The sequence below is a fragment of the Saccopteryx leptura genome, chromosome 5 (assembly GCF_036850995.1).
Source record: "Saccopteryx leptura isolate mSacLep1 chromosome 5, mSacLep1_pri_phased_curated, whole genome shotgun sequence".
NCBI lineage: Eukaryota > Metazoa > Chordata > Mammalia > Chiroptera > Emballonuridae > Saccopteryx > Saccopteryx leptura.
This window is the reverse complement of record NC_089507.1, coordinates 192041956-192114044: the sequence shown is the minus strand read 5'-3', so window position 1 is coordinate 192114044 and position 72089 is coordinate 192041956. Positions and strand designations below refer to the sequence as shown.

The window sequence follows — 72089 nt, the reverse complement described above, 5'->3', positions numbered from 1 at the left end:
AATTGTATTTCCCCAGGATTTCTACAGGACTTTGTATGTGCATAGGTGAGTGCCCTTAGGACTCTCAATAAGTAAGTATTGGATGGATGCATGCATGGATGGATGAATGGATGGATGGACAGATGGATGGATGGATGGATGGATGGATGGATGGATGGATGGATGGATGGACAGATGGATGGATGGATGGATGGATGGACAGATGGATGGATGGATGGATGGATGGATGGATGGATGGATGGACGGACGGATGGATGGATGGATGGATGGATAGCACACAGATATATGGATAGATGGTGCGCTATAGTTGTGGGTAATTTTCTTAGCCTGTTTTTCTCTCATGTATTTTCCCCTGCCTATGAATGAATAGTTGAGTCCTGAGTTTTCCAGAGAAACTGTCAGGCAATGTCTCCTAGTTCCTGAAAAATAACTGAAACAAGAGGAAATATCAGCAGAAGCCTCTCTCTTCAGGGCAGTTTCTAGGAGGATGAATTATTTTGTGTTTCTAAATACATACTTAAAAGATCCTCGAGGAAAAACTCTATGAATAAAACTCAATGACAGGGTCACCGCTCCAGACTCCTGCTTACTGCTCTGTACAATTCTTTAACTAAAGCTCCCCTTTTAATTGGTGTATTTTGAGCAAGATTGGAAATTTCTCTCCCCCTCTCTTCTAATTACACTTAATCTTCTCCTACAGACACCTGTACCACCAGAGAGACGCTGAGAACCTCAGGCTATTCTACCTGAGTTTCCCTTCAGCAACTTATGATGAAATCTAACTTGTGAGTGTGCCCCAGCCTCCTCCCTTTCTCTCCTCTGGTTTCCAAGGTAGCAGACCCTCAGGTTTCTTCAGACCTGGACTCCCCCCGTGGAGTCCCTCTTGGCGTTTCCCGGTTCCTAAGTGAGGTTACGGGTACACACTGAGCCCAGAACTCACTGCTTTTTGGAAAGGGCAAAACACGAGAGGGGATTTTCCATATTCACATTTTTCCACAGAAATGTATTCATAAGCTTTAAACTTGCCCAAGCTATGTTAATGTATGTGGTTGGCTTCTGTGCCAATTTTCATTGTGAATAAGATGCTAAATAAAAGGGTTCTTGTCTTTCCCCTCCCACCACCCCTCCCAGAACTTTAAGTTCATAAGCCCATTTTGTAAGTGAATCAGGTCTTAGGAGAGAATCAGAAACGATGTTGTTCTTTTAGCTGCTTACAGTGTTTGCTTTAAACCCCTGATAGGAACATGGGGCTTATGACAGCAGCAGCCGAGGTAAACAGATGACTTTATATATAATGCTTTTTACAAGGTGGTTCAGTTCATTTCTAACCTTGGTCTTGGCGTCATGGAATGAGCCAGGGAAATTCCATCCCTTAACCCTACCCTGCATCTCCTCCCTTCAAAGGCAAGAAAATGTTCTATAGCCTGTGGTTTCACAGCCCTTGCCCTACTATAGAGCTTGCAAAGTGCTGCACCCCCCAAGTTCCAGAGAACCCCAATAGTCTCAGCAGGTGGTGTTATTAGTATTATTATTTTAACCAAGTGACTGAATGTTCACAATAAAAGTTGCAACCTTTATGAGCCATGAGCTGGCGTGTCCTGGCGTGTCCCGGTTGTCAAGTTTCAGTGCGTTTTGGTTCAAATGTTCCCTGCCTGTGTTTATTCCTGGTCACACCACACCTCCTGGGACTGTCTCTGTGGCTTTTACTCAGTTGCTGACTCAAGCTGCAGAAGACACGGGGGATCCTGGGAGGAGAGCTGGAGAAACGGTCCCAATGGCTCCGTACTTCTGAGATGTTAAAATCACCCACCCCTCCTTTCCCTCGGAAAGTTCTATGATGCCAACCAGCCTAGAATATGGAGGGTTAAAGGGACCTTAACATAAGTGATAGAGAACCAGAAGCCCTTGATATACAGGGAGAGAACGTGGAGTTTTTTTTTTATAGAAGCCTGGATTCCAGTTCGCCAAGGAAGTAACAACTAGCTGCTTGCTGTGGGACCTTAGGCAAGTTCTTTAGCCCCTCATTTCTTTATCTACAAATTAGCCATAAAAACAGTACCCGTCTTAGAGGGTCATGCAAAGATTATATGAGAAAATAGAAGCACAGTGTGCAGTCCATGGTCGGGTGCAAGGCAAGCCACAATATTATTAATCCTGCCATTTGCATTTGCAACAACATGGATGGACCTTGGTGGCTGAATGAAAACAGCCAGACAGAGAAAGAAACGCTGGATGATTTCACTTGTATGTGGGTTCTAAAAAACATAAAAGGAAAAATCAAACTCAGAAAAAGAGATCAGATTTGTGATGACCAGAACTTCCGGTCTAAGATAAAATAAATAATAAGGATGTATATAATATACAATCTGATGATTATAGTTAATATTGCTGTATGATGTACTTGAAAGTTGCTAGGAGAGTTAGTCCTGAAAGTTCTCATCACAAGGAAAGAAAAAAAACCATGTTTTTTCTCTCTTGTAACTATAGGAGGTGATAGATTTTGAGCTAATTATTGTGAAAATAATACAATTGGCTATTATTAATATTAGTTATAATTAATAATGAATCATAGTTAACATATTAAGTAGTATTGGTGTTAAAATCATCCTATCATTTGCTTTCCCTCTGTCCTCTTTTCCTCTGGTCCCTTTGATCCCTCCTCTGTCTCAATTCCGTTTCTCAGTTCACACTGTTTCTTGGATTCCTCAAATGAGTGAGGTCATATGATATTTTTCTTTCTCTGCCTGGCTTATTGCACTTAGCATAATAGTTTCTAGGTCCATCCATATTGTCGCAAAAGGTAATATTTTCTTCTTTTTCAAATTAATACATATGACCCATAATTAATTATTAATAATTAATAGTAGTAATAATAACAGATATTAATAGTATGCAGTGATGATCTCGCAGAGGTCCTTTTTCTTCATCTGGAAAATGGAGATATTAGCATAAACATTAGGAAAAAGACTGACTTGGAAGGTTTTCTTTGTGAAGATAAATACACAGCTTCATCCAGTACTGGCCCATCGGCTGGTCACAAAGGATTGTTGTTTTAATGTGACATTCGTTTGTCCTTCTCAGACCATGGACGAAGGAACACATCTTTCGCTAGTCAGGGAGCATAGCCATGTCGTTCCGGCCCTTCCAATGCTGCCAAAACAGGAAAGCTGGCTGAATGACCTCAGAGGCAGGGTGCATGCCTGGTGACACACAGGTGTGAGACTAGACAGTCAGCCCAGTCTCCAAAGAAGATGGTCTCTCAGCCTCACGTGACCCATGTCACAGCCAGCAGTGTGGGTTCTGCCTGGAAGACCAGCATGCACCTAGAGTCTATGCCAGTGGACATCTGGGAGGGGTGGCAGGCTGTCCACTGGACCTGGGAGGCTCTCCTTTCCCCTGGGGAGATGCACAAATGAAGGTGATGTCCTGGATCTTTCCAGAAGACTTGTAAAGACCAGACTGGCTTCTCCACAGTTTACCTGTTCTTTAATCCAGGACTTCTGCTACACAGATCTTTGACAGTCTGGTGACACCTGTGGTCTTCCTCCTAAGGAATGTCTTCAATTCATAAAACGCAATATTTGAAATTACAAAAAAACAAACAAACCCAATTATATACAAAAAATTTTGATGTGATATAGGAATAAAAGTGCTTCACAATAGTCTATTAAGTAGCACAATCTAGCAGCAGATCTAAGAATCGTCGTGATTTTGAAGAAGTGATGAGAGAAAATGGTATTGTAAGATATCTCTGTGATATAAAAGTATCTGTGATTTCTTTTAGAACAAAGTCACGGGTCCTGCTAGTGCTACTGTGGTTTGTTGCCTATGTTCAGAATCAAATGAAGAGCTACATTTTTTTAAATTTTTTTTTTAATTTTTTGTATTTTTCTGAAGTGAGAAGCGGGGAGGCAGAGAGACAGACTCCCACATGCACCCGACCGGGATCCACCCATCATGCCCACTAGGGGGCGATGTTCTGCCCATCTGGGTCATTGCTTCATTGTAACTGGAGCCATTCTAGTATCTGAGGTGGAGGCCATGGAGCCTTCCTCAGTGCCCAGGGACAACTTTGCTCCAATGAAGCCTTGGCTGTGGGAAGGGAAGAGAGAGATAGAGAGAGAGGAGAGGGGGAAGGGTGGAGAAGCAGATGGGTGCTTCTCCTGTGTGCTCTGGTCAGTAATTGAACCCAGGACTTCCACATGTGGGGCCAATGCTCTACCACTGAGCCAACCAACCAGGGCCTACATTTTATTTAGAGAGTAGTGCAAACAAAATGGAGTTCCCTCCCGGTCCAGGTTCACAGACTCACAACAAGGAGCCCTGCTTACGACTGCCTTGCTTGGCTTATCTCCTGCCTTCCGTGCAATTGGAGGTGCCAGCCCTAACTTCTTTCTCATTGTCCTGCCACCTCATTTTCCCCATGGCCCAGGAAACCCCCGCATGCTCTCACCTCTTAGTGCAGGATGCCTGGAACCATCACCCTGGTCACATCAGACCAGGCTGGATGGCCAGACCTACCTTCTTTAGTTAGCCACTTGAAAAAAACTGATTTTTTTTTTCATTTTTTAAGTTTATATATATATATTTTTTAAATTTAATTTATTGTGTTTACATAGATTCTAGTGTTGCCCCGAATGCTTCCCCCCTCCCCCGTATTCCCCTCAATTGACCAGGCATCTCCCTTGCCCCCCTCCCAGCATCGCCCTCCCTTCTTCCCTTCAGGTTTATCCCATCCTATCATCCCCTTTCCCTCTGTCCTCTTTTCCTCTGGTCCCTTTGATCCCTCCTCTGTTTCAATTCCGTTTCTCAGTTCACACTGTTTCTTGGATTCCTCAAATGAGTGAGGTCATATGATATTTTTTTTTCTCTGCCTGGCTTATTGCACTTAGCATAATAGTTTCTGGGTCCATCCATATTGGCACAAAAGGTAATATTTTCTTCTTTTTCATGGCCCCATAGTATTCCATTGTATATATGTACCACCACTTTTTAATCCACTCCTCCACTGACGGACACTTGGGCTGTTTCCAGATCTTTGCTATTATGAACAACGGTGCCATAAACATGGGGGTGCATTTCTTTTTTTGAGTCAGTGATATGGTGTTCTTGAAATATATTCTTTAAAAGTGGGATGGTTGGGTCAAAAGGCAGATCCATGTTTAATTTTTTTAAGAAATCTCCATACTGTTTTCCACAGTGGCTGCACCAGTCTGCATTCCCACCAGCAGTGCAGGAAGGTTCCCTTTTCTCCACATTCTCACCAGTACCTATCTTGTGTTGTTTTGTTAATGAGCACCATTCTGATTGGTGTGAGGTGGTATCTCATTGCGGTTTTAATTTGCATTTCTCTAATGATTAGTGATGTTGAACATTTTTTCATCTGTCTATTAGCCATCTCTATGTCCTCTTTGGAGAAGCGTCTATTCATTTCTTTTGCCCATTTTTGGATTGGATTGTTTGTCCTCCTGGTGTTGAGTTTTACAAGTTCTTTATAAATTTTGGTTATTAACTCCTTATCAGACGTATTGTCAAATATGTTCTCCCATTGTGTAGTTTGTCTTTTTATTTTGTTTATATTGTCTTTAGCTGTGCAAAAGCTTTTTAGTTTGATATAGTCCCATTTGTTCATCCTGTCTTTTATTTCCCTTGCCTGTGGAGATAAATCAGCAAATATATTGCTGCGAGAGATGTCGGAGAGCTTACTGCCTATGTTTTTTTCTAAGATGATTATGGTTTCATGACTTACATTTAAGTCTTTTATCCATTTTGAGTTTATTTTTGTAAATAGTGTAAGAAAAGGACTGATTTTTTTATTTTTTTTTTATTTTTATGTATTCATTTTAGAGAGGAGAGAGAGAGAGACAGAGAGGAGAGAGAGACAGGGGGGAGGAGCTGGAAACATCAACTCCCATATGTGCCTTGACCAGGCAAGCCCAGGGTTTCGAACTGGCGACCTCAGCATTTCCAGGTCGATGCTTTATCCACTGCGCCACCACAGGTCAGGCCAGAAAAGGACTGATTTTTAAAGCCACAGAGTGCACCAAAATCATGTGAAGCACTTGCTGAGGTCCAGATGTTTATACTGGAACCATCAATCTGAGGTGCTGGGTCTGGGAGGGGCCTTGGTTTCTGTAATTTAAAAAGCTTCTTAAATGCTTCTGAAGCAAGTGATCCTTGAAAAAAAAAAGGTATTTCTGCTAAGGAGCAAGTCTTTTTGAGCTTGAAATGTATTCTTTATTCTATATTCTTGGCAAGAAATTAATGAGAAGCTAGTGTGTGATGGTATAATATGCATACAGAGGTACAGCTGGGAAAGTGTGGAAGGAAGGAAGGAAGGAAGGAAGGAAGGAAGGAAGGAAGGAAGGAAGGAAGGAAGGAAGGAAGGAAGGAAGGGAGGGAGGGAGGGAGGGAGGGAGGGAGGGAGGGAGGGAGGGAGGGAGGGAAGGAGGGAGGGAGGGAGGAAGAGAAAAAGATGTCTTAAGTGCCATTAAACTTATGGAAGATTTATATTAGCAGCAATCTCAGATAAATATAAAATCAGCAAGAAGAAGGATGGATGATTTCGAAATTCAACAAATATTTATTATGTACTTACTCTATCCAGGGCAGGGGTTGCAAACTCAGAACTCAAAGAAGAACCAGGCAAGAAGGTGCTGATATCAGATTCCAGGCCTCTCTCTGTCTTCTGTTTACCCACTTCGTGTACCCACTTTGTTCTACTGTGTAAGAGAAACAACAGGCTGAGTGTGACAATGTGCCCTCAAACCTTTGTCGATTGCGCCAGAGATGGCAGCTGGGCAAAACTAGAGAGCACTCATGTCTCAGGTGTGTTCCCCCTCTCCACGCCTCCAGGTCTGCTACTGGCCTCTTGCTTTGGAGACACGTGGGTGCCATCTGCCATCTCCACCAATTTTTCAAGGAACTCTGAAGTTTTATGAGAAATCTCTTTCTGTTCTGGTTATGGAAAGTGTTCTGGTTATCATTTCTGCATATTAAGTTAACTTTAAACTTAGCCACCTAAAAACAATGCTTTTCTCATGCTCGTGGATTCTTTTGGCTTAGAAATCGCAGTCATAACGGGGATGTCTCATGTCTGCTCTACCATGCCTGAAGTCTCGGCTGGGAAGACTCCAAGTCTGGGGACTGGAGTCCTCTAATGGCTCATTTTCTTATACGTCTAGTGCTTGGGCTGGAAGAGTCAATGACCCAGGCTGCCAGTTGGAGCACCATGTGGCTTCCCCATGTACCCGACTTCCTGTCATCATGGCAGCCTCAAGGTAGTGGAACTACTTCCATAATTACTCAGAGCATTAAACACCAGTGTTCCCTAGAGAGGGAGAGAGGGGGGGGGAGAGAGAGAGAGAGAGAGAGAGAGAGAGAGAGGTGCATGGCCTTTTATGACCCAGTCTAAGGAGCCATGCATTGTCATGTCAGCCATACTATGCTTGTCAAAGCTGTCACAAGCCACCAGATTCAAGACTCTGCTTCTTGATGGGGTAGTGACAAAGTTGTATTCCTGAAGAGCACATGGGCCAGGGACGAGGATCACAATCCTCTTTGAAGAATATGATCTGCTGCAGTAACTAATTCAAAGTTTTCTTTTAAAAACAAGTTAAATACTGTGTTTGAAGCATGTCTGTAGGCTAGACATTGCAGGAGGCTGCTAGATTCAGATCTCTGCTTCAGGGTATAAGAATTCAGAAATGATTAAAATGTGGCTTCTCTCTTTTGGGGACACAATTGGAATTGCAGGTTTTTAGAATTTTCATAAATTATACATTCACTAGTTTTGTACCCTTGCTAAGTTGGAGGGGAGTTGGTGGGGACAGGCTGAGACCAAATGGCTCTATTATTAGAATAACCTGAAGAATGGACCCCTTCCCATTCCTAGCTCTGAGAGATTGACTGTATAACCAGAGGAGGGACATCTGCATTTTTAAAATGCTTCTGAGACGGTTCAGAAAGATGAGCTTTCACCTGGCCCCTGATGAGAAGCACTGTTCAGACAGACCCCCGCAGTGCAATTGAAACTTTTGTGAATTCAGAGATCATTCCTGTATCATGTCACCTAAATTCTTCATTTGCTTGTATCATGTACTGTAGACTCAGAATAACACACTACCCACCTCCTTCTAACCTTCATGAGCAAGACTTTATAAATGTGTTTGAAAATTGACATAAGATTTAAGAAAATAACTTAAAAGATACCCAATAGCTTAGGTAAGGTCAAGTGCTTTATAGTTCTCTTATTGTTTTCTAGTTCCATTCACAGAAATAGTGACCTTGGAGAAATTCAAGAGGTCCTCTTTCTCATCTCTTTTTCCTAAGCCCCCCATGTCTATGGAAGAGGCTAAAATCTCTCTCTCTATTTTCTTACTTAATAAGGGATCTTTTGCTCTGATAAATACTGCTTCTTGTTATTTTATTTACAGCCTGTTCACCGACTCACATAATGTGCCTTTGAGAGGTCTGGTCATTCCATAGGATGATTCAGGTTATACCTGAAATCTATCAGGAATTCTGAGCCCTTCGCCGCAATCCTGTGTTCCAGGGTGCGGTGTGTTGGGGAGGCTAAGGTTTATTGTCCAAGCGTGAATTGTGTAAATAAGGCGGCAGTCCCGGCAGCCCAGTACCAGCCCCCTCGGCGTTGGCAGGTATCCAGAGAGGTGTGAGATCACAGCCTCTGAGTTCATCTTTGCAGGAATGGGGCAGGTGCGTGGCATTAAAGAGCAGGAAGGCCAGCACCTCTGAGTATATGGACCACACCTGCAGACCTGGCAGGACGTGCCGTGCATGACTGGATGGGGGTGCTTGGTACACTCGGAGCCAAGCAATGGATTGAGGCAGGAACCCAGGGCTCACGGGGAGCCCAGCCCAGGGCCTGCTTGAAGTCTCAGGACTCAAATGTCTGTGCTTGAGGAAGGCGGCTGCTCATTAGCTAGGTGACATTAACCAGTCGTGTCACTTTCTGACACTTCGGCTTCCTCATTTGTAGAGTGAGGGATTTAAGCATATGATCCTACGATAACTTTCAGCTGCAACATGCTCTAGTGCCATGGTTCTCAAACTAGAGGCACCATCAAGGTCTCTAGGCGTGCTTGATAAAACATCGAGCTGGGCTCCACCCTCACAGTTACTAATCCAGGTCTGATTCAGTCAGAGAGTTTGCATTTGACTGGTTCCCAAGTGCTGCAAAGCTGCTGGTTGGGGACCCACTTGGAGAAGCATGGCCCTAGTCTGCGACGCCTGGCCATGCCTTGGTCACCTTCCTGGGCTACCTTACGTATAGCTTCAATGAGGTGTAAGGAGGACTGTTTGGCTCAAGGAACGAATGAGGTTTTGCTTCCTGAATTTTCCCAAGTCTTTTGCTGTTGCTTCTACCATCAGACTGACTAATTTTGAACACCAGAGTTTGAAATGAGAAAATAAAATGAGACATAGCTCATTTGGTCAGACCAGGGGTTCTGTTTTACCCAGCTCTGTGTCTTGGGGCTTGCTCAGTACTGTTTCTTAAACACAGACACTGGGAAGTATTAGTTGAATGACAAATAGGCTTAGTGGAAGTGACGGAATGAAAAATAATGTTTAAATGAGGTTTACTTGCCTGATCAGGTGATAGCGCAGTGGATAGGGTGTTGAACTGGGACTCTGAGGACCAAGGTTCAAAACTCCAAGGTTGCCAACTTGAGCATGGGATCATAGACATGACCCCATGGTTGCTGGCTTGAGCCCAAAGGTCGCTGGCTTGAACCCTAGGTCTCTGTATTGAGCAAGATGTCACTGACTCAGCTGGAGCCCCCTAGTCAAGGCATGTATGAGAAAGCAATCAATTAGCAACTAAAGCGCTGCAACTATGAGTTGATGCTTCTCATCTCTCTCCCTTCGTGTCTATCTGTGTCTGTCTGTCTGTCTCTCTCCCTCCTTTGCTAATAATAAATAAATGAGGTTTACTTGCAGATTGCAATAATCAGTGTGAAGAGATTCTTGATGCAAATTGTATAAGGACCACACTGGCAATGTAACGATGTAAATCTTTTGAATGTAAGGCAATAGGGAATGGTGAAGTGTGTGGTAAAGAGAAGAGGGCAAGCATGCTTAAAGAACCTCACCTTCTATTATTGGCCAAATTGGAGCTGTTGTGTTACCAAACTGGAGCTCTTGTGCTACCAGGTTGTAATGTCTAACTGCCTTTAGAGACAAGAAGGAGGAGGGAAGTTATCAAATATTGGTGAGTTATTATAAAACTTGCATTGCCTTAGCTTATATTGCTTATGGTCTAATTTCAGATACATTTGGCATGGGCAAGTTGACATATACTTAGGAGTTAATTTTATCTATACTTTAGGACAATGAATGATTTTCAACTGGTGTGCCACAAGAATTTTTAACACATGTAATACCTGACTGTTTAGTCAGGTGCACTGACCTCTTTTCCCTTAGATTGTCATATAAAAAACTGACAACAGGCAATACAACAATAGCTTCTGGTGTGATAATGATGCAGGAGAGACCCACATGGCAAAGGACTATGAACAATTTCTATCTAACTGCCAGCATGAACTGGGGCCTACATCCTAAAGAGTGAGCTCAGAAGTGGACCCTTTCCCAGTCAAGCCTTCCAGTGAGACCAGGAAAGAAGTCAATACCTTTGTCACAGCCTTTTAAGAGACCCTGAAACAAAGGAATACTAGGTGGGTCATACCAAGAATACTGTGTCACTGAAACAGTGAAAACTGTGTATCGTTTTAAGATGCTCCATTTGGGGATAATATTTATGCAACATGATATAACTAACACCAAGCTATTTGTTAACATTGGATGTAGTAGTCAGCACTTCAAAAACTTAAATTGTAGGACCATACTCAGTGGTGCCCTGGAGTTGACTTGAACTGGTGCATGAGAGGCAGTTGTATACATGGCTTTCTGACTCTAATTCAGAGACTTCGTGTTAATAGCTGGAAGTCAGTGAGGTAGTAGTGGCTGCTCCACTGTATACACGGTGTTACATCATCATCTGTGCATGTGCACATGCTGCCACATCATCCTATGAAAACTGGGAGGGCTTTCCTTTTCTTTGGTGTAGATTTCACATTTCTATCATCTTTTGTTGCTTTCCTGTGACCGGTCAAAAGTGCACCATGACTTTACGGACACACTGTATAAAGTGCTTGGAACAGTGCCTCGCACAGAGGGGTGCTCAGTTGATATTACTAATTACAATGGGTGGGCTACCGCCTACTCCTGCTTCCTGACAGTGTCAGTGTGTGGTGGGAGGAACATGCTATCCTGCCCGCAACTGACCTGTGTTTTAGTTCATTCCTCTTGCCTTTCATATTTCAAGAGTGTAGGGTTAGCTAGCTGTTGCTGTTTAACAAAATTTCCCCTGATGTAACAGCTTAAAGCAACATTCATTTTTTTTTTAAATCTTATACTGTTTGTAGATCAGAAATCCAAGAGTAGCTTAGCTGGGCAGTTATGGTTCAGGGTCTTTCATGAGGTCATAGGCGAACTGTCCTCTTAGTTGCAGTCACCTCAAGGCTTGACTGGAGGAGGATCTATTTCCAAGCTCACTCATGTGGATGTTGGAGAATTTCAGTCTGTCCCAATGTGGGCTTCTCTGTAGTCTGCCTGAATGTCCTGATGGCAGCTGGCATGCTCCAGAGCAACAGGAGAAAGAGCGAGAGAATTCAAACCAAAAGCTACAATCTTTTAATAACCTGATATCAGAATGACCCGTCACTTCCACCATTGCCATATTCTATTGATTAGAAGCATGTCACTATGTCCAACTCATCCTGAACCAGTGGAGAATTAGGCTTCGCCTCTTGTGGGGACAAACATAAAAAATTGTGAACATACCTTAAACAACCACCGGTAATTTTCACAACCCCAGAGACCTTGGGAATGTGCGTTGAAGGGAGTTTGGGGATCAGCTAGCCTTGCTGCCTCAGTGGACAGATGGAAGAGAAATCAGTGGCTTGTCCAAGGTCACACAGCTAGCTGCCACACAGACAGGATCTAGCTCTCCTGCTGTTGCTATGTGTAACTGTACCTTATTTCCAAGTCAGGTTGATGGAGTCACACGATCATGGCATGTCCTGATGTGTTAGGCTATGGAGGGGTTATAACTTTTATATGCTTTGTTTAGATTTACATTGACCTATATACCAATAACCATATGTGTTTTAAGTGACATGTGGTGTAAAATAGAGTAATACCTTCAGTTTTCGCTGATTTCTGTTATTGTTGGTTTCGGTTTTCATCGATATTTTCCGTGAAAAATTTGTCTTGGTTTTTGTCAGTTGACTCGGATTTAGTCGGTATACCCACATGACCTTGCTGCTAATTTTGCGAAAACAAAGGGTGACCCATGCGTTCTCCTGCTCAGGGTGGCGTTGTTTCTCGTTTTGTGAGCATCACCCCACATGTCTAGCCAAACAATTCCATTGCTTTCCAGTGTTTTTGTGCTTTATTTATTGATTTCAAGTGCTAATACAGTAATTGGATTTACATTGATTCATATGGAAATAATTGTTTCAGTTTTCGTTGGTTTCAGATTTCGCCGATTGTTTTTAGATAGATTATCGATGAAAACCGAGGTATCACTGTATATATACATTGAATTTCCAAGACTTACTGTGAATAAAAGAATGTTAACTACCTTGTTAATTATTTCTATGTTGATGGCATGTTGAAATGATGATATTTTGGAGATTTGGGATTAAGTAAAATGTATTACTAAAACTTATTTTCCCTGTTTCTTTTTATACATACTTTTTTAATATGGCTACTAGAAAATTTGAAATGACCCCTTTGGCTTGGAGTGGATTTATTCTGCACAGTGCTGCTCTAGACAAGCCCAGCTGACACCCTCATTCTCCATGTCTTTGTTCCATCAGAGTGGTGCCTATACTTCCAGCTGTTTCTGGCCATGGTGCATCACAGGTTCCTCCAAGTCCTCTGCTCTCCACGTGGTAGTGACTGCTTATTCTGCAGAGTGGCTGCCTGTGATTCCATAAATCTGTTCTTTTAGACCCTTCTAGGGTGTGATAATAACTGAGGGTATCCTGGGCACCTTATGGTAAGGGTTTCTGATGACATCTATGGTGTGATGAACTCCAAACCTTCTCTGAGGATTGAATGTTCACCCCATAGCTGGCTTCTAAACTTATATTTCTTCTTTGGAAGACCATGGTAGACCAAGTCACCCCAACTGGATCCATTGCATTCTGTTCCTTCACTCCTTTCCTTCTTTTTCTTTTCTTTTTTTTTTGTAAATTATGAGTCAGCATAGAAAAATTCAAGCCCAGATTTGGTCATGAAGACTATCATAAATACAAAGACCAATGGCATTTTTCTAGCAGGATGGAGCATTTGGAAGGTTTGTTAGTGAGGGATGTTGAAAGATAGATAATGCAGGGTCTCACCATTTATTGAACAGATTCTCAGCCCCATTGCTATGGAGTATTGCATCCGGGAGGTCTGCTTGCTCAAGATACTTGGTTGTAATTTGTCTCATATCTGGGAAAGATAAATCTTTCTTGTATGTTGATTCAAAGTGGTTAGCCTGTACACTCTTCCCAAACAGCCTCTAGCTCTGACTTTCCCTCCCCATTGATCAATGAGTGAGCCACAAAACCTCTTGCAGGCCTCTGCCCTCAACCATCCTTCTTGTTGACATTCCAAACTGCTAAGCTCACACGTGTCCTGGGAGGACAGTAGCTTGAGGACACTTATTCCCTAAGAGAGAATCCTTGACTTTCACGGTATGTGACTTCAGTATTTTCCCATCCTTATAAGGGCTTGACATTGTTTCAGAAAATAGTGTTGAATTGGGGAATGTCGTTTTCATTTTCTCTCTCACTGACCCATGCCATCCAATGTCTTCATTCTCCTCAAAACCTTGTTTGGACTGAGGCAGGATATAAAAAAAATAAATATATAATGCTGCCTCCATTGTCAAAGAAGGTTAGGCAGTTTGAGGATTTCTTTCCTCTCCAACGGTTGAAGGAAGAGAAAGACAAAAGATTTACCATTAGGTAAACATGGTAAATTAAGAAGGGTCGGTATTTGGTGACTTTTGATTGGATGAAGGTACAAATAGGTACGTCCGCTCTGTGTGTATGTGTGCATACTAGTTGTGTACAGCATAGAAATCCCAGAGCATCAAGTCTTTTGTTCTATCTACCATTTGAAATTCTACAACAGTGTATGTATTATCAATGAATGGCCCAACCCATCTGGCCACAAGGATGCTGAGGTCTGCTAAGGAAAACTAGGATCAAATCAGGAATCCTCTGAGTGTGGGTAAAATGTGCTTTGGAAGCCAGAATAGTAGTGGCTTTTCATTTCACCAATGCTGAATATTTAAATATATATATATTTACTGTGACAATATCTACGTTTTAGAGACTAAAGAATGATCAAACACCCAGGTTTACCTGAGAGACAATTCTGATTTAGACCCGTTTTCCTGATGTAATTTATTAACAGAACTCCATTTTATTCTCAAAAGCATCATGATTTGGACAACAAATTCATTCTACTGTTGTACCTTTAAGCCTTTTCTTGGGAGAGGAGTTGCAAAGTATCATGAACAGTCTAGTCGTATTTACTCCAGTGTGTCTGTTTGGACAATGTCTGGAACAGATAGACTAGCCTGAGAACAAAGGTGTGTCTGCAAGGACCAAGTGTTCCCAAAACAAATGGCTTTATCAGATGAAACTATAACCTAGATCTTAAAGTGATTGAATGCAGTTTCTGTGGTGAAAATCAGCTTACGCAGTATAAGGGTTTGCTAAAGGTGAACCTCAGGCCATGTGAGATCCTCAAGAACTAGAACCATAGATGGATGGTGCAGAGGGGCTTTAGGGGCCATCTGTTACTACCCTTAGTGTGGACAAGGCACAGAGCACAGAGGCCTCACTTCTGCACTTTTGTAGCTAAAAGGCAGCCCCGGAAGCCAGTTTTCCAACTTCCAGAACAGGGACCTTCCAAATACCCATCATTATTATACATTCACTTAACCTACCTACTCTAAGGAAGCTCTGTTTTAAAAATACAGTGGTGAATAAAACAAGCAAGCAAATTCCATTTAATAAATACATAATCAAATCAGTGAAATCATTCATAGAATGGTGAATGTTCTAAAGGGTATTAACAGAAGATTCCCAGGCATGAAGGAGAGGGGGTTTCTCTCCAGATGATAGTTCAGCTGATTCTGAAGAGGCCAGGGAGACAGCCATGGGTAAACTTGGAGGTTCTGCCCATAACCTCTCTAGAACTAGTGAAACTACAAAGTAAACAGTGTCCCAAGAAGAACTATGACAGGGGTTGGGAACCTATGGCTCACGAGCCAGATGTGGCCCTTTTGATGGCTGCACCTGGCTTGCAGACAAATCTTTAATAAAAATAATAATGTTAAAAATATAAAACATTCTCATGTATTACAATCCATTCATTTCCTACCGCTTTTGTTCATGGTTGTGGGTGGCTGGAGCCAATCACAGCTGTCCTCCGGGACAACACCAAATTTTTATTGGATAATGTGTAACGTACACAGGTCGTTGTATGGCTCTCACGGAATTACATTTTAAAATATGTGGTGTTCATGGCTCTCTCAGCCAAAAAGTTTCCCGACCCCTGAACTATGATAAGTGCTTGAATGGTTTTTCTTGATAAGGGAAAGAAACTTGGAATTTCAGGTCATATATATTTATGGGCACCCCAAGCTCTAGAAAAGAATTGCTCTCTTGCTAGCAGTCATCTGTTATTGGTTGGTAATTGTCAGCATAATAATACATCTCTAAAACTGACCTAAAGCATGGTGACCCATCTTTCCCACTTCAAGACTTCCCCAGCTTGTTCCAGTTGCTAATAAATTATCCTTCAACTCGTTTGCTTCAAAAATAATGCACAGTGATTTAGGGGCAGGGCTTGGTGAGAATAGCTCCTCTCCACTGCACTCAGTGTTAACTAGGGAAGTGTTGAGGTAGCCTGGAATCATCCAAAGGCTTTCTCAGTATATACCTAACAGCTGACACTAGCTCTTAACTGAGACCCTGACTAATGCTGTTGCCAAGAAAATCTACATGTGGCCTTTCCTTGGGTCCTGGGCTTCCTCACAACATGGAGAAGGCTGGGGTGAAAGCTATTTTGCTTTTGATGACCTGGCTTCAGATGACATATCGTGTCCCTTCAGCAATACTCTATCAATCACAACAGTAATAAATCTGTCCAGATTCAAGGCAAGGGAACATAGATCCCATTTGTTATTGGAAGTGACCATGTAAGAGCACATGGATGCATATCAGTGCAGCCTTCTTTGGGAAATACAATCTTCTACAAAGCTCTACTCTTTGAGCTTCTTATACTTCTGTTCGTCCACCTCTCCTCTTGTTTCTACATAACAGAAGCTCAGAAAAGCAGAGGGGTAACTGCAGGGTAGGGAAGTAGAAGAAACTGAAAAGAAATCCTCATTGGTGAGCAGGCGGACAGAAAAGCCTAGACTCATTTATCAGTAATGTTGGTCCTGTGTGTTTGTGGTAAGTATTGAATTAAAATGAGTCATTGTCCAATGAGTTTAGAAAGTGTTGGTTTAGCCTCAGGCAGCTGGCTCGGCGGTTGAGCATTGGCCTGGCATGTAGAAGTCCCAGGTTCAATTCCCAGTCAGGACACACAGGAGAAGTGACCATCTGCTTCTCCACCCCTCCCCCTTCTCTTTTTCTTTGTCTCTCTTCCCCTTCCACAGCCATGGCTCAAATGGTTCAAGCATGTTGGCCTCAGGCACTGAGGATGGCTCTATGGCCTTGCCTCAGGTACTGAAATAGCTTGGTTGATGAGCAATGGAGCAGCGGCCCCAGATGGGTAGAGCATTGCCCTGTAGGGGGTTTTCTGGGTGATTCCTGGTCGGGGCACATGTGGGAGTCTGTCTCTCTGCTTTCCTGCATCCCTGCCTCTCATTTAATAAAATAAAATAAAATAATAAAATAAAATAAAATGAAAATGTTAGTTTAAAGAAAGTGGAACAGATTTTCATAGTGCCTATCTTCTTAGAAACTTTAATATATATATATATATATGTACATTCTCCAAGAGCGTGGCATAGCTTGAAATTTTCCCCCAGCCTGTTTACCCATGGAACCTTTTTCACGTGCGATCCTTCAACAGCTTGTGGAACCATTTAGGAAATTCCATGAAGCCAATTTGTCCTGAGAGAGGTTATAGTAGACCCACAGAGTAGGACGCTCCATGAGTTTATAAGGGGATGGAAAAATTCTCCTTGTCCAGGCTGACACTGTGGAAGGAATGCAATGTCTGCTTTTCAACTCCGCGAGAATGTGGTACCTGAATGAAATACGTAGCTAAGCTGAGTCTCCTCAATAAACACCCTGTTTCTAGCACACTGGGATCCAAAACCAGAGCCCGTTAACATGACTACTTCAAGGGATTACCACGGATGCAACTGACCATTAAGAGGAAAGGTTGGTTCATCTACAAATGATTCAGGATGTGATCTACGGTAGGAAGTCATGCCAGTTTGAAAGGAACCGATGCATACGGCTGACTGAACCCAACTTCATGCTGCCTCATTTGATCAGGTTCGTTACCAGAGGGTAATGAAATGAGGCAAAGGGGAATGTCCTGCAAGGTTGCAGAATCGTACATGAGGACTGTAGGTTGGAAATCTAGACTCACCTCCGGATGCCAGGATTCCACATAGAAAAACGGGAAACACAATTGTGGAAATTAATGAGAAACACAGATATTCCAAAGGAGTTCAGAACCTGGAAATTAGCGAGGCCAAGAAAAAAGACCAGAGGGACATGGCAGAGGGCAAATTTCACAGGCGTTTGCAACATAATATGTGAGTGGAAAGGAGCTTGGTTTGCTTTCAGCTGCAGAAGGAAAGCCCCCATTGCAAGCACTCCAAAAGGAACATTTTCACTCGTTGTGATCCTGGTGAGGCCTCACCTGAAATGCCATCTTTGTATTTGGTGCCTGTAAAGCCAGTAGTCACGGCCACCATCACAGCAGCCTGGCCCATGCAGGTTCACATTGGATTCGGACAGATAGTAATGAAACAACAGAGCCACAAACTGGTGGGCCATTAGCTTTAATCCTAGCTTGCACCCGGCAGGCAAATAAAAACACACACTGGGCTCCAAAACCCACTCATTCAGTGCTCACAAAGCTACTGACTTATCTGAGTTTCCTAGAATCAAAGGTTTCTAGCTCTCTGGACTTATTCACCTCTGTTCCCCATCTCCTTCTCCCTGCACAAACTCTGCATAAACTGGCTTCTCACTCAACACTCTACCATCTTGGCTACCTCTCCTGGCTTCCTCCACGTGGCCTTTCTTTGCTCTCTACTCTCTGCTGTCTCCTCTAATGATAATCTCAGGAACTAAGAGAGCAAGCTCTCATTCTGCCCCCATTTTATAGTGTAGAAATCAAAACCTTTAATCCAATATATAAAATAGGGAAGTCTCTAATACAAAGTCACTTATCAGAGCCATGATGGGATTGCACCACCCCACATCAAAAAGGGTGGAAAATGCTTAGTTCTAAAACAAAGCCCCAGGCTACAAGGATCCTGCCTGCCCACAGCCCGCCCCCAACACACATTAACATCACCTGGGCAACGGCTTCCACGTGGGCAGCACCATCTTTAACAAAGTGAGCATAATATATTTTATCTGCCCAACAGTGCCTTGTGACAGTAGCACAGTGGTGACCCCAGTAAAGTTTCAGCAAGACTCAGAAGAATGCCTTTGGGCCTGGGTACACCAATTAAATAATTCATATGCTGCTGCCGCAGACCAGGGTGGCTAGTAATTGTCCAGGTCCTGAGTGAGAATGGTGCGGAATAAAGAAATAAACTCAGAGAGAAAAAGGATGGGATTGGGAGGTCTCTGCACAGCCTATAGCTTGCAAGAGCGAATCTCCACCCCCAAACTGCTTTATTTATAGGGCAGAGCAGTCATTTGCAAATCAAAGAGATCTCTGATACAAAGTCACATTTCCAAGGCAACCCAAGAATTCTCCCAACTGTAGAATACCCTCCACCCTGCTTAACATTTTAACTTCACAAAACAAAGGATAAAAAGAAAACTGCCTCCAGTCTCTTCGAGGGACATGGGAGATGGGATGAGTGGAAACACAGCTAACACGGAGGTGTGAAGAAGAACATGTAAATTGCCTTTACCAACTGCAACAGTCAGTCAGAGGTTGTGGGGAAGAACTTAGCCGTTAGCAACTGAATCAAACAAGTGAGATGGGGAGATGGGCAGCAAGGACCCTGTCAGCTTACTGCCAGTCCCCCACACCTCTGTCCCTCAAAAATCTAAACCACAAGGACCCTGTCAGCTTGCAATCTCCAACCTCCTGCCTTTGGCGCATCTTAACTCCCAATGATCACATTCAGGAAGACTATGCAAACCCTGGAAGTTTCCAAGGGAAATATTCCTGCCCACTCATATATAAAGATTAAAACACTGAAGGAAGAAAGAAGATTATTGCTGTTGGAGAGTGTGGGATTTCATTTCATCCAGAGACTAGAGAAGACACTCCATTCTCAAGATGCATTAAATTTTATACGAGGCCTCTCATGGGCTGCTTGGACACAGCCTGCCTCTAGACACTTCAGATCAGCTGCAGTACCAGAGCGTTTGATGATCTTTCAAAAACTATGAATCCTTCCTAACACTGGCAAGGAAGCTTGGAAAAGATGAGATACCATCTGTTATTTAATAGCAACATGACAGTTAAATGGTATTCTTCCTTCTTTCAGTCAGATTCAAAAAAATGTGTTTCAAGAATAGAATGTATTCAACAAGTTATTCACACTTAGAGGAAAGTTTTGGATTCGGCAAATTTCCACTGCAATCAGGACCTTAATAACATCTGTAAAATTTCTCTCATTGCCTGACCTGTGCTTTGCAGTGGATAAAGCGTGGACCTGGAACGCTGAGGTCACTGGTTCAAAGCCCCGGGTTTGCACGGTCAAGGCACGTATGAGAAGCAACTACTACAAATTGATGCTTCCCACTCCTGCCCCATCCCTTCTTTTTCTCCTCTCCTCTCTTCTCTCTAAAGTCAATAAATAAAATGTTTTTTTTTTTTTTTAAATTTCTAGCATTAATTAGAAAACTTAACCAAACACTGAAATACTAAGATTGCTTACTTTTGCCCTGTCTGGATCAGTTCCAAATTCCTCACTTTCAACACCCTCGTTCCATGTTCGTCTGACTGTTAGCCCACTTCTCATTCCCTCTGCCCTACTTGCCAGCTTTTTCTTTTTCCTTCTCCTCTTCTTGCTCTTCCTTTTCCTCCTTCTTTTTCTTTTTTCTTTTTCCTTTTCCCACACTCTTCTTTTCTAAGTGAGAGGAGGAGAGATAGAGAGACAGGCTTCCACATGTGCCCCAACCGTGATCCACCCAGCAACCCCTGTCTGTAGCTGACCCTTTGCTAACTGGGACCCATGCTCACAACCAAGCTATTTTTAGCACTTGAAATAGAGGCTCCATGGAGCCATCCTCAGCACCTGGGGTGATGCACTCAAATCAGTAGAGCCATGGCTGCAGGGAGAGAGAGAGAGAGAGAGAGAGAGAGATAAGAGAGGGAGGGGGAGGAGTGGAGAAGTAGATGCTTGCTTCTCCTGTGTGCCTGGACTGGGAATCAAATCCAGGACTTCCACATGCTGGGCTGATGCTCTACCACTGAGCCAACCGGCCAGGGCTCCTCCTTCTTTGTCCATATTTGTCACTCCCTTCTCTCTTTACTTTCTTCTCCCATTGTAGACCCCATCCTCTTTTTTTATTCCCCTATTTGGCCTCAAGTTGTTTCCCTTTTCTTTTTTTTTTTTTTTTTCAGAGACAGAGAGTCAGAGAGAGAGATAGATAGGGACAGACAGACAGGAGCAGAGACAGATGAGAAGCATCAATCATTAGTTTTTCATTGTGACACCTTAATTGTTCATTGATTGCTTTCTCATATGTGCCTTGACCGTGGGCCTTCAGCAGACCAGGTAACCCCTTGCTCAAGTCAGTGACCTTGGGTCCAAGCCAGTGAACTTTTGCTCAAACCAGATGAGCCCCTGCTCAAGCTGGCGACCTCGGGGTCTCGAACCTGGGTCCTCCCCATCCCAGTCCGACGCTCTATCCACTGCGCCACCGCCTGGTCAGGCTGTTTCCCTTTTCTTATCTTTTTATTATAAGCCACACTTTACATGCAAAAGAATTTCTTCTTCAAAGAAATTCTCTAGGAGTTGTCTTATCATTCCGAAAAGATCTTATGTAAACTAAGCATATGTTAGCTTCACAAAAGGAAGAGTTGGTTTTCTTGGTGGTATTTTTTGGGGGCAGGGGGAGCAAGGATGGGGAAAGAAATAGAAGGTGAAGACTATGGAGAGGAGAAACTTAATCTAATGGTTTGTAACAATAATAATGGATATTATTAAGCAATTACTGAGGCCGCAGAGCTCATAACAACAACCTTACTCTAGATTCTCGATGAAGCACGTTTCTGCTCCTTTGTTAATTTAATTTCAGTTACCTTTAGCCTGATTATCTACTATCTTTGACTTAAAATAATTTAAAAAGTAAAAGTGCAGAATTGCTCCCCAAATGGGGGAGAGGCATAAATTAAAGGTAGTTGGAAGACAATGGAGAAAATAGAGGTATTGCTTTGACTAACTCCAGCTTGACGTTATTTATACATTTGGATAATCATGATCTTAGCACAAAAATCAAATTTATAATTACTGCAATCCCAACTGAAAAGTCTAAATCAAATAAAGAAGCTTGCTTCTGAGCCATGTGTATGGAGTTTATTCTTCTAGAAATCAGCTAGTTTTAACTCTTACAGATAAGAATGTCATGTTATAATGTTGATAGGTATTTCATAGCTCCAAATATATCAGCTTTATGGAACAAAAAGTAATAAAATGCTTGAGACATAAAAAAAAATATTCTATGATTAGTTTGGGTTGAAGCCCTGACATGAGGTTTTGGTAGGTCAGGAAAAAGAATTATCTTTCTGAATAGGAGCATCATAGAGAAGAAACATAACCTCAACTGCATCAATATTTCTATTGAAAAGGGATTGTGTTTTAGAAGTGCTAATAGATGTTTCCACAGCTTGGCTCTTAGGAATTAATGAAAGCACAAATCATGCCAATGGGGGGATGAGAAGTAAAGATATCTACAACATTAGCAATCTTTGGCTTCTGAATTTATCGTGTCATTTTTGTTTTTAATAAAACTGCCTTTTATTGAATCTAATATTAAAGCTTGTTTGCAAGCCTCACTAAGCAGTAAATGGGTTTCAGAATTATGCTGAGGGACAAAGGACAAGCAGCTTGATAATACTAGATAGCGTGTTCACAGGTGATAATGAATTCAGTATGCCAGATTTCAACTACCGAGTATTAGAAACACCCAAGACACGAGGACATGAATGTGTTTTCAGATGAAAACTCTGATTGGTCCTTCTTTTATCTTTGGAGACACTACCATCCTAAGAGATGTTCAAACTGAGAATTATTTACTCCCTCTGCATAGCCCAAAGTCCATAATCAAAAATCCATGGAAGTCAGATTATATCACTGTTTTGCCATGATTCCCATCCCCTGGCAATAATTCTGAACTGTACTCTCCTGGGCAGTTGGAGACTCTCTAATATATATCATTTGAACCACCTGTGGGATAAATGCTGGAGACAGCAGGGATGAAATACCTGTTTTCCAAACTAAGCTTTGTTCCCAAGTTATGCCTTTTTATGTCCACTCCCTGGGACTCGTAATATGGAGAATTCATGTGACTGTCTCTCCTAAATCAGGGAGATGGGAAGGGGTGACATACTCTGACATATTTCTAGCAAGATAAAAACCAGCCAGCCCCTGGTCACAGTGGGTCACACAGAGCCACAGGGAAGGGAAGCTGCTGTACTTGAACAAGGTCACCATTTCCTGGAGGCTGAAGGGGGAATTTCATCTAAAATTCCCTTGCTGGCCTCACAGCAAAGGCAATAAAAGTCACTGGTGGTGCCTGGCTCCTTTTATTCTTTCCCTTTGTTTACTTTTGATTAACATTTTACATTCTTGTATTTATTTTGGATTAATTAAAAAAAAAAGTAACAGAGCCCTTGACTCCTATGCTGGAGGCTGACAAGGAAGTAGCAACGGATGTTTTTGGTTGGCGACCTCTCTGTTCAGCGATTGGCAGACCAGCACATTCCCAGTAGGTTTGCATGCTGGTCTGGTAACTTCCGAGATAAAACTGAGTAGCTCTCCCCTGTGACTAAGTGAATTAGAAGCTGCGTAAATGTTCCCTGTGTCTAGACTCTTAGATGTAGAAGAGAGACCATGGACTTTACAGGGACGGGTTCCTGGCTACAGGGTGAACTCCTCTTTTTCTCTGATGGCCTGCTCCACTCATGTGTCCCTTCTCTGCTTGCCTTTCCCACATCTGTTCTACCCAGTGGCTTCCCACTGCATTTTGAGTAAAATCCGCACGTCACATTGCCTTCCAAGATTCTATGAGACTTGATCCTCAGCTATATCTTTGAACTTACATTATACCCAGTTCCTCCAGGTCAACCCCACTTCGGGCTTACAGTTTCTTCTCCTTGGAATATTCTTACCCCATCTTTGAAAATAACATCTTTAAAGTCACTTTCTGGAGACACTTTCTCATCTTCCTCCTTCTTATCTACATCATCCATGTAGTCACATCACCGGCTCGACTTCCTTTTCAGTCTATCACTGTCTGTCATTTTATTTATTTGCTCATTTACTTATTGGTTATCTCTCCCAACAAGCAAGACAGAAACTCCAAGGTGGCAGGATTATCTGATGTCAACAGCTATATCCTCAGTATTTGAAACACTTTTGGGCACAAAGTTATCACTCAATAAAGACTTGTTGACTAAAGGAGCAGATAAATTATTACTGTCATATTATTAATATACCATAGCCAGAAAGAGTGGCTTCAAATAGCCTCTTTTTATCTCTACTTCTACTAAAGTCTGTTCTTTGGGCATGTCAGGTTGCCCCCTGTCCCTTGGTGTGCCAACCCACATGCACTCTTTGTCCAATTTGCCCTTCAAAACTGCCTTTCTTGTCATCTTTAGCATCCCTCTTGGCCACCCCAGAATGGAGTGAGTACTTCCTCAACTCTTCTTCAAGTTAGAGCACTGGTCACACTGGGTAGTCATGTCTCCTCGGGGCAGAGAAAGGTCTATTGCTCTCAGTATCTAGAGTGTTCAACTCAAGACCTGCCTCCTTGAGAGACTTAATACCTATTTGTAAAACCCATGGATGTGTAATCGGAATGTTTTCAAACAAGTCGACTTTATTACCTTTCCATGTTATACATTAAACGCCCATGATGTTTCACAGGAAAAGACATAAGTCATCAGCCTGATTCTTTTTTTATCTCCCTGTTTAACCTGGTAATTAACACCCTGAGAAGTGCTTATGTTTTTCCAGACTGTAGCTGAAGCCTTTGCATGGTTAATCTCCCTCTGAACTGCTCCAGGAGGTAGGAGGTGTTGGAATCATTACCATACATTTGACAAAGCTAAAGCCAAATTGCCCAGCCTCACTCATTCAGTAAATGCTGAGGGCAGAACTCGAACCCAGACAGCCACGAATGGCAGAGTCTTCACTGTTAATCTTATAGCAAGTTAAATATGAATGCCACTAGCATTTTTTTTTCCTGCATTTCCTGATTCAGTGTGGTTAGCAATATTTTTCTTTAAAAAATATGATTAGGCTTTTGAAAACCTCTCTTAAAAAATAAAAATATAATAAATAAAAATCTCTCTGACCTCATGAAGGCCTGATGCATAAATTCTTAGCTTCCTGTTGTAGCAATCAAACCCTTCTCCCCGGCACACTGTTCCCACAGTTCCTCACCACGAGTGCAGTGCTCCGGCAGCTCACAGCCTTTTGCTGCTCGCTAAAAACATCTGATTCTTTCTCCCTTTGCTTATTTATCTTCTCTGGGTTCTACCCATCCCTCTAGCATCAACACATACTCTTTATCCCCTCCTCTGAGGAGCTGGCTGAGCCCTCCGTGATGCATCCACTGCATTAGATACTCACTACTTACAATTGTGTGTTGTTTCCTTTCTCCGTGTTCTTCTTTCTCATCATACACATTTTGAAGATCAGGGTCTGGTTGTCCGTGCCTGTCCCAGTGCTTAAACAGGCATCCCCAAACTACGGAACGTGGACTGCATGCAGCCTCCTGAGGCCATTTATCCGGCCCCCTACCGCACTTCCGGAAGGGCCACCTCTTTCATTGGTGGTCAGTGAGAGGAGCACTGTATGTGGCAGCCCTCCAACGGTCTGTGTAAAAAGTTTGGGGACCCCTGGCTTAAGACATGCTTTGGAATATGCTATAGCAGGGGTCGGGAACCTTTTTGGCTGAGAGAGCCATGAACACCACATATTTTAAAATGTAATTCCATGAGAGCCATACAACGACCCATGTACATTACGCATTATCCAATAAAAATTTGGTGTTGTCCTTGGAGGACAGCTGTGATTGGCTCCAGCCACCTGCAACCATGAACATGAGTGGTAGGAAATGAATGGATTGTAATACATGAGAATGTTTTATATTTTTAACGTTATTATTATTTTTTTATTAAAGATTTGTCGGCAAGCCAGATGCAGCCATCAAAAGAGCCACATCTGGTTCACAAGCCATAGGTTCCCGACCCCTGTGCTATAGTCTCAAAAACAAACAAACAAAAAAACTTGTTAAAAATAAAGAATGTATACACCAAACATGCAGAGATGAGAACAGCAAGTGTACAGGCTCTTTGGAATACTATTTGGGCATAACTACAGCAGCTGAACATGCCAAATGACTGAGTTCTACTCCTGAGTATAACTACTAAAGAAACCGGTGGTTTTGATTATGAAAAGACTTGTTCAAGAGAGCTTATGTTAGCCTGACCAGGCAGTGGCGCAGTGGATAGAGTGTCAGACTGGAATGTAGAGGACCCAGATTCAAAACCCCAAGGTCACCAGCTTGAGTGCAGGCTTACCAGCTTGAGCGCGGGATCTCTAGTTTAAGTGTGGGATCATAGACGTGACTCCATGGTCACTGGCTTGAGCTCAAAGGTCACTGGCTTAACGCCTAAGGTTGCTGGCTTGAAGCCCAAGGTTGCTGGCTTGAGCAAGGGGTCACTCACTCTGCTGTAGCACTCCCCCCCCCCCCAGTCAAGGCGCATGTGAGAAAGCAATCAGTGAGCAACTAGGGTGCCACAATGAAGACTTGATGCTTTTCATCTCTCTTTCTTCCTTTTTGTCTCTATTTGTCCCTCTCTCTGACTCTGTTGCAAAAAATAAATAAATAAAAATAAAAATAGAGAGTTTCTATTGTTTACAATAGCCAAAGACTGGAAATCACTCAAGTGCATTAATAATAGAATACATAGATAGATTATGGTACATGCGTACAAAGGAATACTATACAGCAATGAGAATGGGCAACCTAGAAGTTAGATGAATGACATGGATGAATATAATAAACATATCCTTGAACAACAATAGCAACAAGCTAGATACAAAAGAATACATCTTTCCGACTCCATTCACGTAGAGTGTAAAACTGGCAAAGTGAATCCATGGAGTTAGAAGTCTGGAGAGTAATTACCACTGTGGAAGAAGTGGTGACTGGTGGGGACACACCGGGGTTTCTTGCGTGCCAGTAATCTGTTCTTTTTAATTGGGAACTTGGTATACAACTATGCTCATTTCATGAAAATTAACCAAGTTTGCATACTTTTACGTGTCTATTTTGTACTTCAATAAAAAGTAGAGCTAGCCATGGCCAGATAACTCGGTTGGTTAGAGCATTGTCCTGAAGTGCAGAGACTGCCAGTTTGATTCCTGATCAGGGCACATACAGGAACAGATAGATGTTACTCTCTCTCTCTCTCTCTCTCTCTCCCCTTCTTCTCTTGCTGAAATCAATAAATTAAAAAAAAGTTTTTAAAGTAGAACTCGAACATATAAGGGGGAAGGAGTGGGGAGGAACAAGGGAAGGAGAGAAAGGGAAAAAAGGGGGAAAATTTATGAATAAGTGAAGTTATAAAAAGTTCTGCATTTTTATGAAATCTTAAATTCTACAATTTGCTTCAATTCTTTATTCAGAATCACAAAAACTACATCTGAGTTGGCACCAGATCCTATTTAATTAAATTGGGAGTTTTACCACGCCTTGTTTTATATCTTAAATTATTATATATGCAAGTGAATTTCCTATGTTTCAAAGGCCAAGGTGGTACCTCTGAGAATGGATGTGTCCTTTGAAGCATCTACCAACTACCAGGGAACAAATGAGCAATTCTAACTCATTCAGCTTAAAACACAATATTATTTAGCTTTCCAGGGGATTCTGATTGTCAGTTTTACTTGAAGGAAGTGGACGTGAGTAGATACAGACATTTCTCCCTTTGCAGATGGTGGAAGTGATAGGTAGCCACACCTGCTCCTAATCTGCAGTGCAGTCACTAGAAGTTGGATGAATGACATGGGTGAATTCTATGCACAAGTTGAGTATGACAGTACTCATATTGCAACAGCCACATTCATATCACTTTTTTTTTTTAGTAAGTCACAAAGCTCTATTTATTCCCCATGTCATAGAAGCAGGATTTGAACTGTCATTGGCTAGGATAGATTCATGAGGACCAAGGATCAGACTCAAGCTTTGTCAGACAGTAGTCATCCACAGAGAAAAATAGTTCTTTTTTCCCTTTTCCTAAGGCAAATAAGTGAGAATTAGGAGTTAGGATAGTGCTAAATTTCAGATCAGGTAAACTGACAAAAAGCCCTGCTGTGAATCGTAGTGTTTCATTTCATATGTTTTGGCAGCTCATTGAAAGCGGAAAGTAGGACTTACACTGTCAGCCATTGTGTTTGCAATTCCTTGATGTTGATATTGGATATGAAAGAACATTGTGCACTTGGTTTGAAAACTCCCTGTGTGTGTGAGAGAGAGAGAGGGGCGGGGTGGGGGTGTGTGCATGTGTGTGTGCTCAGTATATTAGAAATAACTTGAACATGAAGAACCACTAAAAGAATCATGGATCATAAGTCAGCAAATAAAAATATTTGAATGACATCCCCTAGCTGCTAACCATTTCTAGAAAGGCCCACACCTTTACTTTTATAGATCGTTAAAAGCAATTGTGCCTATCCTATATGCTTATAATATTTATAATTGTCTTTGTTGTGCATATGAGACTATGTGTTCATATATAAACTCAATTGTCAGAGCCTCATCTGTGTGATAAAACATATTAGCAATGTTTTATTAGCAGAATGTGCAACAATTGATCTCTTTTCCCTTACTGCTTTAACAAAAATTTTCTCCTAAGGTATTTATAATTACTTGGATTTCTTACAGATACAAAATTTATCTCTTCTATTTTGTGCTTCAATAGCACTTCAAGTCAAAATGTCCTATCCTAACTCCTAATTCTCACTTACTTGCCTTAGGAAAAGGGAAAAAAGAACTATTTTTCTCTGGGAATTACTAGCCCTTAGTTATTATTAGTTAAATAATAATGTACATACATTAAATTTTTTTCCTATAGATTGGTTTAATAGCGAAATGGTAATACTGAGAGGCTTGTGGGAGGAGTAAACTGCAAGGAGGAAGAGAGAAGGAGATTTTCAGAAGACAAAAGAAATGTTATCTGTATTCTTAATCATTTGAGAAGAGTGACAGATGATTTTTTGAATCTGAGAAAGACTATGGACTTTTCCTCAGAAAAAAATGCATGTACATGCATGTAGATTTTGAATGTTGATGATCATCTTAGTTTGGATTGCCCCAGAAGTAGAGGCAAAGCTTTGAGGGCAATTTATGTATATGGACAGAACAAGGAGGTATACTGAGGTTGACATAGGGTAGAGGGATCAGGTAAAGAGTAAAGGGTGGAAGCACTTTTCATAAAGGTGATGTAAACCTTGGAGAAGTTCTGAAAAATGCTGCAAAACACACACCTCGGTATTATCCCAGTCAGAGACCTCAACACTTCTCAGTCATTGGTTATGGCTGTCGCTGGTAGAACATAAATTCACAGGTATATCTATTGGCTGTGTGCAGGGCAGTGTGGGGTCTGGCAGCCCAAGGGCAGTCCCATGACAGAGATGCAGATGTTGGCCCCGGGCAGTCAAGCTGGTATGCACAGCAGTGGTAAAACAACCAAGAGAGTATGGGTAGATAGACTTTGCTACAGATATAGCTCAGACCTCCTATTTATTTGATCACCTAAGGTCATCTGGACCAGTTCTTAAAAGAATTTTGGTTGTGGTAAGAAGACCAGTTCTTAAAAGAATTTTGGTTGTGGGCCATCAATCTAAAGGTAGATGGCCAGTTTGGAGATGACATCATCTATCAAAATATTTGGGAATGGCTGACTTATATGCCCAACAGTATTTTCAACTTATAAAATTATCCTAGAAGGAAGGGATTTAGTGAGTCAGTGAACACCTTCAGAAAGATTATAGAGAGTCCTAGGGACTCTTTAAACTCCTCTGACTCACTGCTTCTCCTAGAAGCAATCATGCGACCTCTCTTTATGAGAGTCTTGATCTAGGGAAGAGTATAACAATGGGCTTTATCACTCTGGGGAAGAAGGGTTCCCAAGCACATGATGCCATGAAACTAGTAGCTTCAACGCCCTGTATGACACTTGCTATTTGTAATCTCCTCTCTCCCAATCAATGAGTTGAGTCAACAAGGCAATCCTGTCTCAGAATTTTGGGAAACTAAGTCTGGAGCATCAAGTGGATGTACCAGGATCACCCAATGAGTCACTGTCACAGTAGGAATTAGGTGCTAGAACATCTCAATTCCAGGGCATTCTTCAGCTCCCCAGGCCTCACCAGCTCTTCCTGGAAATGGGTGTTGTTAATAATAAGCCTGGTCTTCTCATGAGCAAGAATGACTTATTCACAACCTGGGGACAGAATCATCTAGGGGAGGTGACTTAACTCTTTCAAGTTGTCATTCCATGACCAAGACCAGGAAAAGTCCTGGAAAAGGGTAATAGCGTGTGCACTATCTCTGTGTTCACTCCACTAGGAGCATGCGTTATGTGATTCATTTTATACTCATGTCATTGGCAGGTTGCTTGATGTTTTTGTCATTAATGGAGAGGATCAGGAGCCCTGTTGAAGTCTCTTAAAATGTTTAGATGACTGGAAAAATGGCAGATTAACTTTGGAAATGTTTAGCAATTTATTATAGTTTTATATGTATTGGTATACTTACTATACAACCCAGAAATCTCACTTATGGATATTTCTCTAGGAGAAATAAACACTTGGGTTCAAACAAAAATAACTAGTGATTGTTTAGAGATGCTTTACTCATAATTGCTAAAAATCTAAAAAAAAGCAGTTGGTGAATAGATAACTAGTATACCCAATAATATACTCTGGTGCATCCAATCAATAGCATACACTCAGAATAAAAAAATATATATAATGAATTACTGATCCATGCCATAGTATACATTATATTATGTGAAAGAAAGCAGATGCAAAGGATAACACACTATATAATTCCATTTATATGATACTTTATAAAAAGCAAAATCATAGGGACAGACAATAGACGAGTTGTTGCCAAAGCCCAGGATTAGAGGAGAAGTTGACTGCAAATGCAGGGACTTTATTGGATGAGGGAACTGTTCTATATACCTTGATTACAGTGACAGTTACATGACTATAGGCATTTGTAAAATTTACAGAATTATATACTAGAAAGGGTAAGTAAATTATACCTCAGTAAACTTGAACCCCCTCCCCCTTAATTAAGAAAGAAAAAATGGTAGATTCATGCTTTGTCATGAAGGTGGTGGTGACATAGAGGAGAGAATTGGAAAGAGAGAAGTATCTTAAAAGCCATACCGGGCCTGGCCTTTGGGGGCGCAGTGGATACAGCATGCACCTGGAATGCTGAGGTCCTCAGTTTGAGGCTCTGGCCTGGCCTGGTCAAGGCACATAGAACAGGCAATGAACAACTGCAGTGAAGCAGCTAAGAGTTGATGCTTCTCACTCCTTACCCCTGTCTGTAAAATCAATACACAAAAATATTTTTTAAAAAGCCATACAGAGCTCTGACAATATAATATATGTCATAGTATCTTTTCAGAAACAAAACTGTGGGCAGCAGGGAGCCCAGAAACCTTAGGCTTGACTCATTCTGGCAATTATTATATCATTATATTACCATATTTTTTTAAAAGCAAAGCCTTTCTCCCTCCCTCTCACTTTCTCTCTCTCTCTCTTTCTCCCCTTCTCCCTACTACCTTCCCTCCCTCTCTCTCTCTCTCTCTTTCTCTCTCTTCTTCTCCCTACTACCTTCCCTCCCTCCATCCCTCCCTCTTTCTCTCTCTCTCTCTCTCCCTGTCTCTCTCTCTCTCTCTCTCTCTCTCTCTCTCTCTCTCTCATGCACATGCATGCACACACACACAGAATAGCAAGCTTTACAAAGTGCAAACATTTCCATCGCTGCCAAAGGTCAGGCTGAGGATGAAGCTCGAAACCTTGGATTTGTCCGGCTGTCACCCTCAGTTTCAGTCCATGCTGTGAATGCCCAGTTCTATCCCGAACATACCTACAAATACATCTCCTTGGAAAATACTGGCACATAAATTTAGAGAGGTTTAAAGAGGGAATGAATACCTCAACCTACGGGTGGAAAAAACCTGTGCCCTGCTCCTGTGGGCAACCCAACCTGTTTGAACTGCTAAAAACACTCGGGGCAAAACAAGGAGAGCTGAAAAAAAAATAAGCTTTTAAGAAAACAGTTTTCTCAATATCCCTAAGTTTAATGGCTCAATATTTAGCATGCGTTTCATAACTCCAGCCTTTTTCTGGGTGGAGGCAGGTAGGGGAAATGGGAATATAGTAAAGCGTTTTCAAAACACTTGCTATTTGTAAGCCTTCTTTTTTTATGTACCATAACACACGCGGCCTTCTCAGGCTGGGGTCAGGATGTTTCTCAGCCGTGGACGTGAACACTAATGAGGAAAAGTGCGAAACTGGGTTAGGCGACCACGGAAAATATGAAGAGCCCTGAAAATGTCAGGCCAGGGTCTGACAATGGTTCCAGGGTTATTGGAGGAATTCTATTTCTTTTCCCTTCTTTCTGCCAAGTACCTATCAGGACTCCTGAGCTGGGATGTCAACCATACATGGTCAGTGCATCCTGCATCCAACAAGCATATGGTAGTGGGAGAGACAGACAGGCTGATTAGTACCCAGGTGAACCAATGACCAATGGTCACCATAAAGCCAGACAAGGCTGCTAAGGAGAAGCAGAGAGGTCAGGAAGCCGACTGTAGTGGAGACAGACCATCTCTGTTTGTCTTTGGCTCTATTGCTTCATAGCTGTGTGGCTTTGGGCAAACTACTTAGCCACTCTGTGTCTCACGTTTTTTGTCTGTCAAGTGGAGATAATAATAGCACTGCCCAAAAATGTGTTTGAGGATTAAATGAGAAATTTATGCAAGGCAATGTGAACAGTGCCCAGCACATAGTAAGTGGTCATAAGTGGTATTAGTTGTGACAGTGATTTCATGGGAAGGAAAAGGGCTGGGTAGAGGTTTCAAAGTAGCAAGGATGTTTAAGCTGAGTCTTCAAGGAAAAGTAAGTGCATAGACACAGAGTACCTGCTTGTAGGGCTGCAGGGATGTTTCAAACAAGGGGAAGAGGCTACGAAGAGTGTTTGTATGTAAGAAAGAGCCTACTATGTTTAGGTAAGGACCAGAGTAAGACCCTTGGGGGACTTAGGAGTGATGGGACCAATGTACTAAACCCCTCCCAAATGTGACATGATATCAGTCAGTGTTGAACCATCAAGTATGGGCCACATTCCTGATCGACCTTTCACAATTAGATTGGATGCTTTATTTTGAAATATTAAATCTCAGATTTCTTCAACAGATTGTTGCTTTTGTTATTGTTGTTAAGAATACTGAATCTTCCTGAGGGTCACCCAGGGACCTCATCATCAGCTATGGATGGCGTGGCTGAGGCTTTTGGAAGACGAAGATTGAACTGTGGGCAGAGGCCAATTGTGAAAGTTGGGCTTTGGAGCCTTCCAAGTAGTTGGACAGGGAAAAGTTGGTGAAGCATTTCATTCTGATGGAGTGACATAGAAAGGCAACCCCGGTGGCCTTGTGGGGGGTGAATGTCTGTGGCAGTCCCCATGCAGAATGGGGGCATTGGTAGGAGATCAACCCACCTGAGAAGGCTTTTACAAACATAGAAAAACCCTTGGCTCTTAGGGGACAGGGTCGGGAGTGTGTTGGGAGAACCAATGAGGAGATAAGTGTAAAGACTCCTGAGACAGAAATTATTAGGAGGCTCTTGAAATATTACCTCATTATCCTTCTTATTTCCCTCTGTTCACATTTCTATCAGCTTTACTTTCACCCTGTCCCACTCATACATCTAGTGAAAGAGGTGATATATAGGTATCAGTTGTTTGTATGAAAAACACCACAATAATAAATACAAGAACAAGCTCTGTTTTGCGTACGCCCGACTGTAAACCTACTTTTGCCCCACCTTATCAGTATGTGTAAATATGTATTCTATATATATGAAATAAATTGCAAAATGTGTACCAATATGCTAAAAGGCTATTTTACACTTACATCAGCCCAATCTAAAACCAGAAGCTAACCTCCTCTTTATTCCTTTTGAAGACCAGAATCGGGGCATCATGGAGACAGAATAATAGCCAGGCAAGAGCTTTCTGACTCCTGATGTGCACTTAGTGGTGTGGGGCCTCTCAATGGGCCTTCTGGTCTCAGACGTACTTGTAAGAATGTTGCAATCTCGTCTTCAGTTTGGAGCCAAATCTCTGCTTGTTTTTGATATCTAGAATTTCTGCTTCGGTTTTCACCCCATGTCTGTTTACTAAGTTACACACACACACTCACAAAACGAGAATGAAATAAGATTCGGGGAGATTAACCACCTAAAGATTTCAGGACTAGGTAGAAGCTACCAGCAACGTATTGTGTGTCCGCTCTGGTATGATTGTTCTTTATGTTTTTATACAGGCTGGGTCACAATTTAAGTTTTTTGAGAGAAGAATTCGACACTTACATGACTTTCAGAAACATCTTTAAGTCCGTGTATACCTATATAACTTTTTAGGCAAGTTCATCTTTCGAGACCTCAGTTCCTTCATCTGTAAAATGGAGCTAAAGATTGCACCTATCTCAGAGGGTGACTGTGGGGCTTCACTGAGCTCAGGCAGTGTCTGATGTATATAGTAAGTGCTAAATAAATGTTAGCGAGTGCTTTTTCTTTTGTGTTGTTGTTGTTTGTTTTTAACTAACACTTCCTCACGGGTTCACAGTCCAGTGCAGAAGCAAACAGAAATCTTTACAACATGATGATAAGTGCTGCGATAGAAGTCAGTGCAAAGCAATGGAGATAAGAGAGTGAACAGGGAGGTGAGGAAGGCTTCCTGGGGGAGAGGTGAACTTTGATCCGTTTCCGGGAGAAGAAATCTGGTTTCAGCTAGTGAGGACAGAAGTCACCGCAGGCAGAGAGAGTAGCCTGTGCACGAGATGACCGCTCAGAAAGGGGCTGACGGCGGTGAGCCACAGGGTCCTGTGTGTGATGGTGGATGGAGGAGAAAGAGATGTGGGTGAGGGGTGGGTTGAGGCATGCATGTTCCTATGCAAAGGTCAGTAAACTAAAGAGTGTACATCTCCCTGTGTGTGTGGATATCTGAACCTTCTTCTTTCTGGGAACTTACATTCTGAAGTTGAACAGTATTTATAGAAAAGACGCAAGTAATATCCCTCCACCCCCACATGCCCATTTCTGTAGCACTGATAACCAGTGATATGCGTCCAGGGGAAAGAGCTTCAAATGCAGCCAGGCTGCTGTGAAATGAGTTGATATGATGCCACTGACATTGACAACCAGAGCTAGCTGGGCATTGGCTGTGAAGTCAGGGCTTGCCGAGCTCCAGGGATCCTGTCTAGAATATGCTTATTATGCATGTATTGCCCAAGCTGGACCTAATAAGAAGGTTCAAGGTCTCTGGATGCAGAAGAACTGGACTGTAATTCTGCCTCTGCTCTTCTGCTTATTATCCACAGACCCAATCTGTGCTCCTATCTACCCCATCCTTGCATCAGGAGGCTGAGCCCTCTGGACTATACTCCAGGTTCCTTTGCCCTCTGGCTTTGGTTGGATTCAGGCAGTGAGAGGGCTTAGCAGGATATAGGAAGGCAAGAAGAGACAGAGATGCCTGACCAGTGGTGGTGCAGTGGATAGAGTGTCGACCTGGGACACTGAGGTCCTAGGTTTGAAAGCCCCAGGTCACCAGCTTAAGTGTGGGTTCATTCAGCTTGAGCACAGGATCATCAACATGATCCCATGGTCACTGGCTTGAGCCCAGAGGTCACTGGCTTGAAGCCCAAGGCCACTGTTTTGAGCAAGGGGTCACTGGCTTAGCTGGAGCCCCCCGGTTAAGGCACTTATGAAAAGCAACCAGTGAACAACTGAAGTGACTCAACTACAAGTTGATGCTTCTCATCTCTCTCCCTTTCTCTTTCTCTCCCTCCCTGGCAGGGAGAGAGGTGAGGATATTTACTCCTCTCCCTTCTTCCCAGTTCTTTCTGGTTCTGATGGTGGCTGTGCTCCTCAGTGACTACAGCTCTTGCCAGGTGGCTCCTCTTTGCCCCTGACCTCACCAGGCTCCGATGACATCTGTTTCCTCCCCTGGCCCCTTTCAGCTTCATGCTGCTGCCAGTCCTGGTGCCTGGTCATCCCCTGTTGATTCTTTTAGCTCTGCCCACACCTCCATAAAGAGCCCCTTTATTCAATTATTCTCAGCCAAGTCCCCTTGCACATGTCCTCTCTTTTCTACTGAGACCCTGGCCAAATTAACTATGTACTAGTTGCACATACTTTGTCCAGGGACCTTAACCTCTTGGAATCTCAGATTCTTCCTATGCAAAGTTATGATAATCATGTTGTCTGCCTCCTAAGGTTGTTTGGAGGAAATGATGAGATCATATGTTTTCATATAATATTTTTAAAGCCTCTAAGATGGGGCCAGACACACAGAAGGCCCTCAATAAATATTAACAACTATTGTCATTGCAACTATTCCTAAAATTATCATTATTAAATATTCAAGAGAATTGAGGGATGTCAGATCTGGAAAGTCCCTGGGGCATGGCCAAGAACAACCCCATAATTTTATATTTGAGGAAACTGAGGCCCAACATGCTTGCCCGGATTCACACAGCTAATTAGTGGCAGGGCTAAGGATAGCATCAGCCTACATTGAAAGAAGGCCAGCTGTGTTTGCATCAATTCTGTTTAACTTCTGTAATGAAGGTGTTGATGCCTTCAGTGACGTCGCCCACTTGTTTTAGAAATGAGTTACATAAGCCCGACTCCCTCCACTAACACTTTATTTGCTCCCTCTGAGAAGAGCATCAGACTGTCCCAAAATAAGCAAGAATTCAAGAGAAAATCCCTGTTTCACGACTTCTGCTCCCTGCTGCTGACTCATTTGGTCCTGGGCCTCTGAGCTCTCGCCATCAATCACCCATCCTCAGAAGAGCATGCCGGACGCAGGACGGTGTCAGTGCTGTCACAGGCTCAGGCTGTGACACCTGAGCTCAGCAAGGCCACCGGCCCTGGGGGCTCCCGCCACCAAGCTGCAGAGGGAGGCCATTTCAGGTCCCTCTCTGCGGTCTGGTGCCCAGCTGATGATGACTTCCAGCTGCTATACTTTTGCTTTTTGGGAGCCATGTCGGGCCATCCTGGTCGGTGCAGAACCCAAGCGGATAGGCCTTTTAACCATGCATTTTTGAAACAACTAGGATCAAAAGTGCCCTGTTATCCTATTGCTGGCCTTCAGATCTTTCTAAGTTTCAGATTCACAAAGAGCGTACCTATCAGCTTGGTGACTCCCACTCCCTTGGCAAGTGGAGCTAGCTTCCCCTTCCCAAGCTCAAATGTAAATGTTTCATTATCTCCGCCCCCCCCCCAACAGTGATACACTTTCAATTGCCTCTGTCCCAGGCCACGCTCGCTGTCGCCCGGGATGCTCTCATGACGGTGGGGAGGGGGAGGACTGGGCTCTCAGGGCCCCTGCAGCGCTGCTTTGGGTGGTCACCGACATTTCCTCCCAGGAGCTTGTTCCTCGCCATTTTCAGGGGACACTGAAACCCCTTCTCAGGTCACCTTCAACCCAGCCACAGGCAATTTCCACCTCATTGTGCTTGAAAAACTGAGCGTTCTCTTATTTCTTTCCTCGTTTGTAACATGTGATCTTTTAGAACAAAAATGATAAAATGTTGGGGGACACTGGATGTGGCATCTAAAAAAGCAAGGATAAAGAGAAATCTAAAAATTCATAAAGATTTTGAGAAAATCACAATTTCAAAAGTGGAGGAAGGAGGCTGTCTCTGGCTGCTCCGGGCCATGCCCTTCCACCTGCACTTTCCTGATTTCTATAGCAGTAACCCTGGGAACTCTGGGTGGCCAGAGCCCCCAGGTGCCGGGGTGGAGGTGGTTTTATAGTAGTAACGAATCACGATGTGGCACACACTGATCACTGTAACATACTCTCAGAAATCTTGCATAGATTTAGAGTGTAAAGGTAGAGACGGTGGTGCCGTGTGTGTGCGTGTGTGTGTGCATGCGAGCCCGTGTGCGTGCGAGCCCGTGTGTGTGTCTGCAGCCTTCCACCATTCGCCCCCCAGCGCTGCATGCATCGCCAGCCCCATCAGCCCCTTGGAAGCCCCCACACCCTGCGTGCAACAGCAAGGCCAGGTGGGTACCTCCTGCTGCCGTCTGAGTAATCGGGAATTCTCCATGTCTCACCGTTCCGTGCCTTGGGCTGCCACATGGCGACCTAGAAGCTTTCATGCTGTGATACTGCTCTGTTGTTTCTTGTTAATATGCCCAAGGCGTTTTATAGTCAAAGAGAAAAAAAAGAAGACAGGAGAGGAATCAAATCCAAATTTCAGCAAGGCGTGGTGTGACTAGTAGCAATTGGGGAAAACTAACAAATTATAATTATTCGAGTGGCCGGGTCTTATGGTTAAGTCCAAGGTCTCATTTTAGAGGTGAAGAAACAGAGGCCCCAGCCACTAGAGTAGCTTGTTCAAAGCCCTAAATGTTCTGGTCCGTCTCCCAGGGTCTTTCTTCCATCCTGAGAAGCTTGTGTTCTCCCTCACCATTGGAAAGGGCTCCCTGAGAGTTTGGGAAAGTCACGTGACGTTTTGGTTATTCTGTTTGTCCCCTCAGATGCAGCCTCAGCCATTCTTGGTCCTGGTCTGTGTCCAGGAAGCGAGGACCCCTTCCTTAGCCCCCAAGCTTCCAGCTGATGCCAAGGAGAGGTTCGGGTGTTTATCCTTTACATTCCTTCCAGCCAGGTGGGGGTTTTGCCAGTGGCTCTGCTCCTCAGGGAAGGCATGGCTCCAGCCACGTGGCCTCCCCTCATGGCTACGGTTCAGTCACCCCGCATCCTCCCACCACTCTGGGGCCGGGGGCGGCAAGGGCTCCCTGCTGCCACGCCTCCCCAGATGGCTCCTCTGGCTCCTGCTCTGCATTCTGCCTGCCCTCTGGGTGCACTCCCTTTTATCAAAGTCTTTCCAGGTGAACTATCTGAGTGGGCTGGAGACTTCCTGCCAAGCCGGAAGGATACACTAACGCCAGAGTTTTCCCTTTGAGAAATGAGGATAAAAACTGTCCAGTTGGGGTTTTGACAAGGGTCAAGTAGGGTCCTGTATGTAAACATGCTCGGTCTGGCCCAGCAAAATTGATACATGCCCGCTGAGGCTTTCAGTTTGAAGGCAGTGAATTGCAAACCAATTCCTGGGTCTAGAAACCCCCAACAGTGAGAGACGCCATGTTTTGCTGTTCTACCCTGGGCAGCTGTTAGCATCGATCTGCAAAGGATGTCCTGCTTCTCCTGCCTCCACCTTTTACTTGAAAGCCAAACACCAGAGTGACTCACTGGTGGCCTAATGCTACACAAAGAAGGGAAACAAGTTCTCAACAAGTGGGGTGTCATCAACTATGCTCCACTTAGAGTTCTGAGCCCAGGAGTCAGGACTAACCTTGGGAAAAAGATTAATGGGAAAAGTCCGTTCCGAGGTCTTCCTCACTCCGCTCTGCCAGGCTTCTCCCACTGCCCCATCTCTAGGACACTGACCCTCAGTCTTCCAAGGACTTCACCAAAGACCATGCCACGCCCTTTAATGTCAGTTGATTAGACTCAGTAAAATTCTACTAACGTCTATGGATATCGACAATACCCAGGTGCTATCTCAGGTGGGGAGAAGACAGAAACGATCAAGATGTGTTGTTACTTCATCAGTGCCAACAAATGCCGTTGTGGTTATCTGTGCAATTGCCTGATTAAAATAAACTTTTCAAACAGTCTGATAATCAGAGAGGGCCCTTCTAGATGCTACTGGCCATGCTTGGTTCATGCTTAAGAGTGTGGATTTTGGAGCAGTCAGCCCTGTTTTCAAAATTCAGCTCTATCACGTACTTGCTCTGTGACTTTGAGGAGGTGACTTAACCTCTGTCCAGCCTGTGCTGGAGCCCACTCCAGAAAACCGATGGTGTGCGAGTCTTCCCAGCTCTGCAGTCACCAATGTCAGGCTGGTAGATTAAAACCTTCCATGAATAGTGAAGATTCAGCCCATAGAAATGAGCAGATGTTACAAGTTGGGTGTTTTGGGTTTTTTTTTTTTTTTGCCTTCAGTCAGTTGTTGACATGTACTGCCTTTTCCCCCTATATTTCTTGGCCTCTAGACTGGAACTAAATAGGAGCTACTTCATTGGGCTGCTGGGAGGATTAAACAACATTGAAGACATACGTGTCACATGGTGTTTGCCAGATATGTACGACCTGCTCTTGTGAGTATTGTTCTAGCCCATGGCATTTCTCCTTGTCATTCCTCTGGGTAATGACACAGCAACCAGCATTCTGGAAGCTGCAGGCTGCCCTGGCCAAGAGGGATGAAGTTCCTTCCACGTCCCTATCTACAATCCTCTAAGACGTCGTTTTCTAAAACAAAACAAAAATGGAATTCTTTGCTTGGGAATGACTCAGCTTCCTTTCAGGGAGGCATGACTCTGCTTCCCAGGAGCCAACAGCGATTAGTAAAAGAAGGAATGACCCCCCTGACCCCTGGCCGTCGTCAGACTGCTGGGCAAGGAAGGAGCTTGCTGATTAGGTGCGGACTTGCAGACACCACCAGCACAGGTGCCCAACGGCTTCTCTCTAGAGAAGCTGGAGTTGAGTTTCTGGGGTTCCTGGGGTTGGGAGGGGTCAGGACATACAGCAGGGTAATAGGAAGGACATGGGGTGAGAAAAAGGTTCCTGCCAAGTTACTGAGAGACACATGATAGCTCAACTGGGAACGGAGAGTCAGGTTTAATATTGTTTCTGCTCCACACTTAATAATTGAGGTCAATGGTTTATCAAGTCGTCACTGAGGGCCACAGGGAGGCCAGGCGTCTAAGCGCAGAAAGGCGGCGGTGAGGTTGAGGCAGCGGGAACTAGAATCAGAGATTAAAGTGCTAGCCAGTACCTTGCTGATGCGACTGGGAGGCGTTCCAAAGACCCTCACCCCTGACTTTTCATTGTGCCAAAATTCGCACTTATTACATTAGCTCTCGAAAAAGTTTTTGGAAACGTGTGCTTCCCCACCACGTAAAGGCAAAGTTGCCTAAATGACACGTCTCACATTGGTGCAGAGGCTCCTATCCGATCAGCGACCATCTGCGGTCCCAGAGCTGGAAGCAGGATCCGGAAACTGTGCAGTCTTAGATGAGACATGCGTGTGGTGAAAAGTGGACAAAGACCTGATTTAAGGCGTGCTTTTGGTGCAATGGGCAGCTGAAGTAGGAACCCTGGGAAGTCAGATGGTGTGTCTTCCCTGGACGAGGTAAGGTGCTGGGTGCAGGGCAGGCAAAACGAAGCAGGAGCCTGGCCAACGTGCAAGAGGCGAGCCGAAGGCCACCATGGGGCCCGCAGGAAGCACAGGGACACGGGTGTTTGCTGGGCCTTTTCCTCATGCTAACTGATGAGTTAGGAGACTCAACAGGAAAGAAAGTTCTGATAGCAAACGGGGTCAAAAAACGGGAAGGGCACTCAGAGGGCAGTGGCCGCGGTGCAGCCCTGTGGCCCATCGGCAGCAAAGAGAGTGTATTTCTGGCTTGCAGATCTCGTTAGCGGGAGGAAATCAGGAAAGGGAAGTTGAGCATTTGAGGCCTGTGTAGATCGTGGGCTGATCTCACCCTATTTAGTGCTTGCAGGTGGGGAGCCGCCATGGCCTCTGGACAGCCTGGGGACAGCAGGTCTGGTAGCTAGATGGCCTGAGCTCAGGGGAAGTCTGAGCATCCGTCACCCTCTCTGCCTGGAACATGTGCCCGGCTCGTTAATACTCCCAAGAAGTGTTAGTATAAGAAGTGCCCGTAATAGTGCTCTAATAGCCTATATTGTCTCAATCTCCCTCTCTCTTTCTCAAAATCCCTCCCTCCCTCCCTCCCTCTCTGAAGGGCACATGCTATTGGACCAGAGGTTTCGAATCTTCCAGAAATCACTTTAGCATGCAGGAGAGAGACAGTCTTTCCTCCACTGTGTAAATCTATATGGGCCCTAAACGTCAGGCCTGTGCCTCACCCTGGGGAAGCAGCGGTGAGGGGGAGGCCCAGAGGGGCTCTACTATCCGTATCACCTCGGTCTGGCTTTTTCTGTAGACTTCAGAGCTGCTCATCCTGACTCCCTGGACTCACCTTCGGCTTTTCTCCCTTGTGCTCTGGAAAGCAAAGTAAATTCAAAAGCGAGGTGCAAGGCATAGACGTTTCTTTTCTAAGGATTCATACTTTATTTTTTTTTGTCCCTAAAATTGGCCTGCCACCCACTCTACTTTGAATCAACACCTAGGAAAGCTCATTTCCTCACCTGTGAAATGATGAAAACTTGTGGATCGTGCCCGTAAGATGATATACTATGAAGAATCAATGAAACGATGCATAGAAAGTCCTTATAGAGTGCTTGGCACTTCTAAGCACTCAGAAATGTTAGCTGTAATTGTTATTGTTGTTGTCAATAGTATTTAAAACTGACCAAAATTGTAATGGGTATTGGCCCAGGGACAACATATTAACAAAGCCAGGGACCGAGTTGATATGCATATTACTAAATGTCTGAAGAAAGGTAACGTCCTACTGGGAAGATTTGCCTATTCCTGGTAGACGGGTCTATTCACACGTCAGACTAGATTGCTGACAAATTTCAGTGAGTACTTGGTTTTTAGTCTTATCACGAATCTACCTCACACATCTATGTTGGAGGATGGTACAGTGTTTTGTGTTGAGACAGAGGAGGGAGTAGTGAGAATCCCCCAATAAACAAATGGATTAATTTTGGTGAGCAACCTTTGCTTTTGGTCTTATAACACATGGCAAGACATTTACTTCATTTTAGGATTTTCAGTTGTTTTTCTGTTGAAAGTGCACCTTCAGAGGCAACAAATCTTTCTCTTGACATTGAATATGAGTCATAAAAGAAGTGTTGCTGCTTTCCTTTTGAGGGATTTTTTTTAGTTTTTTTTTTTCCCCTTTAAGTTTTAGCAATAGAAAAATATGGACATCCAACATCCACTGGGCTATGATAAAATGGAAACATACGTCCCTTGTTTATCCATCACTACAAAGCATAAGAAAACTCACAAGTCACCCATAGACTTGCTCCCTTTATTTTTTTATAAAACCAGATGGGTATTCATGTTTCAAAAAAACAAGGTTGAGAAAAAGCACAGCTGATGGAAGGTCCCCACTGCGTATGGGTCAATTATCTTTATTGCAGAAACACTAGACAGTAGATGAGAGACGAAGCAGTGTGCACAGAAGCCGACTGCCCTTGCACATGCTCCTTGGCCTGTTGACGTAAGAAGGGCCCAAGGAGTTCAATATGCCAGCAGTGGATTGGAAATCCCTCCTTGCCTTCCTTCAGCCCTGGCCACATATTTGTCAATGCAAATTAACAGCTGGGCATAGTCAATAATGGATGAGTTAAAGACAGTTATCAAGCCTTTGGAAAACGAGATGTCCTGCCCAACTTTGCTGAGAATGTGACATGTGCACCTACTTTCAGAATCATTCAGCTGTTTCTTTAAGATCATCCAATAAGTTTTGACCCAGTAAACCATTCTGTTTTGTGTCCTCAGCACCTACCACAGTGCTCCACTTTGAGTAGGGACAGAGTAAACACTGCAGGCGGAGAGGACGCCATCAGCAGTGCAGGTGCCCAGTTATTTCTGTAACGAACCTGATTGGAATGCTGATCTTGCACAGTCAAGATGCCTGCCTTCGGTGAAAGCCCTCGGACCCTGAGGAAGTGAGATGATTTGGCTTCCCTGGCCTTCCACTTCCTCCCCTGAAAACAAAGAGCTTGGACTTTCTCTGGTTATTTCCAGTTCAGTGAAGGAGAGAGGTCAAATCCGTGTTTTGTCACCCCGGGGGTCCCTTTTCTTCTGTGTGAGTAACCTGGTCTTGAGGCTCCTCTCTTCCTTTTTACTCTTTCTCCTGTTCTTCCTTCTTTCCCATTGTTTCCTATATATAGTCACGCACCAGAAAATATGTAAAGGCAATGGGAAAATACGGTTTCTGCCCGAATTCTGTATCCCCTAAAAGTCATTGTGGAAAGGCTGATCAGACGCCGTGTTCCCTGTGGGCTTCTATTTTTATTGCTCCCTCTGACTTACATTTTCATGTTTATTTCAACTTTGGCTATAATTTCTTTTACTATCCCAGATAAGGTAAAAACTAATGCTAATCTGTGTTCTTTAGCTGGGCATTACCAAAAAGCACTGTTTCTTCTCAGATGCCTTGCTCTGGCCATGTTGCAGCATTGAAAATTTTAACTACTTCCTGCGACTCTTAATCATGTGCCTAAAGGAAATAGATAAAACTCGAGAGAGAGAATTCAGCTCAGCGAATGTTTACTCATCATCTCTCATGTGCCTGGCTCTGGCTCTAGGTGTCTAGAGGGTACAAAGATGAGTACGGGGCCTGAAGGAGGAGGCAGGAGAAGCTGAGCAAGAATTTACTTATGCACGAGTTCATGTAAGAAAGGGCCAGAGCGCTTGGAGTACGTAAGCAAGGAAGAGATTCGGTATCTGGGCGGAGGTGATGTGTTTGTGGAAGTCTTTGAGGGTTGACAAGGTGAAGTCTTTCCATATTCCTGAGTGCTGGGTATGGTATTCAGACCTTCCTCTCTTGGCCCTAGGGTGTCATGGAAGGTTTTTTTACACCAAGAAACCATGACCCCATTGGTGCTTGAGGGAAGGTGAATCTGGCAGGAATGCTCAGGGTAGTTGGTAGATGTGGGACAGGGGGAGGGGGACCTGGAAGGAGCCTCCTCTGAGTCCTGCTCCTGGTTGTAAGGCTTCTTTGCCAATCCCCACTCCATGTGGTTGAAGCAGCTCACAGCTATAAAAATGTGTTGACCCAAGAGGTTTAATATTAACCAAAGTTATAGTCAAAGTCAATTTGGAGGATTCAAGAAAAAAAAAATCTGATGCTAATAGAGAAATAGAAGTCAATATTTGTCATGTGAGTCACAGGCTTGAAATAGAAAAGTAAAACACATCAAGCTGCAGCTCCCAGAGGGCCTGGGTTACCCAGGGCAGCAGATCTGCAAACCAGGCTGGACCACCCTCTAGGACTGTTTCAGAATTTCCTCTGGCCCCTTCCTCTAATTCCTAAATTCCAGAGCATGAGATTCTAGTGGAATTTACCAGCTAGTCAGCCCCAGTGAAGTCTTGGCTTGTTTTGAGAGGGTCGATGGAAAAAGATCCCCCCCGCCCCAGCTGTGTGTAACCTTTCTGTGTAGAGATGTGACATGGCACTAACCTACACGATTTTGTTGTGATTTTGTTTTCTAGTCCACACTTCATTCCTCAGTGATTATCACTGTGGAAGTCCCAGTCTGCCTGTCTCCTGTTCTGGAGAAAGCAAAGAGGAGATATAAGAAATAGAAATATATGCTGATATTTTTGATATATATTAAATGCATTTTTATAGAATAATACTTATTTTTTTGTCTTAGCAAAGGTTTGTTATAATAATCCCCAAAGGGAAGGTGTTATCCCTGCTGGGAGTCTGCCAGATTGAGGAGCTTCTAGATTGTTCTTTGATAAGATGGTCTCTTTGAGCATTGATCTGGCTTGGTTCTAGCTCTGAGGTTAATCCCAGATGGAGGCTTGAATGGGATTTACTGAGAAAGTTTGAAAACTAGGGGATTAATGAGGATGAAGGAAAAAGAGAGCATAATTCACATCTATGCATGTGAGAGGTGGCAAGCATACCATATGAACAGACGTTACTGTCTTACCACAGTGCCTTTGCTGGTGGATGGTGTGTGATGTGTGACAAGAAAGACTAACGTTAGCTGCACTTCACCCAGTGTATTGGAGCCAGATAGTGTCTTATCACTAGTGCCCACAGGAAGAATAACTCATTCAAAACTGAGTCTTCAAGGGCTACAGTGGGTTTGGTCATAGTCTAATATTTTAGCCCAGACTTCCCTTAAAATGAATCCTCTGGAAGGCCTGAGTAATAAATGTGTTAGACTCAGGATTCCTCTGATCCTTTTTTATTTGGTTTGCGGGAAGCACAGCTCATAAAGTTCAGCATGGACAATATCTGCTTCAGTGAGATGCTTACGTTACCTGGCTGTGAGATTAAAGATGATCATACAAGGAAGAAATAGCCAATGGTGATGAAAGGATGGGGTCTGGGCAGGGTTGACTGGCAATTGATGATCAAGGCTGGGCCAATAGCTTCAGTGTTCCGCCTCTGAGTTGAACATTTTGTCCTCTTTTCTATCCAGACCTGGTCACGATTGGGTGACTTATCCTAAGTCACCGGTCCCTGACCCCATCTGCTTCCTCATCAGCACGATGGTCATAACTACATCTCCCTCCTAGCATGTTTGGAGAACTAATTAATGCTTATGTGGTATTTTAAGATCACTGATAAAAGGCACTTTACCTGCCCAGGGTGTTATTACGTGATTTTATTTTCCTCTTCATCGTCAGAATTGAGTCAGGCATAATCTAGAAGTGAGACAAATTTGTTAAATGCGTAGTATGAAGTCCATCCTAAAAGTTGGGTTTCTATCAGACTAGACATTGCACTTGAACTATACACGTCAGGAGAGGTGCTGAGTTATGCTGTGGAGAAATTTCAGTTGCTTTCAGATTTGTCTATCAGGTTCCATTTTCTGACTCTACTTAGACCTCCTTCAAAATGGTAAATCATTAAGAGCATAGCATCTGCGCACATTACCCATAAAAATGGACTTAGTCCCTGGCTTCAGAAATGCCCAAACAACACATGACTCTTTGCAGACTTGTGTCTCGTCCCCTAGAAGATTGTGTGTCCCTTTGGACAGTGGACAGGATATATATTAACTGGTAATTTCAGTTTATTATGCTCATGTGAAAATTGGATAGTCACTACTACCCTCCAGGATAGGACCCTCCTCTTACAAAACTCAGAATTATGATACATGTGAGGTGAAGGTTAAGAGGGCTTTTTTTCCCCGCCAAGGAAGGGACACTGGTCTGAAATGGTTATTACAGGATACTTCCATCAGATCTTTCGAAAGAAAGGTGGAGATGACCAAAGGGCAGGAGGTCACCTACGTAATAAGATCCATGTGAGACATTAATTAAAATGGAATGCTGAAGGAAGATATGTATGTCCTGACCATGTACTTCCCTATAGAGTTACTCTAAGTGGATCTTCATCCTCCTTGTGATTTTTCAAAAGGCCACATCCATTTCCTCTGGAATTCTTCCTAGGTTCATGGATGCTACATCTCAATGTTATCCAGTTGCACATCTTTTCCTGGGGAGATAGTTTACGCTTCTTTCACTGTATCTCTAACATGGTCTGTGACCCTTAGGAACCACAATGCCATGTGCAGTAGAGGAATCGTGTGTATTTGAGCAAAATATGAGTGAAATGTATATGCAGTATAGATCTGTCTCTACAAATGAAGCATATTATTTTAAGATAATTGTGTTTTCCTTGATGCTACATCCTGGTTTTATTTTTTTTTTTCTTGTCCTATAATCCTCATCCAATCACAACTGCTCAGCCAAAGTCTGAAGTTGCATACAAAGTATATATGACCTTTTACTCACTTCGATATACAAAAAAAGCATCCTACAGGGTGTGCCCATCACAGCCCTTCTGAATAGAGAGCAAAGATCGTTTCTTGGAATTTGGCCTAAGGTTGAAGGGGGAGGGGCAGGTGCAAAGGCTGAGTGTCAAGGTGGGGCCAAACCCGTACTTTCTAAGCAGCTTCCATTTCCCATCCCCATGCAACATGCTACAAAGGCATTTGAATCAAGAGAGGGACTTTGGGTAAAGAACAGGTAGGACAGGCTAACACCATGGATCCTGGAACAGGGCAGGGACATACAGAGCCAATGAAAAGAACGCTTCAACTCGGAGTTGGAAGAGTAAGCTGCTGAGGACCCCGTGGCCCATGTTTATATATACATATGTTTGCAGGGGGACCCAGACTGAAGATCAGGGCTGGAGGTAGGGAGGGAGAACAGGGGTCACTTCCTGCCATGGTTCTATTGGGAACCAATCTGCATGAATTTGGAAAACCAAAGCTTTAAAAAACCCCTTTTACATGAACAGGGCCATGAGCATGAAGACCCAGGATATGCCCCAAACTATGTTTTGAGTGGGCTCAGACTAGTTAAGGCATACTAGTTAGGGCCCTGGTCTGGTGAAGAGAGAAACTGAGGTAGGACAGGGCAAGAATTTAGGGGCCACCTTACATATCAACCTTACAGAGAGCAGCAGTTCCCAGTGATCCAAACCACAGGGTCTACAGAGATGCCAGCCCACAGCTCGCCCAAGTCTGCACATGCTTGCTACCCATCAGAAAGGGAGTCTGTTTCCTCACCTCTTTAATCTGGGTGGACCTGGGGATTTGCTCTAATCAGTGGAATGCTGCAGAAGGCATATTCTGGGACTTCCAAACTCAGGCCTTAAGAGATCTTGTCATTTAAGCTTTAACCCCTGCATCTCTGAGAAAACCCAGGCTATCCTGCTAAAGAGAGAGAGCAGGTGGAGAGAGAGCCCCTGGGGGACAAGAAACCACATGGAGGTTTCTTGAGGAGAGGCAGGGAGGAGGAGAGCCCAAGTGACCCTGTGGACATCCAGCACAAAGCCATGTTGGATCCTCCGGCTGAGCCCAGCCACCAGCTGAGCACCGCTGCGTGAAGAAGTCCAGCCAGCCGCACGATGCAGAGACAGGCCGTCCCACTAAGCCCTGCCTGAATTCCTCACCCACACAATCACGAGCAATAAGACGATGGCTGTTTTAAGCCACTCTGTCCTGAGATGATGTGTAACAGTTAGCTGTGGATTACTGCCACAGTGTCACAGGGTCCCTGGAACACTCAGGCAGGATCGAAGATTTGTAACCTCTCAGATGAGCTAAGTGAGGTTTGGAAGAGGGAGAGTTAGGCAGAAATGTGCCAGCAGTGTGGTCTTTCTGGTTTAGAATAAAAAACCCCAGAGTTCCCAAATTACAGCTTTTTTTTGGAGAAGACTGGCAAACTAAGAGTGTAAAGGCAGAAGCTTTCAGTACAAATTGTATGGTGCTTATGAAGGTCAAGCCATTCGCCCCTTCCTCCAACCCCCTTCCTATTTGCTGCTGATGAAACTTCTAATAGGTTCCCTTTCTTGGTCAGAACTGATGAAGGTGGCTGTGTAGACTGGATGCTGGAGTAACTGGTGGGGTTATCTCCACCAGCTGGTGCCATGTAGACTGGGCGCTGGAGTAACTGGTGGGATTATCTCCACCAGCTGGTGCTGTGTAGACTGGATGCTGGAGTAACTGGTGGGGTTATCTCCACCAGCTGGTGCTGTTTAACCAGCTCCTGTGCCCACTGCCCAGCTGAGAGCTAAAGAGAAGCCCGTCCCCACCAACCAGACAGTAAGGAAGGTTTGGGGTGAAACACTTGGCTATCACCTGAAAAGAGATAGAAAGATAAATAAGACATAGTTCATTTGTAAAAAGTCCACCATCTTGGGTTGTACTTTAATTGATTATTTGTCTTCTTTCTTTCTTTCTTTCTTTTTTTTTTATATTTTTCTGAAGCTGGAAACGGGAAGGCAGTCAGATAGACTCCCGCATGCGCCTGACCGGGATCCACCCGGCACGCCCACCAGGGGGCGATGCTCTGCCCATCCGGGGCATCGCCCTGTCGCGACCAGAGCCACTCTAGCACCTGGGGCAGAGGCCAAGGAGCCATCCCCAGCGCCTGGGCCATCCTTGCTCCAATGGAGCCTTGACTGCGGGAGGGAAAGAGAGAGACAGAGAGGAAGGAGAGGGGGAGGGGTAGAGAAGCAGATGGGCACCTCTCCTGTGTGCCCTGGCTGGGAATCAAACCCGGGACTTCCGCACGCCGGGCCGACCGGCCAGGGCCTTTCTTTCAAAGCTTCTCATGATAGTGACATTAATCAGATCTCTCGAGCCAAAGCATGCCAGGGTGATAGAATGGGAGAGCCATGCCAGGTTCTGCTGACCTCTAGGGCAGGAATTCAAACCTGGGGCAGACTCAGAGATAGCCCGGTTTGCCAGGATAAGAGGGCAGAGTTTTGTATGTAATTCTGATACCCACACGTCTTTTTTTTTTTTAAGCCTATTTATTTTCAATGTCTCATGGATATAGAAACAAATATTCAGCAAGAATTTATTAAATCTCTGTTATATGAGTCCCAAACTAAGCCTATTGTGGAAGGACAGAGAAGTCTTCCTGACACATTCGCCTGGACACAGTAAGGTAGTTCTTATTTTGCTGTTGTTGTTATGTGCACTCGTTCTAATAGGTTTTGGTTTGTCCATGCTTCGTGTTGAACTTCTCATAGGTGTGGAGAAATTGAGGCAAGAGTACAAATCTGTATCATGGATTCAATCCCTAAAAGGCAGGACGGTGGTAAGAGAGGAGTGGTGGTGGGTGGGTGGGGGAGGATAGTTTATCTACAAGCCGGCTCCTCCTCCTACTCTTTAACTGAGACTATGATGAATGAACCCAAGCTTAACTCCTTTTCATGTCCTGTAGCTTGTGTTTGAGTGCGTGTCATTCTAGGGCTATAAAGGTGTTGGCGATGCATTCATCATTGTTTCCTGGGAACTATTAGTGCAATTTCATCAGGTCTCAGCTTAACCCATCAAACGGTGGTGAAGATCAGGAACAATTTGCCTTTCTGGTCTAACTTGGGCTGACTTTACTCAGCTTAAAAATGCTTAAAGTCCCAAGGGAATCAATAACTTCTCTTTTGATGGGAAAAGCCCTCTTAATCTGAGATTTCCTCACATTCTAGCCATACCTTATGCTGAGGAACCAGGAGATTTCCGGGTCCCTGATATCTGATTTAATGATTTGTGGAAGGCAAGAATGTTAACTTAGTTAATTACTCAAAACTGACTGATAAGGTATCAGACAGATTGATTTGCTGCTTCTCTAGCCTCTCCCAGAGAACTTGAACCAAAGCCTCTCTCTCCATGGGTAATCTTTATTGCACGCCACATGGAAGGTTAAGGGCTTACGAAGGGCACAAAATTCTGTTCCTTGTGTTTTCATTTACTTGTGATAACCTTATCCTGTCCTCAGCAACCAATTGTGATGTCACAATTGGGATATTCTTACCTCTCGGATAGAAAAAGAGCATTGGCAGATAGACCTTGTTTACACGGAGAGATGGGATTTAGCAATAGAGGGTAGTGTGTAAGACATTCTAGATTTAATTCAAACACACACTGTTATCAGAGTGTCATCGGGAAGACACACATCTGGGGATCCTGTGAGCTAAACGTTGTTTTTGCCTCCTGACCTTTTCCCTGACGGCCGTCTCCTCCACTGAGTTCTAGAACCCCAGATCCGGAAGTATCCTGAAAAGATCAATTGGCAGTTCCGTTTGGATGCAGAGGTTTGGGAATATGCTGCTTGGCCTCATCGGGGAAGCCTGTTGTGTATATATTCTTCAGGAGGTAGTAATTCTTTGAAAGGAGCCTATAAAGGAGTTAGTGTTTTATACACACTTATTTCAGGAAATGAGATGGTTAAAGTCAAAAAGTTTAAAAGTGAATTACAAATTGGGATGGTCTCAATTATTTATTTGCATTTAATATCCCAAAGAATATTTCTAAATGATAAAAAAAAAAAAGCCCTTTGGGAGGACAGAGAATTTCACAATATGATTCAATCTCATATTAGAAGTTTTTTTTTTTAAATATACCAACAGTAAGATATAAATATAACATTTGTAGTAGTATAGACAGAAGATATGCATTCAAGAGTAATTTTACCTAGACCCCCAATGAATATTCAGACAATTCAAAATGACCTCACACTTCATCTTTTCCAGCCAGGCTTTATTCTTATTAAAATGCACATGTACCTGTATCTTTTACTTATTTATTAGACTTTGTTTTCAATTTAAATGAGTGAGATCATTTTGATCAGTGAATACAGGCTTCATATGTGGGTTGAGCAGGAAGTAAAATTCATTTATATATTATCACCTAAAACATTATGTCATTAATATTACAACAGACACAACAGGCACAACAGTGCCTTAACAATGAAGACCACAGAAAAGTTGGACAAAGTTTGGAAATAGTGGCGGTCCTAAAAAAAGGACATAGTAAGTATTTAGTATCGTCTTGGAGACTTCAGTTAAAATTGTATTGTAATTCTGTGTATTAAGCAAATTTTATTCAATGTAACTAACAATGAGAAAAAGAAAAATCATCAGGTAATTCCTTGATTAATTTTTTTAAAACCCAGTGTCTTGCTAGTTCCAGAGTCTAGAGGCAGTCTGTATCTATGAGCCTCTGACAATGTGTGGATTAAGTAAGCCATCCACCTGTCACCAGTTAAAGGAGACTTGGTCCCCTGGCCTTCTATACATACACAGGGGAATTTCCAACAGGGTTATATATGTGTAGCTTCTAATTCACATATTAGGATTGCTCTTGGTCCAAGCTGCAGAATTTATCCTATAGTACAATTTTTCTAATGACAAAGAAAAAAAAAAAGGCCAATAAAGTACAATATTTTCAACTATCCCAAACTGCAGTCTAGTGAAAATGCCCCAGAGGATGCCTAATTATCCAAGGCAAATAGTGCTGTGTAGCACTTCACTACTTTAGTGATTTTAAAAAAAAGAATTATCTCAACCTTCAGGTTTCTTTGCAATAATCACTCTGTGCTGTAGATTAGATAGTTATAGAACAGAACACCACTGACATCATAATCTTTCGAGTGCTCCGGCAGGGGTGGAGGGAGGAGGGTGTTCAAGCTGCAGAGGTAAGTCAGACCAAGAGAAAGCAATGCATAGGCGCTTCCCAATGTATAGGGAAGGAGAGCCCAGGGAGAGGAAAGAGCAGTCAGGGACAGAAGGACAGTACACGTGGCAGGTAGGGCATCTTTCAGACAGCCTAGTTAAAGTATAAAAACTAGCTCTGCAACCTCCTGCTTCCACAGCTTTAGGTATGCCATTTAACCTTTCTGGTTCTCTAGAATTTTGATAATAGTATTGCCTTCAGAGTCATAAAGATTCAACGGCATAGGTGTGAATCATTTAGCATAGCGCCTAAGACAAACTCTATAAACAGTGGGTGTTATGTCAAAAACTATATTGTTGTTGTTGTTGTTGTTGTGAGCTTTAAAAGCTTGCTCTGTGATAAAAGACACACATACCCACAAAGAGCTCTATGAAATGAAACCCTTTTGATCCAAGGTGACATGTATGATATTACGTTTATTTTATGGGCAATTCCTACCTATTCGCTTATTGAACCAGTATCTTTCTCAACCACATTCTTACAGGCACTATTCCAGTCATTTGGAATACAAAAGTAAATCAAGCAAGAGTTCTAGTCCTCAAGAAGCACCCAGTCTACAAGGGAGACAGCCACATAAATAATTATAATAAAGCCTGACCAGGCGGTGGCGCAGTGGATAGAGCATCGGACTGGGATGCAGAGGACCCAGGTTCGAGACCCCGAGGTCGCCAGCTTGAGCGCAGGCTCATCTGGTTTGAGCACAAGCTCACCAGCTTGGACCCAAGGTCACTGGCTCGAGCAAGGGGTTACTCGGGCTGCTGAAGGCCCACGGTCAAGGCACATACGAGAAAGCAATCAATGAATAATTAAGGTGTCACAACAAAAAACTAATGATTGATGCTTCTCATCTCTCTTTGTTCCTATCTGTCCCTATCTATCCCTCTCTCTGACTCTCTCTCTGTCTCTATAAAAAAAAAAATTACAATAAAATATAGAAAGGAAAATAAGGTTGCAATGGCAACCTGAAAGCAAGGTGACTAACTCAGGTTGTGGGAGTTGTGAAAGCCGGCATGGAAGGCAGCCCCCAATTTGAGTCTTGTAAGATGAGTAAGATGTTTTCCAGACTGCAAAACAGAGAAAGAATATTCCCGTTAAAGGGGCAGCATGGGCAATATTAGCAAGGCATGACAGTGCCTAGTGTTTCACGAATGTAGGGCAGGGAACTGTGGGAGATAAGGCTGGAGAGTTACATAGAGCAACTGGCAGACGTGGGAAAAGGAGGGATGAGGGAGACAGAATTTGAAGATGAAAAATCCGGTGGGAGTAATTGATGTAAGCCTGGAAGAAATGCCCTGAGCGGAGGAGAAGTGATCAGTGCAGAGATGATTGTGTCTGGCCTTAACAGACAGAGAAGTACTCATCATCCAAGAATGCAGGGGAAGAAGGAAGTAAAGATGGGTGTGGGTGAAGATAAGCTTATAGATAGTGGAAGACAGAAGGAGTTCACCTAGGCAAGCTTCTCTGATTTTAATGTAATAGATGCAGGTTATCCATTGAGATTTGAAGTGTGGGCTAGACTGAACTGGAGATTTGAGGAGGGGGTGAAAGTCTGGAAGCATGGCTCAAGGAATTTAGCAACTGTGAATGAATAAATTATTGGATTGTGCAAGTGCCCAGTGGAAGTTAAGACAAAGCCTTTGTGGTAGCATCGTTTGACATGACCTCATGATTCTCTGTGGCCATCTGCAGTTTCCCAGGTTTAAGAAAAATAAGGGCAAGTGATAGTATTATTCTAGATGCAGCATGAAAAAAAAAATAGGAGCACAGGAATGTGTTCATGAGAGAAGTTATGGAATGATCATATAGAAGATCCAGGTGACATATGACAAAGACAGAGGTCAGGAGACTATGGAGACATCAGGCATGCAAGATGAAAGATCAAGGATCACCACAGGTAAAGGAAAAGGGACTTGGAAGGACAGGAGGTCGGGGAGTGGAAGTTTTCTGGGCTTAAGTTTTCTGATATGTAGCAGTTCTGGGTAGTGGCCAAGTCTAGGATGTGGATCTTGGAGTGGTTAACTGCCGTGGAGTGGAAATAAAGTTTATTTTTATTTTAAAAAAATAGGTAAAAAAATTGAAGAGGCAGGTATTGGATAAGCTGGATATATGGATATTACAGATTGATCACAAGAGGTAGATTGGAGATGATGGTTATAATTCCAATGCCATTCTCCACCAAATGATGGCATGGACTTATCGCAAATGACAATGACAAGGGCAGGGAGATGAAGATACAGTCAGATTCAGAGGGATGAGATTTGGTGGGGGCAAGGGTGAAAAAGTCACCTTGGAGCTTTGAAAGGGCTACTGTTGGGCAGATAAAATGTATTGAATATTATGCTCACTTTGTTAAAGATGGCACTGCCCACATGGAAGCTGTCGCCCAGGTGATATTAATGTGTGTTGGGGGTGGGCTGTGAGCAGGCAGGATCCTTGTAGCCTGGGGCTTGGTTTTAGGACTAAGCCTTCCCCACCCTTTTTGCTGTGGAGTGGTACAATCCAATTATACCTCAGATAAGTGACTTTGTATTAGAGACTTCCCCTATTTTGTATATTGGATTAAAGGTTATGAATCTACAGTATAAAATGAGGGCAGAACAGGAGTGTGCTCTGTCGGTTCCTGAGAAAGCATTAGAGGAGAGAGCAGAGCAGAGAGCAGAGAGAGGCCACGCGGAGGAGGCCAGGAGAAGGAGCTAAGATGGCGGAGTGTTGAGTGAGAAGCCAGTTTGTGCAGAGTTTGTGCAGGGAGAAGGAAGGAGATGGGGAACAGAGGTGAATAAAGTCTGGTGAGCTAGAAACCTTTAATTCTAGGAAACTCGGATAAGTCAGTAGCTTTGTGAGCACTGAATGTGAGTGGGTTTGGAGCCCAGTGTGTGTTTTTACTTGCCCGCCGGGTGCAAGCTAGAATTAAAGATGATGGCCCACCAGTTTTTGGCTTCATTGTTTCTTTACCGACTGTACGAATCCAATGCGAACCTGCATGGGCCAGGCGGCTTTGATGGTGGCCTTGGCCACTGGCTTAACAGCTACCCATCGTGATGACATGGCAAAGGGACCTAGAGAATGGGATTTAGGGTTGGTAAGTTTATTTTTATTTTATTTTTATTTTTTTGTATTTTTCTGAAGTTGGAAATGGGGAGGCAGTCAGACAGACTCCTGCATGCGCCCGACCGGGATCCACCCGGCATGCCCACCAGGGGGCGATGCTCTGCCCATATGGGGCATCACTCTGGTGCAACCAGAGCCATTATAGTGCCTGAGGCAGAGGCCATGGAGCCATCCTCAGTGCCCGGGCCAACCTTGCTCCAATGGAGCCTTGGCTGCGGGAGGGGAAGAGAGACAGAGAGGAAGGAGAGGGGGAGGGGTGGAGAAGCAGATGGGAGCTTCTCTTGTGTGCCCTGGCCGGGAATCAACAGGCCGACGCTCTACCACTGAGCCAACCGGCCTGGGCTAGGATTGGTAAGTTTAAATGGAGAGTGAATAGATGAGGACTACTGCCTAGAAGAGACAAGGTGGTGGGGAAGGAAACAGCTAGGGGGCCAGAGAGTCCTGTAATTTTTTTTTTTTTATTTCTTCACTATTTTGAGAGAGAGCAAAAGGAAAGGGAAAGAGAAAGAGAAAGAGAGAGAGAGAGAGAGAGAGAGAGAGAGAGAGAAGCATCAACTCATTGTTTCATTTAGATGTTCCATTTAGTTATGCACTCATTGATTGCTTCTCATATGTGTCCTGATCTGGCATGCCGGGTCAATGCTTTATCCATTTAGCCACCCGGCCAAGGCCTGGAGAATTCTTGAACATTTGGCTACTCTAAGTGTGGTTGAAGACCAGCAGATCAACATCACCTGGAAGCCTGTTAGAAATGCAGGACCTCATCCCAGACCTACTGAATCAAAATCAGCATATTAACAATATAATCTGTGTGCCAATTAAAATTCTAGAAGCACTACCCTAAAAATAGCCATGAAGATTACAGACAGGAAAGGGAAGGGTAATTATAAACTGTTTCTGATGATCTCAACTCTCTGTTCACGTTCACGTGAGAAATTAAGCTTTCTCAAAGACTAACAAAATGGTCCTCTCGGCCCTGGCTGGTGGCTCAGTGGATAGAGCTTTGGCCCGGTGTATGTACTTGCAGGTTCAATTCAGCCAGGGCACACTGGGGAAGCAATCATATGCTATCCTCCCCCATCCTCTCCCCCTTCTCTCCCTTTTTCCCTCCCACAGCCAGTGGCTCAGTTGATTTAAGTGTGGCCCCAAGCGCTGAGGATAGCTTGGTTGGTCTGTGCATGTCAGCCTCAGGAGCTAAAAACAGCTCAGTACTTAAGCATTGGCTCCAGATGGGGTTACCAGGTGGATCCTGGTTGGGGCACATGTGGGAGTCTGCCTCACTATCCCCCTCCTCTTTACTTAAAAAAAAAAATGGTACTCTCAACTCAGGATGTCAAAGTGCCATAAAAATATCAGTTTTAATTACTTGTAGTTTCAATGAACTATTTATATATAGTTCTTATCTTACATTCATTTATGCAAGATGAGGGTCGGCAGCCAGTAGGTTTCTTACCTTAATTTCAGAGGGAAAGAGATAACCAGAAAAGGCAATTGGCTGAGGGTTCCATTGCTTTCAGACATGAAGTTGGTGGAGGAGCCAAGAGACAGAGCCAGGGCTCAGACTTCTCCACCACTGTGTGTTCTAAGCATCGAACCACACTTCCTCCTCAGCCAGTCCCTCCTGGCCAGAGAGCCAAGAAGAAATGACGCCAGGGAACCAGTAATTGTATAGCTTTTCCAGTGCACTGCTCCAGATCCACACAACGGACATGTCAAAGCCTGCTCTCCCCTCTGAACATTCAGTGGTGACCAAAGGCGCTGGAGGAAGTGGGAGAAATACCATGAAAACTCCTGGGCTGCACCTCAGAGACTAATAAATAATTACTAATGGGAAAGAAAACAGAGGAAAGAGAAAAAGCAAAGGAGCAGCAAGACAAGCGGAATGGATTCTGGCCCGCAGGAGAGGAACAGACTGGAGGTTCAGTGCAATCGAAAAAATCCAACACACCAAGTGCAGTGACCCAAAGACTGCAAAAGAGGGAGAGTAAAGCTCGTTGGGGAAACTTGCTGTTCTCACATTTGATCCCTCTGCTCACGACATTTCAGTGACTTATTGAAGCTTAGAATTCGACTGTTAAATCATTCAGCCTACAAGATGTGTCCCAAGTTAAATGGATCGCTTTCCCTTGTAGGTTTTTGGAGACTGGCTTACTTTTAGCGAGAGACTTGGAGGGTCTCTGCTAAATTATTGATGTGAGGGAGACTTTAACCCAGGCAGCAGAAATGACCGAATGGAGAAGCATGGGCAGGTGCCATATTGTAATTTGTCCGCCTCTTAAATTATGTAGTGTATGTATCACAATATATTGAATTTAAAACCTGAAGTATGACATTCAGTAAATAATTCATACTGGCTCTTTCATTAAGTGTGAGCTGAGGCTTAGGATAATGATATCCAATTTTAGCTAGGGCATCATTTAAATACAGATGTGGAAAAGAGGATTTCTTTAGCACTTGTATAGACAAGACATGCATAGCTGTATGAAAAGCTGGAACTGAGTTACACACACACACACACACACACCCTTCCCCAGGAATAGCCCAGGATAAAAATAAAAGACACATTACTTTAAAAAAAAACAAAACACGGGTTTGTTCACCCTTTTCTTGCCTAACAATTTCTTTAAGATAAATAACTAAAAGATGATTATCTCACCAAGAATACTGTTTGCTTCTCACAGAAGATTTTGATACCAAGAAACATGCCTGGGGTTTGCGGGATGACTCTGATCCGTACAGTAAATATTCATAAAACCCCTCCTCAAAGTCCTGCTCGCCCAAGTCCTACAGGGAATCCACAGCCCCGAGAGAAATCTCTGTTCTCATGTCCCCTGTGATCTAGTTCTAGGAGACTATGCATGTACATTTGAAAATTGAAACAGCCATGCAAAACAACCACGGGTGCAACATTGCAAGCAGCACGCCTCTTGGCTGGTGCTGCCATGAGTCCTCGGCGTCTGCAGAAAGGAAGGAACTCGGGGCTGATGTGGCTACAAGTGTTTGAGCTTAAAACCTGGGTGAAAGTTGATGTCTTTTCTCCCTGCCTCTTACAACTGCTATCTTATTGTCTCTTCTAACATCTTTATTTTATAGGCTAAAAAAACCATCACTTTAAATCCATACTACTTTTAAGATTTTGTAGAACTTACGGAGAATATGTTCAATAGGCATGATTCCCTCTGCTTTCTAAGCCCTCCATACCGGGTTTGAGATACTGACGATATGAGCAAGATCAACGGATGTAACTCTTAATGAGATTACGTATAGAAAGGACGGCCATTGTTACGTAAAGCCCTAAGACAAGCTGTTTTTAAATTTAGTGTACTCAAAGACACAATTCTTTTACCTTGATCTCGATTCATATTTTTCACTTAATACATATGGATATTTAGAGATGGAATATAGAATTTACACCAAGTGCTTAGTCTTCCATTAGGGAATGAGTCCCTCAGCTAAATAGCTGCTGCGCATGAACCTCCGCAAGGTGAGGTGTTCACTGTACGCAGTGATAAGGGTGAGAGACCCGGAAGACCACTTCTGGCTGGAGTTATTAGGGAAAGCTTTTGAAAGAAGGGTGTTTTGTATGGGTCTTGAAATAAGGTAGAGTCTTACTAGTTAGATATTGGGAGAGGGACACGTGCTCAAAGACACAAAACCTTGGGAAGACCAGGAATATCTGGGGACAGGAAGCTAGGAGATGGGCTTTGTATAGAGCAGCGGGTCTGTAGGTGGAGCTCAGTTCTCTGGAACTTCTAAGTCAGGCTGGGGAGATGGAAGGTGTGGGGCGTGCAGTGGGGAGCCTGGGAAAGCTGTGAAGTGAATAAAGATGTATTCAAGGGGACAGTCAGAAGATCACTCTAATGTAGAGTGTATAAATTTGCTGAAGTTGGGAGGGACAGTAGTTAGGTGACCTTGTTAGGACATTTTAAGTACAAGGTAAAAGGACTTGAACGAACACGGTGATAATGGGAGTGTGCCATCTCTACCTTCTTGCCTCTAAGTCAATGCTCAACCTACTGTCATTTGGTGTACTCTACTCCCTATCCCAAACAGAATGCATTGTCTTCCTCACAAACCTGCTTCTCTTTTATAGTCTGCATCTCACTTATGACAGTACTTACAGTACCAGCCAAACCAGAAACTTCCCAATTGAGCCTGAGTGCTTCCTCTTCTGAGCCCCCCTTCATCCAGTCAACCTCAATCTCTCCTTATCTAGCCACATAAAAATTTACTACAGGGAATCCTGGAGACATCCACACTATTCCTACCTAAGTAAACTTATATTCTGCAGTCTGGTCTGTCTGTGTCCAGCCATAACGAGTAGTGTAGTAGTGCCACATTTAACTCTGATGCCAAATATCCTGGGCTCTCACATTTCTTATCTGTATGGCCAGGGATGAGTTTCTTTATTTCTTTCTGCCTTCCTCCTTTGGATCATATAAAATAGTAACTTATAGTAGTTCATAGCTACTAAGGCTGTTAGGAGAATTAAATGGGCAATGTTTGCATAGCACTTAGAATGGAAGGTTATAGGTGCCATAGAATGTTTTCTATTTTAATTAAAATAAAAAGTAATCTAACCTCCTAGGAGGAAAGCAAGACCTGACCATGTCTCTCTTTGGTAAATTGAAATCTAAGTTATGTGACATGGTGGACAAACTTTCCCACAGTCTAAACCCTGCTTAATTCTTCAATCTCATCTTGTACCACCCCTAACCTCACAATTTTAGCCTAGATAACACCAAACCACATGAATCCTGCCCCCCGCCCCAAATCTACCACACTCAATCATGTCTTCCTAGTTCTTCTCAGAATAGTCTATCTGATTGCCATTCCCCCAACCCCCTTTTCTCCATCCCAATTACTCATTTCGGAAATGCCAACTCAGGCATCATTTCCTCCAGGTAGCCTATCGTGAATGCCCAGTTTGAGCTCAGTGCCTCTCCTCTCCACCTATAAGATAATTTTTATCGTACATGAATTGTGCGGTGCTGAAGTCATCTTTATGATCCTACTCCCACATCAAACTAAAGACTTCCTGAGGGCAGGAGCTTTGTCTCATTTATCTTTAAATCCAACAGAGACAAGGATCATGCAAGAGCTATAGTAGGTTTTCATAAACATTTATTAAATTAAAGAGAAAAAAATTAACAGACTAGGCAGTTAATAAAAAGTGGAAGTAGTGAGAAAGAGAGGGATTGGAAGCAGCTGATTTCAAGGTTTGAAGTCCAAGTTACTGCAAGGATCAAGGTCATATTTATAGAAATAGGGAAGTCAGAAGGAGGAACTTCTTTGAAGGAAAATAAAATAAAAGCAAAACCTTGATGAGTTAATTTTTAAACTGACTGGGTCTGAGAAGTCAACAAAACATGCAGTTAGAAATATGGGCTATATGGTACTAGAAAGAAGCCATGGTAGATTTCAGAATGATTGTGTTTGTGATATTTTACTAGATTATGCTGCGTAACAAATATCCTCCAAATCTCAGTGGCTTATAACAAAAGCCTATTATTGCTCACCTAACATGTCACCTGCTAAGTCAGCTTCAGCTCTCTGATTCTGCTGCTCTGTTCCACGTCACATGCGGATATCTGGCACATACTGTTCTCAGGGTAAAAGGTCAGAGTAAGAGTGGACATACAACCAACTATACAAGCACATTTAAAGCCTATGCTCAGATATGACATATATAAAATCCACTCACATTCCATCAGCCAAAGCAAGTCACCTGGCCAAGCCTGAAGGCAATGGGGTGGGGATGCATGGACGGAATAAAATAGTATAAACAAATAATGCACTCTAGCACAGTGGGAATAGTTGGGATTATGTATGTGTATAGAAAAATGCCCTCAGGCCCTGGCCGGTTGGCTCAGTGGATAGAGCATCGGCCCAGTGTATGGATGTCCTAGTTTCAATCACCAGTCAGGGCACACATGAGAAATGACCATCTGCTCCTCTTCTCCTCTCTCTCTCCCTTCTCTGTCTCTTCCTCTCTTATAGCCAGAGGCTTGATTGGTTTGAATGTCAGCCTCATGTGCTGAGGATAGCTCAGTTGGTCCAAGTGTTGGCCTCAGGCACTGAGGATAGTTTGGTTGATTCCAGCATTGACCCCAGATGGGGGTTGCCAGGTGGATACTGGTTGGGGCATGTGTGGGAGTCTGTCTATCTCCCCTCCTCTTACTTAAAAAAAAAGATGCCCTCGATTTTTAATTGAAAGGGAAAGAGAAAACAAAGAAAAAAGAAAGGAAGTAGCTTAAAGTCAGCCAGAGATGTAGAGAGGAGATCAGAATAGTCAGTTATAATGTAAGTCAAATGAGAAGACAGTCCATGGGGAGGTAGATACGTCCAATACTGCAGATGTCAATGAAAGTGAGACTGCCATGAGACTGTGAGGAAGAAAATGGAGATGTTTGAGGGAAGGGAAGCATTACCCATGGTGGGCCCATTTCTGCACAGATTTCTGGTCATGTTACGCTTGCCTAATCTAGGTGAAGGGTGACAGTCATAGGAGGTTGCTCAGAATAGTTTTGGACTCTGGGTCCCATAGCTGCTGAGTTGCAAGGACCAGAAGATAAGACACTGACAGCACATACCACACTCCTAATTTCATCAAATGTTAGGGAGAGTGTCATGAAGTGGTGAGGTGATGCCCCCAGGCTTTGGATTAATCTAGAAAGCAAGATTCCTGATGGTAGCTAGATGATCCTAGGGGGCAAATTTCTGCTCAATTAAGAAAAAGAATTATTCACAGCCTGGAACAGTCCAACAGTGGGATGGTAGCCTTCATGAAACAACCAAGTGTCAACACCCCTGAAGTTTCCAAGCAGAATCCAAATGACCACACAACACATATGATCATATGATGTGGAAAAGGACATGTCCAGGATAATAATCATCAAATCAATTATGTGAACTAGCACTGAGCCACCATGTGCTTTTTCATTCTTTTTTTTTTTTTTTTTTGCTTCTACAATTCACCTTGATTGATTTTCCCTATTGAATAAGTGCTTTTGGGTATCGGTATGCTATGGTTTGAATTCTGTGCCCTAAAAAGTTATGTTGAAATTTTAGTCTTCAAGACCTCAGAATGTGACCTTTTTTGGAGACAGGGTCTTTGCAGATGTGGTTACTGACTCTTAATGCAAATGGCTTGTGTCTTTAGAAGAAGAGAAGAGACAAAGATAGAGTTCCATGTGATGATGGAGACAGAGATTAAAATGCTGCAGCTACAAACCAAGGATTGTGGCCCGCTACTGGGAAAGCAGGGGAAGAAACAGAGAAATCTCCCCTACAGACTTCAGAGGGAGCCGAGCCCTGCCAACATTTTCATTTTGGACTTCTGGCTCCAGAACTGTAAGATAATATATTTCTGTTGTTTTAAGTCACCCAGTTTGTGGTACCTTGTTATGGTGGCACTAGGCAACCACTATACTGAATTACATTTTGAAAATCTGCATAGTAACTTTTGAAATGTCTGCTGATGACTGTGTTGAAAGTAATTTAATTAGAGTAGGATTCTTTTCTTGAAGCTGAAAATCTCCATCAGTTTGAGAGATTGACAGGAAATGTACATTCAATATAGTGACATCTGCCTTTCTATCACTTGTCCTGAATAAAATAACATTCCTCTAAGAATGTTCTTTGTGCAACTTACTTTTAAGAATTGTCCTTGCTGATTATGTTTACATTGCAAGTCTTACTTGTTGTAAATATTTGAGCTGTAGTTTGGGGTAAATATTTAGGGAAATTCTAAGGAAACTTCCTTGAGTTGTTTAGTAGTTGTAACTACTTTAAGGAGAGAGGGAAAACACAGATTATCATTTGATTAAATAAAATACCTCTCATTGGGTTCATTACAGTTGCAGTAAAAACTTTATATAGTAATCCTGCCTGATCTGAGGTTGTGCTTTCCACAGTTTCGGATACCCATCATCAACAGTGGTCCAGAAATATTAAATGGAAAATCCCAGAAATAAGCAATTCGTAAGTTTTAAGTTGTGTGTTGTTCTGAGCAACCTGATGAAATCTTGCACCACCCCACCTCGTCCCTTCCGGGATGTGAATCATCCCTTCCTCTAGCATATCCACCTACTAGTCACTTAGCAGCCGACGTGGTTATCAGATCAACTGTCATAGCATCCCTCATTCTACTTAATAATGTCCCCAAAGTGCAAGGCCACTAGTCACTAAGTAGCCGAGTTGGTTATCAGATCAACTGTCGTAGCATCCCTTATTCTACTTAATAATGTCCTCACAGTGCAAGAGTAATGATGCTGGTAATTCAGATATGCCAAAAAGGAGCTGTAAACTTTATCATAGGGATGTCTGTATGTATAGGAAAAAACATAGTATGTGTGGGGTTCAGTACTATCCAAGGTTTTAGGCACCCCCTGGAGGTCTTACCTCCACAGATAAGGGGGGACTACTCTGTTTCATTACTTGCATTTTCTTGGGAAGCCCTTGGCCTCTGAAGGTTACAAAGCAAAGGATGTTAGGATTTCAATCTAATTGAAAGGATGTGTCTTTGAGACAGGTGATCTCTGCTACAGAATGTGTATTTGACATCTATGGTGGAATGCTCACACAAATATATATAAGGCACAGGCAGAAAGACCAAGATGCCGACGTGTCTAGAAGCAGAGCAACCTTTGCGACCACTGATGCTCAGTACTTTATTTTACAGAAAAGGCCCAGAGATGTACCCAAGGCCAGCCTAACCAGCACAGGCTCAGTCTAAATTCTACTATACTCATCAAGAGCTTTCTAAACACCAACTATGTGTGCATCTGTAAGCCACAGTATCTTTGAAGTTACACATGATATATCCATAGCATTTGAGCCCACAGATTTTGTTCTTACTAATTTCTAGATGAGATAAGCAAGTCCAGGACGGGCACTGTTACCTGTCCAGTGTCTAAGGGGGTCTAGGACCCAAGTCATTTCTTTCCTAATAACTTACACTTAGCCTATAATAAAAATATATAAATACCATGGTTTATTTTCATATACATTTGTGTAAAAGGCACATCAATTTGCACAACTTGTACCCTCTCACTCTCTCAAGAGTGACCCTCACCCCTAACAACAGTGTGCCTAAGATGTTCTCATCAACAGCTTTGTTTTATTTTAATCCAGGACTTTTCTTCCACTTTGAAATGCCACCAACAACTATATGATTAAAAGGAAAACCCATTCCAGTTCAATTGTCGTCATAAAACTTTAATCATCTTGGCAGGTGGCCATTTCCACACTGCCTACATCTTGCATCAATATGTCCTTTAGGAACATAACAAGACTGGTCTATGTAAAGAGAATATAGAGATTTGCAAACATTTTGAAAGTTTGGAGGTAAATCAGGGCTGAGTGATAAGAAAGTTTTCTTCCTTGCCTTGATGACAGAGGTTCTGCCATTTAAAAGACAATCTCATTGCTGCTGTACCCTGGTACCATGAAGAGACATGATTTCCCTTGAATCTTTAGTTCTGCTCAGAAACTGGGTTCGAGAACCAAGAATTCACATGGCTGAGTTCAGGGTCATGAGGGTACCCTAAAGGGAGGAGTTTGCCTGAACAGAGACCAAGATTAGAACTAAGTAGCTAAAGATGTAATCAACAATGATAAATATAATGGTTACTAGATTTGGACACCCATTATATGCCAGGAACATTCTATACTTTATTGTTACCATACCCTACAGAGTAGGGGTTCTTCTCAACCTTTTCCAGAAACTGATGTTTGAATCGCATAAGTTACTCAAAGTCACCCAGCTAGACAGTGGCAGAGCCAAGACTGACAGGAGGGTCCGACTCTAAAATTCTATGCTTTACTTCTTTGTACCATGTTACTGGTTGGTAAAAACCAGCATTCATGTATTGAGTATTAGCAGAATAGAAAGCGGTTAGCACTGTCCTTGCAGTACCAGGCTCACATCCTTCCGGCTTACAGGAAGACATCTCCATTTTGCAAGTGGAGATGAGGCTGGAGAGACTGTTTGCATGGTGGTGAGGATGCTAGTATGCAGAGTCAGGTCTCTGGGCGACAAATCTTGGCCTTCTTCCCTTCCAGCCAAAATGCCTCCCAATGGAACAATGGAAGGGAAGTTCCATGTACTAAGCACAGAAAGTTCAGTAGCTAGGGTTTAGCTAGTGGCCTGAAATAATAATATGCCCTTACAAGACCCAGAATCCCTCTCAACATACCCACTTTCCACTCTGCCTTCTCTGAGCCCCGCAAGAATGGGTGTTGATTTCCACAAATCAGCTGTGTCCCTAGATTCCCTAGAAAGCCATGGAGACTAGTGCCCTGAGAAATCATCCACATCCTAGACAGTTCTTCTGGATAGCCAATTACTACATTTTAATAAAGTGGTACATTTCATATTTGGCATATGAAAGTTCATAATTATTCATCATCCTATTCATAACAACATTTCTGCATAGAACTGCCTGCTGCCATGTCAAATCCATGCTGCCTTTATCTCCCACCTCTTTCTATAAAAATGCTACATGCTAAGTGCTCACAGTTAACACTCGTAATTAGAGATCATCATAACGAGCTCTCTGACATGATGCCTTGAGGGTTCAACATTGCTTTTTTGTTTTCCTGATAAATATTCATAATTTCAATCTAATCTTGAGGAAAAAAAATCAGAGACATCCAAATGGAGAGACATTGTACCAAACAACTGCGTGGTACTCTTCAAAAGTGAAAATATGAATGACAAGGCAAGATTGAAGAACTGTCACCGATTTGGGGAAAAGTAAGGAGATATAACAATTAAATGCAATGTGGAATCCTATATATATTAGATGTTGGAACCTAAAGGGACATTACTGGAAAAATGAGTGAAATTCAGAAACATCTGTAGTTGAGTTAATATTGCACCAATGTTAATTCCCCCATTTTGACCATTGTATCATGGTCAAATTTGGTGCCATTGGAATAAGGAATGGGAATGTTGGCCACTTATAACTGGCAACTCTTTTCAAAAATGAGTCATATTTTTACAGATGAAAAGCTTTAACCAAAACGAATTAATCTACAATAGTTATATTTCATAAAATATTGGGGCAGATATTTTAAGGAACGAATAGTTTGTATTATACTTCCTGTGCTCCATTTGGCTTGCAACTGTGACTGCAAACTCTCCATTAGTTCTCCTGACCCCCTTAATTAACTTTTTTGAAAAACTAGGACTAATAACCAATCAGTATGAGGGATTAATGAAAATCATGAACTGCTTCATCCAATTGTCAGATCTCTGCTTTCACAGTGCTAAACTAAGGACCAGAACCCTCATGGACACTTTCTGAAGTTTCATATTGATTTTTATGATACATGATTATTTAGTTATCACAAGTATCTGTACTTATAAGTAGGTCTTGGTGCCTTAACTAGCATACCTCAATCTAGTATCACAATTATTTTGGCCTCCTTGACAAAGACTTGGACTGCTAGTCACCTACTTTTGCCCCATTACCCCATTTTATGAACCACAGTTGGCAGCATGGCTTGACCAACAATTTCTCAGTTCTTGTGTGGCATGTGTGCATATTTTTTTCTGTACATGTAAGTGACAGTGGAGGTTTGAGAGTATAAAGCTTCTCAACTTTTTACTGAATAACATACAGAAAAGGTGCACAAATTATTAAGTGCAGATGTCAATGACTCTTCACAAACTGAACACATGTTAGTAACCAGATCAATAAACAGGATATTATCAGTGCCATGGAAGCTCCTAGTGTACTCTTCCTGTCAGTACCCTCTCCAAGGGCAACCACTATCCTAACTTTTAACACCATAGAGGAGTTAGAAATGTATATCACTAGATCACATGGTATGTTCTCTTTTGTATATTGCTTCTATGCTCAACATAATGTTTATGAAATATCCATATTTTACTGTGTTGTATATGTTATTATATGGATAATGTTCACCCTCATTGTTGTGTAATAGTCTATGATGTAAACTTACACCAATGTATTTATCCATTCTACTACTGATGGATATTTAGATATCCATCAGTTTTGGGTTATTGTGAATAGTGTCGCTATAAATGCTTTAGGATGTGTCACCTGGCACACATATGAATGTGTTTCTATTGGGCATGAACCTAAGAGTGGAATTGCTAGATTACAGGTTTGTGTGTTATGTTTTAGTTCATACTGCCAAGCAGTTTTTAAAAATGACAGTAACAGTTGATAATACCGTAAGCACAGCAGGAGAATTTGGTTTGCTCTACATCCTTGCCAATGCTAGATATTGTCAGTGTTCTTCATTTCCGGCATTCAGGTGAGGATAGGATGGTAACCCATTTTAGCTTTAATTGACAAATGTTGGATATTTGCATATCGTGTTTGTAAAGCGCCATTTTAAGCCTTTTGCCCACACTTCTATCACTGTCTTCACCTCTCCTTTTGTCTTCTCTACCCTCATCATTTCTTGTAAGACGGTATCTTATTTCCACTAAAAAAAAAACAAAACCCCCCACAAATGTCCAGTTGCAGGTAAATGTATAAACACACCTTGGCACATTTCATTCACTGAAATTCTGCCCAACAATAAAAATAAATGATATCCGAATACTTATCACATCAATGAAATTCAAAAACATTGTCCTCAGCAAAAGAAGTCAAATACAAACGAGTACACACTGATTCCATTTATATGACATTTTAGAAGAAGCAAACTCGTTTCTAGTGACAGAAAACAGATCAGGGTTTCCTGGAGTTGGAAGACACTATTGACTCCCAAGGTACGCACGGGAAGATTTTAGGGTGGTGGAAATGTCCTGTCTTGATTTCAGTCGTGGTTACACGGATGTATACATTTTTCAAAACTCTTTGAACTACACACTTAAAATGGGTGAGTTAATTGTATTAAATCATACTTCAATAACACTGATTAAAAAGAAAGCTCTGACTGAGCCCTACCATGTGTAGCCCAGAAGATAGGATCAAACGAGGGCTTTCCCTCAGCCACAGTGATCAGTCAGGGTGCCCAGAGGTCCACATGTGCTCCACTGGAGAGAAGGAAACGTGAGGTCGCCAACATCTTTTGAAATAACTGTTTTGATTGAAGACATCACAAAAGCCTGGTTCTGGCTACTTTGGCCACTTCATACCCCAGAAATGGTTTCGTTTCCGCTCCCTCACGGCTCTCTGCCAGTCACTCAGTGAGCCAGCCAGCACACTTAACAAGCTGGCCCATCACCACGTTCAAAATATACAAGGAGAACGCAGGCATGTCCAACCCTGGGCTGGGGAGAGAAACCTCCCCAGCTAGTTTTTCCAACACTTTACCTTGCAGGAGCCAAACTACAGTCTTTTTTTCCCCCCTTTGCCTCTCAAGGGAAACCTGACAGGGCCCACGTCTCCGAGGGCTCCTCTCCCCAACAGCACCAGGGCTGCGGTGTTTTCATAGCCTCTCTCAGACCCTCCCCTGGGAACATATTATTATGTGATCATTAGTGATGGGCAGACCTCACTGGGTTTCCAGGTTTGAGTCTATGCCAGAAGTTGGGAAGTTTCTCTTTTTGAACAGCTCCCAATCTCCCCCATTTTCCCTTGTTTGTTTGTTTGTTTGTTTGTTCCTTCTTTACTTGGTTCCTTCTTATTGACTGGTGCCTGCCCTCCCACCTTGCACCAACTTTTCACCTCAGAAAGAAGAAAGAAAAGGAGACGGGCCAGGGAGCATGAGATCCCAGCTGGTATCTGATGTGGCCAGCCTGCCATCTCTCTCTGTTGAGGGACCCTGTGCCAAACAGAAGTGTAATCAGGCCCCAATTATTGATGTAGCTTGGGAAAGAATGGCTGGACATTCGTTGTGTGCCCAGCGAATCTGTGGGGGAGTGAAGATGAGGCCTTTCAGAAGGCCAGTAGGTATAATTGAAATGCATGTCAGCATCACTCAAACAATAGCACACTTAGGACGAAGTAGTCAAGGCTGTAGGAATGCTAAAGAGGCAGCTTTAAGAAGCCGTTGAAACATATGAGCACATTCATCATTTGAGGCAGCAACTTCTGTGTCTAGAATATGAGAATAATTCATTAAATTCATTATATGTAACTTCAAGCACTTCTATTAAAGATCCCTGTCTATGTTTTTCTTTAGGAACCAGGAGTGTGAATATTTATTCCACTAGCTATTTCATCAGTTGTGAAGCTGAGTGGAGGACTGGCATTTATAAATCATGGATTATATAAATATTTCTGATCCATAGAACCTTGACCGCAGGGCTGGAGGTGAAAGCCTGCATTTGTAAACTGGACCCACCAGCCAGGGACTCGTAGGGTCATGAAGTCAGTGGGGACACGCAGTTTCAAGTCCTTCCCATCTTCCTTTAGAAGAATCCCAGAATACAGTATGTCCTGTGACCTTGGAGAAGGCTGGGAATGTCCAGGTCAGAGGCAGCAGCTGGCCCAGGAGGGCTGCCAGAATTTCCAAGACACTGATGCACTCAGAACAGGAGAAAAGGGGACACTGGAGGGGGTCCCTAGCAGTGGGGTGAGTGGAAGCAGAGCTCAGGGAACCCCGCACTGATAAATTCAGATTTGTGTATTTCAGTCTGAAAACACTGATGAGTCACTTATGCTAATATGTGTTTTCTCTTTAATACATTTTCCCTCGTTGGTCTGAAACTATACTGTGTCTACTATGACTAATCTCACACAGTCACAACATAACATTTGTTTTTCTGCCTGAAGAACAGTCACTTTTTTTGGGGGGGGCAGTTTCCCCCAAAGTGTAGCTAAATCAAGGAGATCATTTCTGCTACAATTTGGGCCTTTCTACTGCTTTCTGCAAAACTTCAGCGAAAGGAGCTGTTGGTTTAGGAATTTTTTCCTGACAGACCAAGATCTGTGTGCCTTATTAATTTTCTTTGCTCTCTTTAGTTAATAACTTTGATTCTCCTGAGCCTTTGTTTATCGTGTTACATTACCACCTTTAGACAGTATCAGATAAAAAAAAAAAGAAAAAAGAAAAAAGGGAAGGCATATTGAATATTGTCTCTTTTCCAGTTTGTCCTTTTATGATTGCATTGACTTTATTTTAAAAGTGGTTTTATAAATTGGCAGACGGTAGAATCTGCATATAAAAAATGATGTCAGAAATGCACAAATATCTAGGCAAAGCAAGGGTAGATAGCTGTCATTTCAGGTGCTGACTTCATTGATTAGAAGCAACTGGTAGCTGTGTTCTACTAAGAAGGAACTGAGGCCACTTATGGGTTGAGCAGGACAGAGGGCCAGGTGTTGATTAGTAATGTCTGTCATGGCATTGCCTTCGTGGTAAGTGGGGAAGGGGATGGGCAACACAGTGTCAGCTCAGACATTATGTATTTGCCCTTTCTGGTCTTGGCAAAATGTCCCTTCAAGCAACTAACATGTCAAGTGCAGTTCTGTAGAAACTGATTACATTGAATAGAGACCTGAGCATTTCATTTTTAGTGTATAGCTGTGTCAAAATACATCCCAAGGCCCTTCTAACCCAAGATTCCTCTTCTGTGTGATTCTATTGTCTCTCTGACACAGAAAAAAACAGGCTTGAAGACTGTCTTCCAGTTTAAGGAATACACAATGGAAGCACATTTATTATCGGCTTCAGGAATTTCACGTCCCTGTAACATACACACAGTCAATGTGCTACCTACCCTCCCACTCCCTTCAGCATTCTTTCTAGTTCCAAGCTCCTTGTATGTCCCAAACAGAAGTTGTGTGACTGGTGTTCAGAGAAGGAAAGGCATTTAATTGAGGAAATGATGTTGTCATTTTTTTTTCAGCTGTTGATTTGTTTCTCTTGTTTACCTTAAAAACCAGAGGGAGAATTGAGCAAAGAGATCTTTGGTTTTAGCCAGCACTGACAAGAAAGTCTAGTTTGTGAGTCGAAAGAGAAACAGTGGGTCCCTCTTTGGGGTGTATAATCCCTGAGTGCATGACCTCAAGGAAAAGTCCTTGGACAAGTCTTACATCTTTAAACTTTAATAAATGTGGTTGTTGGTCTGAAAAAATTGAGTTGCAGTGTTTTTAGTTTTAAACAGCACCTTTTAAGCTTCATATATGATAAGAACCTCAATATCACTAGTCATAGATGTAAACTACACTTAGTGCTAAAGGGGGAAGTATTTACTTACATGAGATAAAAATGATGTACTGTGTTAAATGTTCATAAAAGGTGCTCAAAAAGTGCAGATGTATATCATTGTGCTAAATAGCAAACAATTGCCTCTCAGCACGGTATTAGTCAGCTCTTGCCACAATAAAGCTGCATAACAAACACTCTCAAATCTCAGGGGCTTACAACAATAGCATTTATGTTTCTCACTCATGGGCCTGCAGGTCAACTGAGACTGTTCTGCTTCAAATAGGGGGTCAACTAGGCCTGGTTTGGGCTTTGGGTTAGATTCAGTTCTGTTCCATGTGTCACAATTTAGAGCTCAGGCTGATGAGGCTATTGCTATCTGAGTATTGCTTT

At 43.0% G+C, this 72089-nt stretch overlaps 1 long non-coding RNA gene across 1 annotated transcript; it reads left to right on the top strand.

The window, feature by feature from the left end:
• Positions 1-34597: 34597 nt before the first annotated feature.
• On the top strand, positions 34598-63080 carry LOC136407110 (uncharacterized). The gene is made up of 3 exons (XR_010751769.1): positions 34598-34660; positions 37798-37867; positions 62779-63080. It is a non-coding gene; the product is annotated as an uncharacterized lncRNA (long non-coding RNA).
• The last annotated feature ends 9009 nt before the right edge of the window (positions 63081-72089 follow it).